Source organism: Oryza brachyantha, chromosome 2 (assembly GCF_000231095.2).
Source record: "Oryza brachyantha chromosome 2, ObraRS2, whole genome shotgun sequence".
Classification (NCBI taxonomy): domain Eukaryota; kingdom Viridiplantae; phylum Streptophyta; class Magnoliopsida; order Poales; family Poaceae; genus Oryza; species Oryza brachyantha.
The window spans coordinates 20,358,513-20,428,086 of record NC_023164.2 but is presented as its reverse complement, the minus strand read 5'-3'; the positions used below and the strand labels follow the sequence as shown (position 1 = coordinate 20,428,086).

At 44.1% G+C, this 69,574-nt stretch overlaps 6 protein-coding genes and 1 non-coding gene across 9 annotated transcripts; 3 read left to right on the top strand and 4 right to left on the bottom strand.

Annotated features, from left to right (window-relative positions):
- Positions 1 to 10,292: 10,292 nt before the first annotated feature.
- On the bottom strand, positions 10,293 to 10,364 carry TRNAT-CGU. Its single transcript has one exon. It is a non-coding gene; the product is annotated as a tRNA-Thr (tRNA).
- Positions 10,365 to 20,774: 10,410 nt separating this feature from the next.
- Positions 20,775 to 22,474, bottom strand: LOC102713991 (HMG1/2-like protein). Its single transcript, XM_006648861.3, has 7 exons — positions 22,388 to 22,474; positions 22,166 to 22,255; positions 21,982 to 22,039; positions 21,849 to 21,893; positions 21,510 to 21,587; positions 21,323 to 21,427; positions 20,775 to 21,232 (listed from the first exon to the last, which is right to left on the bottom strand). The coding sequence occupies exons 1-7, from the start codon at positions 22,426 to 22,428 to the stop codon at positions 21,212 to 21,214; spliced, it is 438 nt and encodes a 145-aa protein (XP_006648924.1). The 5' UTR covers positions 22,429 to 22,474; the 3' UTR covers positions 20,775 to 21,211.
- A 1,086-nt stretch (positions 22,475 to 23,560) lies between these two features.
- On the top strand, positions 23,561 to 26,110 carry LOC102713719 (probable serine/threonine-protein kinase PIX13). Its single transcript, XM_040520663.1, has 5 exons — positions 23,561 to 23,636; positions 23,829 to 24,238; positions 24,651 to 24,798; positions 25,264 to 25,415; positions 25,532 to 26,110. The coding sequence occupies exons 1-5, from the start codon at positions 23,561 to 23,563 to the stop codon at positions 26,108 to 26,110; spliced, it is 1,365 nt and encodes a 454-aa protein (XP_040376597.1).
- A 4,052-nt stretch (positions 26,111 to 30,162) lies between these two features.
- Positions 30,163 to 34,681, top strand: LOC102706445 (protein LAZ1-like). Of its 2 annotated transcripts, XM_015834067.2 has the most exons (9): positions 30,163 to 30,378; positions 30,894 to 31,219; positions 31,310 to 31,366; positions 31,465 to 31,573; positions 32,416 to 32,600; positions 32,682 to 32,770; positions 33,018 to 33,279; positions 33,453 to 33,704; positions 33,931 to 34,681. In XM_015834067.2, exons 2-9 carry the CDS (start codon positions 31,067 to 31,069, stop codon positions 34,249 to 34,251), a joined length of 1,428 nt encoding a protein of 475 aa, XP_015689553.1. In that variant the 5' UTR covers positions 30,163 to 30,378; positions 30,894 to 31,066; the 3' UTR covers positions 34,252 to 34,681. The 2 variants fall into 2 exon arrangements, with proteins under 2 accessions (XP_015689553.1, XP_006647665.1); XM_006647602.3 differs by lacking the exon at positions 30,163 to 30,378 and having other exon boundaries at positions 30,402 to 31,219.
- A 183-nt stretch (positions 34,682 to 34,864) lies between these two features.
- Positions 34,865 to 40,100, bottom strand: LOC102706165 (protein ALTERED PHOSPHATE STARVATION RESPONSE 1-like). Its single transcript, XM_006647601.3, has 4 exons — positions 38,936 to 40,100; positions 38,673 to 38,836; positions 36,495 to 36,718; positions 34,865 to 35,984 (listed from the first exon to the last, which is right to left on the bottom strand). The coding sequence occupies exons 1-4, from the start codon at positions 40,098 to 40,100 to the stop codon at positions 35,255 to 35,257; spliced, it is 2,283 nt and encodes a 760-aa protein (XP_006647664.3). The 3' UTR covers positions 34,865 to 35,254.
- A 19,806-nt stretch (positions 40,101 to 59,906) lies between these two features.
- On the top strand, positions 59,907 to 62,414 carry LOC102705880. Of its 2 annotated transcripts, none has more exons than XM_040521091.1 (4): positions 59,907 to 59,977; positions 60,053 to 60,165; positions 60,870 to 61,341; positions 61,934 to 62,414. In XM_040521091.1, exons 3-4 carry the CDS (start codon positions 60,883 to 60,885, stop codon positions 61,994 to 61,996), a joined length of 522 nt encoding a protein of 173 aa, XP_040377025.1. In that variant the 5' UTR covers positions 59,907 to 59,977; positions 60,053 to 60,165; positions 60,870 to 60,882; the 3' UTR covers positions 61,997 to 62,414. The 2 variants fall into 2 exon arrangements, with proteins under 2 accessions (XP_040377025.1, XP_015689082.1); XM_015833596.2 differs by having other exon boundaries at positions 59,911 to 59,977; positions 60,061 to 60,165.
- A 4,981-nt stretch (positions 62,415 to 67,395) lies between these two features.
- On the bottom strand, positions 67,396 to 68,693 carry LOC102713170. Its single transcript, XM_040520970.1, has one exon. It carries the CDS (start codon positions 68,608 to 68,610, stop codon positions 67,537 to 67,539), a length of 1,074 nt encoding a protein of 357 aa, XP_040376904.1. The 5' UTR covers positions 68,611 to 68,693; the 3' UTR covers positions 67,396 to 67,536.
- Positions 68,694 to 69,574: the final 881 nt, after the last annotated feature.

The window sequence follows — 69,574 nt, the reverse complement described above, 5'->3', positions numbered from 1 at the left end:
CGATCGGGTGGCATTCCTGGTAGCTCATCAGGGAAGACATCAGGATATTCACACACCACTGGTATTGATTCAAGCTCAGGCTTGATGAGAGAGTTGATACATGGCTGTTTTGAGGTGGTGGCTTTATTGAAAGTGAAGGTGGCTGTTTTCCCATCGGTGATGACAAAAGAGATGGTTTTGGAAGCACAGTTGATATTCCCCTTGTGTTTGGAAAGCCAATCCATGCCTAGGATGACATCTAATCCTAAGGAACTCACCTGGATTAGGTCGGCTGTGAAGTCTACCTCATCAATGAGAATAGTCACATCCTTGCATATTGTTATGGTTTTGAAGGTTGACCCAGGGGATTGGATTATCATGGGGGTGTCTAAAAGTGTGTTAGGTATGTTGTTTTGCTTTGCTAGTTTGGTGGATATAAAGGAATGAGATGCACCAGAATCAAATAACACCAAAGCAGGAACTGAGTGAACAAGAAAGGTACCTAGCACCACATCGGGTGCGTCAACAGCCTCCTCTGTGGTCGCGTGGTTGAGACAACCGCGCCCAAAGTTCTGAGCCAGCTTGGGAGCAGCTCGGCCCCCACGTGGAGCAGCAGCAGGGGTGCCACGGTGCTGCGGTGCTGTGGGGCGTGGAGGAGGAGCACTGGTGCGACGCGGGTAAGGACAGTTGTTGGAGTAGTGCCCCAACTTCCCGCAGTTGAAGCAGTTAACATTTGCAGCACGGTTGTAGCCTCCCGGTTGCGGTGCACCACGGTTGGCCTGTGGTGGCACAGCAACAGGCGGACATGGAGCGGCGTACTGGGGATGCTGCGGTGGAACAGAAGTAGGACGTGCAGCTGGAGCAGGTTGCCAAGTGCATGGGCGACTCAGACGGCTGACAGTAGCCCTGCGCGCCATGAACTTGCGCTTGCGATCCACAACTACTTTCTTCTCACTTGCCTCCCAAAGGAGGGCCTTGTCAACAAGGGTCTTCATACTATCGATCTCATGGGTAGAGAGACCGTGCTTCAGCTCCGGGCTAAGGCGATCAAGGCAAAGTTGCACCTTCCTCACCTTAGTAGTGCCTAGCTCATCAGTCGCATACCGTGCAAGGTAGTTGAAGCGACTGAGAAACTCCATGAAGGCAAGTCCCCCTGGGTGAGATTGAGGAACTCCTTTCTCTTGGCCTTCATAAGCCCTTCTGGGACGTGAGCAGCACGGAAGCCCTGCTTGAACACGTTCCAGGTGATGGCAGTGTCCTGGGGAAGTGTAGACTTGTAAGTCTCCCACCAGGCAGCTGCAGCGCCCTGAAGGTAGTAGGCGGCGTAGGTCACCTTCTCCTCATCATCACAACAGACGAGGTTAAGCTTGTTCTCGATATCGCGAAGCCAGTCGTCCGCGTCAAGAGGATCAGCAGCAGCAGAGAACACAGGTGGTTGTGTTCGCTGCACTTCCGCCAGCTTAGACTGTGGCTGACGGTTGTTCTGGAGGATAGCATTGCCCAATGCCTCTTGAGTCGTGACCAAGCGGTCGAAGAGTTGGACGGTTGGACGGCTACCACTCGCTTGGACGGCTACCACTGCGCCGCGAGAATCTGAGCCAAAGCAGGATCCATCTCGTCGGTTGGACGGCTACCACTCGCTCCTAAATTCCGAGAGGGAGATGGTGGAGGCTGCGAGTTTTTGTGGTCGTTGTTTTGGTTTTCTGCTGAGTCTGCCGTTATATTGCTCCTAGAGCGGGTAACGGACATTCTGCACACAAAACACGGAAGTGGAAAAAAAGTTGTTGAGATTGATAGACTTGGCATATTTAAGCTGAAAGGAAGGACAGAAATATAAAAGTAGTGCTTAAAGGAATTGCAATAAGTTAACCCAATCCAAAACTACGGAAAGGTATAGGCACTTAAAAGCAAGTATTTAAGCACTAATTTAACTTTGATAACAACAAATCATCAGTTAGAATTTCTAGACAGCAAGCATGGATACTCAAAAATGGTTCATAAATGCGCTTATTATGCGCCATCCATTCCATTAAAGGTTTCATACAAAAGAGCTTACATAAATAGCCACCAAAACACGTTTACAAAACGCGTGCACATCCAAAATGTGGCTAAGGGGACTACATCAGAGGTCATCATACATCTCATGCTAATGAAACTATCTAAGTCACCTAGCTAGGACAAGCCTAGGTGCTGTCAGAAGGTCCGGGAGAACCCGAAAAGCTAGAAGTCATCTCCACACCATCATCAAGAGGCGGAGGTGTCTACATCACCAAACGGTAATAGCTCCCGCGGTGATATCGGATGTGGTTTGGCCCCTCAACAAGGAGGCCGAAAGGGGATGGAAGATTAGCAACAACCCGGTGACTACCACCATGCCCTTTGACCATAGGGGACGGTGTAATCAACTGGTAGTATCCTGATGGAGGGGGCAGCTCCTTCTCAGCTGGTAGCATGGCGTCTTCGCCGTACACGACCTCGGGTGGGATGCCCCAAATCTCAGCTCAGGGTTCCACCTCACGATCGAGAATAGCGATGCGCCGCCTCGCCTGATAGAGCTCATGCATCAAATCCTCGATCATCCTCTCTTGGGACCTAACGAAGTAGCCCGAATGGAGGTGAGGGGAGGGCGGTTCCCCTTGAGGAGATTCTAGATCAGGGTAGGTGACAAAAAGACCAGCACCCGGACTAGAGGGAACAAAGCGGTAATCCACGGCGCACTCCGGGCTCGTGTCACGGAGGAAGCCGGTAGCAGTGTAGGCAGCATCATTCATGGCTCCCATGGCAGTCGACCCAGTGCCATACACCATCGTGTGGTGTCTGTCATTGTCCCTCGATGGAAGGACTAGCTCAACCTGATAGCTCCTTTGAGAGGCGCTATAGTTTCACGTGAAGACAGTGTACTGGGGTTGCCGAGTATAGCCGGCGAGCTGCATCATTTCCCAGAGTGTTTGCTGCATGGTGCCTGCCATGAAGCCTCCAAAATAGTAAGAGGGTTCCAAGTAGGCCATCTACAAGGTTAGGACAAGAATTATCTAGATTAGAAACCTTAAGAAAAAGGGATGATAAAGAACAAACAGGAGGACTTAGTTTTCAGGTTCTGGACAGGAGCAAACCACAGCAATAACAGGGGTAAAAAGCCTATTTAGGTGGCTGCTTAAAAGAAAATTTTTGCACAACTAAGTTTATGTACAAGTTATCTACCCCTCTCAAATTTTTTTTAGAATTTTTAAGCAAGTTTTAAGACCTACAAGAAATTTTAAGCTAAAGGGTGCAGTTCTGTTTTTCGGTTCAGTGGGTGGCTCGAATTTTTAGACCATGCAAAAATGAAGATAAAATCACACAAAAATTCAAGCAACATCCTACAGGGGCCTTCTAACAACTGGCCAAGATTCAAAATTTTCCCACCTACCGTCTATCCTGTATAAAAAGATTAAAACTGCTGACTCCAGATCCTAACAAATAACCGTTAGTTGCTAGATAATTCACTAAGCCATGTTTTAGTTGCCCAAAATTTTGAAAATTTTTCTACATGAAGCTAAGTTGATACTAAGCTAATCTGGTTTAGGGGTGAGTACTGTTGAAAGCTACAGAAAGCAAACAAAATCCTAGATACCCGTCCTGCCCCATTCTACCCATGCTAGGCCAAGACGGTTTTTTTTTCGGTGTTTAAAATTTTTTGTGAGGGTTCATTGCTGAACCTGAGACAGGCAACCCAGCGTCTCATCCTAGAAATTCTAGCAAAATTTTATTTGCTCAAGTCATTCAAAAACCTATGCTTAACTAATTAACCTAAGCATTTTTGGCAAAAACAATCGTCTCTCATGGGAGGGTTTTGCATAAGCTTTTAATTTCAGTTTCTAATTTAGTTGGCACTCGTTTTAAGTTGATTATATTGAATGAGAGCTATATTAGCCGATGACAACATATATGTGAGATTCTCGTAGCCTATAGAATCAAGAGGAGAGAAAACTGTTTTTTAAAATAAAGTATCACTTAGAAGGAGTAGGAATTCTAGAAATAGGGTTTTCACAAATAATTTTTTTAAGATAGTTTTGAGAATACCATTCTACGACTATTCTCTCCAGGGATTTCCTACAGTCGGTCGTGGCTCTGATACCAGAAAGCTGTGAGGACGTCCCAAAGCCTAGGTGGTGCAACGCTCCGAGGCATGTCAGCGCGAAATATCTGGATGGATGGGGTCTCAGATAAAACCCAAATTGTTACAGTAACCATCCAACTTCATCGCAGACTCCGACATGTCTTGAAGAGGGCACCATAAAGGCTCTAAGCCATCGGATATGAAATAGAAGACATAACCATTGGAATAGCCACGCCAGTCATCTACGTCATACGCCTGTCAACCACTCGATGGTGGCAACCAAAAGCGTACCCCAGAGACTCTCTCAACAAAGGCATATTCCCCGGTTATCTCAACCATTTCAAACCCATCCTCATATGGGACTAGTTGCCCAGGAATGCAACATAGTCTCACATAAATCATCTCAAATATGATATCCGAATCATAAGTGGTTCTAAGCATAAAGCATAAATAGTCTTAATAAGTTCTAAGTAGTACTTGGCGACAAGCCATACATATTGGTTCATGCGGTAAGCGTGCTACCCAAAAGCTCATAGGCAAATCGGCTAGGGTAAATCCCTAGTTAGAACCATCCTGGAAATCACAAGCTGCATCAAACTACTTATCCAAACAGTCATTAACTGCAGCAGGGTCTGAGCCAAAAACAAGTAAAAGAAAGCAAGAAATCAGTACATTAATTAAATTAATATACTGGCAAGTCGGTGACAACCTTAGCATGCTATATGTTGGCCATATTCAAGGATAAGCTGTGTATAGGTAAATTTTTGCATAAATGCCAATTTTTGTTCACAACATGTTTCGCAACGGAAATTTTATAACAATAGTATAGAGTAAGTAAAGCTTGTTATGTAAATAAATAAATAAATAACACACATCTACCCCTCAAGGTAGATCATCACCACTTACCATCATATGATCACCATTCACCGAACTTTACCCAAATTCACCAACAAAACATTCCAACCATTTTCCAAGTTCACAAGAGTTTATCAAAATCACAAACTATACTCATGACACTTCACCATGCCGCTCACGACCGTGAGCACGGCTAATTGATTAGTTTTAGACTCTACAGAGTTTGTACAACTTTTAAGACCACATGATCTGAATCACTCTAGTTTATCCGATACCCGTCGGTATCGCCACACTCTACACATTGAGTGTGACCTAGAGGTCATAACGAAACCGTTACATTGTTTATTGTCTAGCCTTGCACCAGCACGATGTGTGTTTTACCCACGCTACTAGCAAAGTAACGCCACTAGGTAACGGGCCCATGCTTTAACCTAGCGCCGTAAGGAACCCTACCCGGAATCCCTCACGAGGCACGACACCGTTGTATTGGATACACTGCCCGCTCAAATCATCACATACCACATGTCATTAATCAATTTCAACAAATCACAAACCACAAGAAGTTCCTATAAGTTACCAAAACCCAGTAACCCATACTCTTTGGCCTACCAAGATGAAAGGCTAAACTCTAAACAACTTAATAGGTTAAGGCCAGCCCATACTTAGCACATGTGGTTTGTACTGTTTTCATTAGTTGGTGACATAGACTGAGGTCCTTAATCAACCCGGGCGAACGCTCTCCTTATCGGTGCACATCTACCACCATATGTACACCACTCGCCGCCCAAGTCTAAAAACAAGTTTTCTATATTTTCTGTTCACAATACTCACACATTTAAAATTCTGTCCAGCAGCACCAAAATAACTTTTTTTTACATATAACATTTATCAAAATGAGTACTTCGTAAGGCGGTAACCGAATATATAAGCATATAGCGGCAATATAAGTATAGCATAATCCCAAATAACACAATAATTGTATCCAAGAGAACCATATGGTTACAACCAGCAAGAATTCAATATTTCAACGTGGGTTATGCAGCAATTAGGTCATATCTACCATTCTCATATTTATATACTTTCTTTTACCAAAATTAATACTAGCTAACGTATGCATGTTTGCAATAGAATCATTTAGCCCAATAAAACATAGGATCAAAATGGTCAAAGGAGGGGCTAACTTGCCTTTGTCCGTAAACACCTGAACCTGGTCTTCAACAAACTCACCCTCTTCTTCTTCGACGTATTCTCCATCTATTCAAAATACGCGTATACGATAAATACAAAAATGCATAAAAACCAAAAATGCATGAGACTTATGCAGTGAGTGTGTGCTGGTCTCAGGTGGCCTCTAGTGAAGGAATTTTTATTTTATCACTTTGTTTTAAAGAGATATGCATTTAATAATTAAAAAGGTTTAAAAAGGTCTAAGTTTTATTAAGCAACATTTTTTACAGAAGTGAAGAAAATTACTTTTACAAAGTTACAGAACATGAATTTAGAAAATTAATAGAAGTGGTTTCACAATTTTTAGAGCTATTTTTGTTATGGATTTAACAAGCTCTAGGAGACATTTAGGGCAAAACAAAAATAAAGGAACATTTTGTACAAAAATACCAAGTTTTATATTTTTCTAAAATATTTCACAGTTTCACGGATCTAAAAAAACTGGTTTTATAATTTTCAAAGTTAAAATAAATTTTCTACAAATTTTTGAATTTCTGCTCATTCTCAGCTAAAAAAATAGAAATCAGTTTTCAAAATTTAATTCCATCCGGGCCCACATGTCAGTGAATGGCGTTTTCTGAAGTGAGGGGCGTTTTTCAGAAAGGCCCTCGGAAGATAGGAAATCAACCCACACTCTCTTGCTACAGTAATATGTGTCTAGGCAGTTTTCAGATAGGACCCTAGCTTTAGTCGAATTCTCCGAAGGAGGTCCCCGGTCGGCTCAAACAAGGGGCAGCCATGGGTGAGTTGGATTTTCAGCTCGCCGGCGATGATCGGTAGCCCGAATCGATTCGAGTGCAAAAGAGAAAATGTAGAGGGGGTCCTTGTGCATCCGTGAGTGGTGGTGGTGAGGGGAATGGTGGTCCGTATCCCATGGAATATGAGCAACAACAGTAGTATGTCTTGTTATGCCCATGCAGTGCTTACAATGGCTTGGTTAGTGCATGCAAGGGCTCAGTTAGTGCAAAAGAGTTAGTGCAAGAGCTGTCTCAAGATACTAGGGTGCTCACCAAGCGAAGAAACGGAGAAAACGATGTCCACGGGAGCGGCGAAGACGGTGGGCGGTGGCGAGGTCGGTGACGCCCACCACGTGTTCGATAGATTGCTTCTTGGGCAAAAGAGGTACGGATGAGCTCGACGTGATACGTAGATCACGTTTCATACGAAGAAAGTGAGAGGGACTTACCGGGAATGGAGAATGACGACGCCTAAGTTGCCGGTGCCGGGAAAGACGGCCGAGCTCCGGGCAATATAGGCATGGGATGCGTTTGCTCGGCTTGGAACGCGATGTGGGAAGGATGCCTTTGCTACTGGCGCGCTGGCTTGAGAAATAAGCAAGAGTGAAGTGGGGGAGTGAGAGAGAGAGAGGTGGTTGGTGCTATGATGGGGTTTCTTGGGTACCGATTGGGCATGGAGGGCGGTGGAGGCTGTGAGGAGAAAGTGGGAGGCTGCCATGTGGGTCCTAGAGGGTGTGGAGCCCACTTGCAAGTGAAACAAATTTGAAATCTGGCTTGGAGGCTAAGTCAAGGAGAGTTGGCTGCAAAGGATCTTTGGAGAGGATTTAATGGAGATTTTGTGCAGCAAGAAACCTGGACAAGTGATCCTCTTGGTCGGGGTTGATGTGGAGAGTAAAAGGGCTGAAGTGGTTTTGGTTAGAAGTCTTTGGTTTAGGCTTAATAAAAGGATGAACATAGGTTGACAGCATGGTTAGCAGCCGTTGACAGTGCAGTTAGTAGCTGATTCGATTTTTGGAGGGCGAGAAGAAAGGGTTAAACAGTGATCCATGGTGTGACGCTCCTCAGGGTGTTAGAGGAATGTTAGTAGAAGACTTTGGCTGAAACAAAACTTAAAAAGAGGTTTTGAAATAAATTTTATAGAGAGAGCAAGTTTGAATCTACTAAGCAGTTTTTCAGGATTTTGGAGAGATAAAAATAGATCAAAGAGATGGCAAACCTTAAAGAAAAATTTTGAAAATTTAAGGGTTGATTCCTGACATATGAAGGTATTTTTCAGAAGTTTTGTAGAATATTTGGATGCATACAAATACCATATTAATTGTTTTTGTGACTCTAGGTCTATTATTGCATGTGATGATGAGACGATTAAGATCCAAATACAATTAAAATCACTTCCAACCACTTGATGCATTTAATTTAAATTTAGTACTCGGGTTTACGGGCTTGGGTATGTTACATTTATTTTTCGATTTCTATATCCAACATTTTACCATTCGTCTTATTTAAAAAAATTATACAAAAACTTTAAAAAAAATAGTCACGCATAAAGTATTATTTATGTTTTATCATCTAGTAATAATAAAAATATTAATCGCAAAAAATTTTAAACAAGATAGAATCAAAAACTAAAAAATAAACTTATTTTAAGACGGAGGTAGTAATAAATGAATATAGAATTAATTAATTATTAGTTATGAAAAACTTAAAAAGTGGATTGATATGGTTTTTGAAATCAACTTCTCTATGTAAATTTTTCAAAAAAAAATACACTGTTTTGTATTTTTGAAAAGTATCCACACAAAAACGAGAAAATTTGGTTTAGTTAACCAGTTAAAGCATGAGTAATGTATAAGTGGGACCTATTATATGTGACATTAGTTGTGATGAGTTCTATAATGTTTATGGATAGAGTAAAAAAAATAGGTCGCAAAATGAGAAAAGAATACGTGAGTATTTATTCTTATGGGTAGCCAATGGCTAAGTATTGCTTTAGCCATTAATGTTATAATGACCATCCTCTCACTATATAAAGGTAGCTCATATAAGATCGTATAATATCTATTTTTGGGTATATCGTGGATGCCTTAGAAGAGCATGTCTGTAGTCGACGTGGAGCATGAGAGAAGCACGGTGAGGCAGGGAGCCTGGGAACCGGAGGCGGTCAGCAACAGGCATGGTTGGTAGAGAGGGAGGAAGCAAGGATGTGTGCGATGTTTTTTTTTTCATTTTTTTTATCTTGTGAATGCTTTGGGTTAAATGCAAAATAAACTTCTAGTTTATGGCTTGGTGGGTTGAGGCCACTGCATTGTTGGTTTGAGTGGCTTTGGCATGTGGTTCCATATTTGCTTGGACAAGTGAGTAATGAAGAACGAGACAATAACTGTCTCGCATGTAATATGTTTCTATACTACTTCCAAGACTTAATTTCATAGATGTGGTATTAAATTTAAATATAAATTAATAGTGTTTGTATTAAAAAATATTCTATAATGCTAGTTTCTAGGATATGGAGGATATGATCACTACTAGTATCCTGTATTATAAATACACATAAAAGTATGATTGGCAAATTTGGGATCAGGTTACCCCACCCTAACTCCCCCTCTAATTAGGGCCATGTACGTGAACGACGAGATATGAGGTGGTGAAAACTGTTGCGTGCGTAGGGAAAGAAGATTAACGCTAGGCGGTGAGATGAGAGGTGGTGACGGGATAACGACCACTTGGCTTGATGTTGCCTTGGTTTCGGTGGAGATTGGAGATTGGACCCAGTTATGCTTGGCAATGAGAGGGGTCAGGGTCGGGTTGGACAAGAACGACCTCGACCCTGACTTCGAATTCCACCCCATCGCTAGCCCTGAATTGTCATGCCGGGGGATGCGATCCACGGTCCCAACGCTGAATGGGGCCTCGAAATTGAGTAAATACTCCCTCCAATCAACACATCATAATAAATAATGATACACTATAATATAACCACAATTCTTAATTATAGATTCCAGCAATACAACATCAATAATTATTAAATCAAAACCAATGACCCATTGTTTTCAAATTTTTATATGAAACCAAGGCCTCATGAGTTTTGCATTAGTGATTTTTCTCCCCCACATCCGAAAATTTTGGGCTGGCAAGCCTAGATCTCACAGATGGAGGATTTATAAGGTGATAAAAGAAAGAAAGAAGGTTTTCTTACATATAGCCTTAACTGACGTGCTATTGGACTTGGCCCGTAGTGGTGCAGGTGCCAACAGCCCAACACAAACTAAAAGCCTCAAAGGCAGGCCGCAAAGGTCCCCTAAGCCTGAAGTCCTGATGGCCAAGTGCCTATCCGCGGCTGGCCACGTTCGTTTTTGCTGTTGGGACTTCGGATCAACACAAAACAAAACCGTATGAGCTCCCGGCGAGGATCGAACTCGCGACCTTTCGCTTACGAAGCGAACGCACTACCACTATGCTACGGAAGCAGGAACGGTAAGGTGTTGATGATTGTTATTTTAATTATAGTCCGTAATCTGAATCTCCTCTTTAGCCGTCGCTCTAAACACAAACTGTGGAGGGACGTTACAAGAACTCGGCAAGCAACTTCAATTGTCCCCAGTCCCCACCCACCTCTGACCGATGTTCGTGCCACTCGCGTCGCGTGCGATCCATATGTTTCCAACGCCTGTAGCTGTATAGGTCCAGGGGAAAGCATAACCACAAGGCTTGGGTGGGTAGCAATTAGCATCGATCAGACCAGATGTTGGAAACCATCCTATGTCGGGCCAATGCTTGCCAAAATTCTAGCCAAGAACACGACGATGCATGCACCAGCAGGCTGCCAAGTTCCAAATGAAGTTTACTGGCAATATTATTTTCTTTGATAAATGTCACTGTTTTAGATCAGTTATTTGTCGCGCCTGAAAAATACAACAACTTTGCTGGAGTCCGGTGTCCACGCTCGACACAGTTTGAGGGTTTCTTTCAAAAAAACCCTCAAATATAAGAACTTTTTGAGGGTTTCTTTCAAACATAAGAATGGAAAAAAAAAAAGACTAGAACACCCTATCAACCCAAATTTCATGAATTAGAGAAACACAATAAAATTGTACGAATAACTATTTGCATCGAGCATAGGAAAAATGTAGGAACTAGAAAAGAGATAGACATATTTTTTTCTCCAAGAGGTTGAACCTCATGTCGAAAATCCTTCAAAATGGAATAAGAAAGTCCTGAAATGTCACTGAAATAATGCAGGAGTATCATAACTCATAAGTATTACTGCTACCACCTTCCACCATCCCATCAAGACAATGCATGAGTGTGATAAGTATTAGTACTACCTCCATCCACAAAGATATTATTTTTTTACTACAAACACCTTACCTTTTAAGTAATTGTTGTAATGAAGTTTGATAAATGTTGTGTTCTTTCCCTAGATTAATCTCAGTTTTTTTTCAAACGGCTAAACAACTTGTTTTCCAAAGAATTTCTATATATTAATTTATCTTATCACATTTCTAAAGTAGATTTAATTTTCTATGAGTTAATCCCATCATTTATACTATTAAATAATATCATAAAATCATATAATCTTCTATCAAATATCAACAAAAGAATTCAGCCAAAGTGGAGAACATTTGCATCGGAATTTGAATTTTTTTTGGAACAAATACATTAGATTTGAAAAGGTAAAGAACATTATAGTCTTTATTGCTTTATATTGGTATATCGTCACGTCCAAAAATTTCCACCAAATTTCTGAACAATAGCATGTATTAAATCTCGGTTCAGGAATCAGTCCGAGTACACACTATGACAAATTAATACACAGTTACACGACTTAAAAACAAATAAAAACAATTATCTATCGAAATGCAGCGAAAAAGGAAAACAAACTAAACCATCTAATCTTCAGCTTCAGCTGGCGATGACAGCTCCACACCACAGGCATTCTCGACGGCAGACTGAACCTCACTTCAACCTTGCGGACGACCTTCTGACTGAAACTCTGGCACTTGCTCTGGTGGGGGAAAAATTAAGCAAGGCTGAGTACAAACCACCGTACTCAACAAGTAACACCCAAGAGAGGGAAAATAATGAATGCAATAGGGTGTCAAGGAACAGGCTAAGGTTAAATTGCACAAAGCCGCGGTAATTTAGCAAAATAGTAGATAAAATAGACTGAAATAAAAGTAAAGTACTCGAAAATAACCATTCACTGTTCAATGTTACACCACGTTGCAACAGGCCCAGACCGCTGTCAAACATTACACCATGTAGCGACAGGGTCAACCCTCTGTCCAACGTTACACCACGTTGCGACAGACCCAAACCACTGCCAACGTTACACCATGTTGCGCAGGGTCAAACCAGTTCCAAGATGAATCCAATTATAAAAGGTTCAACTAATCCTAGTGAATCTCAGTTCGCCCAATAACCGCGGGCACGGCTATTCGAATAGTTTTACTCTGCAGAGGTATACAACTTTACCCACAAGACATGGCTCCCAAGCATGTTACCATGCCCTAATATATCACCACGATACCTCAGTACGGAAACCATGATAAGACCTTTCACCTAACCCTCCCTAGACAATCGCACCACACTTCAGGTTTCGCCCCCTCCTTTACACCAAGGCGGGCAGCCCCCTCTTGGGCCTAGGTGAATCCGAAAGCAGCATAGGACCATCGTTACACCACGATTCCCATCCATACTCCATCACGCCCACCCTTGCCTGGGTACGTCGAATAGGGACAAGCTAGACTACAAGTCTCACCGTTGCCCATTCTGGCTTGTGGTTAGTACGTGTAATACTTCCAAGGTTTCCTGAGAACCGGTCCTCAATTGCTATGGGCACGACTCTCAAAACCATGCACCCACAATCCACCATAAGCAATATTTTAGTTGTATTTAATCCAAATCGAGAAATTAATCATGATCACAACCATTAAAGATCTATCAAAGTCTAATCAACAATTAAATAAGTGATAACAGGTGAGCTAGTTGGGCTAAGCATGGCTAAGCATTACCTAAGCCTATTTCTAGTCAAATTAACCCTAGGATGACAATAATAATAAGTGGGGATCAACGGGTATAAAGGTAAATGCCCAATAGATAAATACAATAAATAGATTTGCATAAAACAATGCATGTTTAAATGTAAAGCAGGGATTTTATAAACATGGGATCAATATGTTCAAAGAAGGGTGCCACTTGCCTTGCTCAGACCTACGAGGAACTTCAGCGATGACTTCGAGAACGAACGACGCTGCGACGGGGTCAAAATCTACGACAAACAAGGCAAAACAAGAAAAACAGGCTATAAAACTACTGAAACAGAGAAAGAAACTATTTTTAATGGATTCTTGGCATTTTCATGATTTAATGAAACTTGAATGGATCTAAACGGAGACTAGATGAATTACTTATGAATTTTAGAAGTTTTATGGGTGGTTAAACTAAACAGAAAACCTTACTGATTTATTGCGCAATTATTGGAGGCAATGATGTCAGTAGGGAGAGAGAGGGTGTGCTGCCAGGTGGGACCCACTAGCAGTGAAAGAGAGAGAGGGGCCAGTGGCTGACACGTGGGGCCCGCGGGGAGAGATAGAAAGGGGGTGAGATGGGAGACTGACCTGCGGGACCCGTGAGAGGGAATGATAGAGAGGCTGGCAGAGCGGGCCCACAGCTTGGGTGAGATAGGGAGAGAGTGACGGGTGGGCCCGGTGTGGCAGTGAGAGAGAACAGAGGAGGGGGAGGAGATGGCTCGGCCGAGCGGCGCGAGCGGGAGGCGGCAACGACAGTGGCCGGCGGTGCAAGGCGACGACGGTAGACGACCGGCGGTGGACGGCGGCGACCGGCGCGAGGGAGGTTGTGGCGGCGCGACACGATGATGACCGGCCAACCGGCGGCGACGGCCGACGGTGCCAAGTGGCGAGCGGCGACGCAACGCCGCGCGGGACGGCGACAATAGAAGAGGGCGGGCATGCGCGCGGGTGGCGGAGACAGCGAGGCCGAGCAGCGGCGGCTTGGCGCGCATGCGTGCGTGGCGGCTAAGCGGTGGCGCGGCGAGGGGAAAGTGAGGAGGAGAGGCGCAGGGGTCTTCACCGGTGACGCGGAGGGTGACAACAAGTCGGCGTCGATGAGGCGGAGGCGGTGACGCAGGTGGGTGGCGGCGCACGGCAACAGGCGGCGAGATCGATCGGCAGCGGGGCGATGGTGGCGCGGCGATGCTTGCAGAAAGATGCGGCGGCGGCGCGCAAGGAGAGGGGGTTTATAGGGGGGTGGCGTTGGCTAGGGCGCGGAGGTGGTTGTGACAGCTGGCGCGGACGTGGAGGAGGCGGGGAGGTTGTTAGCGGCGGCGTGGAATGCGGCCGACAGTTAGCGAGCGCGGGGCCGACGTGGCACGGAGAATCCACGGCGGTGGGTACGGCGGTTGCGACGCAGCCGTTGGGTCGGCGCGGGCGGAGCGGCGGGATCAGCGGCAACCGTTGTGGGCGACGGCGCGACCGGGGAAAGAGGAGCGGCGGTTGTGCCTACGAGAGGGAGCAAGGCGGCGGTGCACGGCGACGCATGTGGCACGAGCACGGCTCGGCGACAGCGTGGGGTGGGGGCGAGCAGCAGCGGCGTAGGGCACGGCCAGCGGCGCGGTCGTGAGCGGGTGCGAGCACGGCGGCGCAGCGAGGAGCGCGGCACAGTGCCAGCTCGGGCGGCGGGATGCGCACACGCGGCGGTAGCAGACGCGGCACGACCGACGGCGTGGCACGGCGACATAGGTGAGGTACGGACGGCGCGGCCAGACGGCGACAGCGAGGGAGGCGCGCCACAGCGGCGACGCGGCGAAGCAACGCGAGGCAGCACAACGCGACGGCGCTAGCGTCGCGGCGAGCACAAGGCAGGGAGCCGGCCAGGACGCGACGGAGAAGGCCGACCGGCGAGCGGCGATGCGAGGCGGTGGCTAAGTGGCACATGCGCGCGCGGCGACGGTTAGGCGGCGCGAACATGGAACAGTGAGGCGAGGTGGCAGCGCAATCCGACCGCGACGGTGAGACGGCTCGACGCGCGCAAGGAGGCGACGCAGCTTGGTGCTAGGGCACGGCGCGACAGAGGCGGCGCGTGACGCGGCTAGCAGCGGCGACAGAGGGTAGTGGCGCGGCGGCTAGGTGTGGCGGCGGCGTGGGCGCGCGCGTGCGTGCGGCGACAACCGACGCGGCAAGCGACAGCGTGGCTAACGGATAAGCGCGGCAACGCGCGGCTAGCGCACACGTGGCGTGGCGAAAGCGGGAGGTGGTTGGCGGCGGCGCGGGACGCGGCCAGGAAAAGCGGCTCGGTGGTTGCGCGCGGCCGTTGCGGGACACGGGCAGGTCGAGGCGGCACAGCGCGGATGCGCGGTGGCTAGCGGCACAGCACAAGGCGAGGGTGCGAAGCAGCTAGGCGCGGCGGCGAACACATGACGCGGCGCGGCGAACCCACAGCGTGACACGGTGACGCGACGACAACGCACGGCGACGGCCCGAGGCGGTGGGGTGGATGCAGCATGCGGAGGTGGAGTAGCAGCAGCTGACGCAACGCACGGTGGCCGGGTGGCTGCGGGCGCGCGAGGAAGATGGGTCCGACAGGTGGGGGCCATGTCACACCCAGAAATTCCTCACACGAATTTCTGAACTTAATTGTGTATTAAATTCCCTGTCCAGGACCAGCCAGGGTACACAAAAAGACAATGTTGATTACATTACCATCGTTCTTAGAAACAACTGAAAATTACACTTATTCTAGCGGAAATACAGCGGAAAGAAAAAGGTAGACTAGCTCCAGCGGGTACGGCTCCAGTCCACAGGCAACGCTTCGACGACGGAACAGCTCACTCCTGAGAGGCACCTCCATCGGACTCGACTTCTAGCTCTGGGGTGGGAAAGTTAAGCAAGGCTGAGTACAAACCACCGTACTCAACAAGTAACACGGACAAGGGGAAGATAAATGATGCATAGGGATTAACAAGGACAGGCTAAGGTTAGTTGCAATAAAGCAGCAGTTAAACAAATAACAGAGATTAAAAGAAATACAGGTAATTAAATACAGTAAAGGATAGGTAAATAGCAGTTGTAAAATACCACAACAATGTCCAACGTTACACCACGTTGCAACAGGCCCAACCACTACTCAACGTTACACCACGTTGCAGTAGTCCCGAGTGAGAAACCAATTACTCAAGTTATTTAAAGGTTCACTAATCACAGTGAGGTTGGGAGCTCGCCCGTAACCGTGGGCACGGCTATTCGAATAGTTTATACTCTGATCAGAGGTGTACTACTGTACCCACATGACACGACTCCACTACACTTGAACGTGTGCCGACATACCACCATGATATACCGGAAAGGAGACCGTGATTGGACCCGTTACACAACCCTCCCTATTTAATCGTACCACACTTCAGGTTTCACCCCCTCCTTTACACCAAGTCGGGCAGTCCCCTCTTGAGCCTTGGCAGATCCGGAAGCAGCAGAGGCTTTTGTTACACCACGATTACCCGTCCATACTACATCACGCCTACCCTTGCCACGGTACGTCAAATAGTTCGAAGTCATGCTTCAAATCCCACCTTACCCATTTCGGCATGTGGTTAGCACTTAATTACTTCCAGGGTTTCCCGTGAACCAGTCCTTAATTGCCATGGGTGCGACTCTCAAAACCATGCACCCACAGCCCGCCATTATCAATATTTTAGTTGACAGTAACCCGAACCGGGTAATGAAACAATATCTCAGCTATTCAGAACTAAGCATGATTAAAGGTGATCCCAATGAGCTATTTGTTCTAGGCGTGGCTAAGCATTACCCTAAGCCTAACTCTAATCAAGTTACCCCTGGTCCATCAACGAATAAAGTTGGATAAACAACGGCATAATAATAAGGTTTACCCGGAAAATAACATACAGTAACTACTTTAATTAAAACAATACATATTTAAATTAACAAAGCGGGAAATTTGCAATAATTGGTTCAATATGATCAAGATGAGTGTCACTTGCCTTGCTCTGGCCCTTGGGGAACTTCGGCGACGAACTCGAAGTAAACCGGCTCTTCGGCGGGGTCCGAATCTAAGCGACAAAGCACAAAAATAAATAAACAGGCACAAACTCTACTGAAACAGCAAAAGAAACTATTTTTAATGGATTCTTGACAATTTTATAAATTTAATGAAATTTGAATGGACGTAAACGGAGACTAGATGAATTACTTATGAATTTTAGAAGTTTTCTGGGTTTTTTAGCTAAACAGAAAAGTCCTAAATCAATTATTGCGCAATTAATGGGGCTGCTGACGTCAGCGAGGAGAGAGGAGGCTGACGGCTGACAGGTGGGGACCACCTGTCGGTGAGAGAGAGGGGGAGGGAGAGACTGACACGCGGGCCCGGGGAGGAGAGAGAGGAAGAGAGGCGCGGGGGCGACTGACGAGTGGGGCCCGCTCGTCAGCGAGGCTGGAACAGAGAGGAGGGGAGAGCGCGGTCGGCGGCGGGAGCTGCGGGCGGTGCGGCGGCGGCGGCGGCGGCGCACGGCGACGACGGCGCGACGACGACGACCGGCGTCCGGCGGTAGCGCGTGGCGCGAGACCGAGCGCGGCGCACGGCGACGACGACACGGGGGAGAGCTCGGCGGCGACAACCGGGCGACGAGCGCGAGTGGCGGCAGCATGACGACGGCGTCACGAAGGCGACGACGACCACAGCGAGTGGCGGCGAGGAGGAGCTCCGCACGCGTCCGGCGACGGCGTGCGGCTCGGCGGCGGTCGGCCGAGAAGGGGGAGAGAGAGGGGAGGAGGAAGGGGACTCCCACCGACGGCGGCGAACACGCGGGCGAGTCGGCGAGATCGAGGCGGAGATGGCGACGCGGGTAGTAACGGAAGATCGGCGGTGGCGATGGAGATCGATCGGCGACGGTGAGGAGACCGGGCGCGACGGCGACCGGGCGGCGAAGGAATGCCCGGCGCTGGGGATGTTCACCAGCGAAGATGAGGGCGGCAACCGGTCGGCGACGGCGGCGCGGAGGCGGTGACGCGGCTAGACGGCGGCGAAGGCGTCCGGTAGCGAGATTGAACGGCGGCGGCGAACAGCGACGGCGCGACGGCAGCTCGGGCGGAGACGGAAAGTGCACGACGGCGCGCGGCGGCTCGGGATTTATAGGGTGGCGGCGCCGGCTAGGGCAGGACGGAGGTTGGAGACCGAGTCGGGCACGACGCGGTCTCGGCGGCGGCCGATGCGGCGACGGCACGGACTCGGACTCGGCGCGGCGCGGCGCGGGCGCGCGGGCTGGCGGGTTTTCGGTCGCTGACAGGTGGGCCCTACCTGTCAGTGGCGCGAGGGAGGAGGGAGCGGCGACGGACTTCGCGGCGCGAGCGAGCGAGCTGGCTGGGCCGAAGCAGCGGCCCAGGCGGGGCGCGCGCGGGGAGGAGGCCGAAGGCCGGTCGGCTGGGCCGGCTCGGCTGGGCCGGCCCGGGAAGGAAGGAAAAGAAAAAGAAAAAGGAAAAAGAAAAGGAAGGAAGGAAAATTGGACTTCGGCCCAATTTGATAAGGAAGGGAAAAAGCAAGGAAAAAGGAGGGAAAAAGAAAAACCCCACTTTTGCCGAATTTTAAATTAATTTGTTTGATCAAATTTTATACTTCTGCAATTTGAATTTAAATCCAGTTAGTCGATTTGCGAGCCTCGATTTAACTGAGTTAATTTCTTTAGAGGGATTTTTTCTGAGTTAATTAAGCCAATTGTTATTTACGAATTCCTTTTACGATTTTAGGCTTAGGACAAAACTCCGGGTGTGACAGCCTACCTGTTGGTGTCCCGATGGGGAGGGAGGTGGCTTGGACTTGGTGCGCGCGAGGCGACAGTGGGCCGTGGCTCGGCCCACGCGTGGGAGAGAGGAGGGGCCGAAGGGAGAGAGGTGGAAGCGAGCAGAGCGGCCCGCGGCTGACGGTCGGCCCAGTGGAAGGGAAGGAGAGAGGAGTGGACAAGGGAGGCGATGGAGACTTCGAGCACGTGTTGGGCCACGACTCGGAAAATCGCAAACAGATAACGTATTCGCATAACAGAACCAAAACGTGCACGAATCAGATCCGAAACAAGAACCTGTGTACTGTTCGCGGGAAGGCGACGGGATTTAACGACCCGTTAAATTGAGATTTAACGACTCGCTAAACTGGAAACTAAACGATTTAACGTAAAACCAATCTACGTACGAAATTGAATTTCATATTGTAGATCAATCTCACACTAGCCAATAGATTAGAAAATCTAAGCAATTATACGGTAGATTAAAGATAGATTGATTCGCACGAGTAAAACATATGCGGACCTGAGATTTGGTGGAGAGATCAGCGACGGATTGCTGTTGTTCCTTGCTGTTCAGCTAGATAACCTAAACAATTAAACAGTAGATAAATTTAGATTGATTCGCAAGAATAAAATATTTGCGAACCTGAAGATCGGCGACATATTAGATCGGCTTTGGCAATTGCGAACAGGAAGCAGCAGGGCTGCTATGGCTTGCTGCGCAGCTGCTGGATAGGAGGCGGCAGGAGGCGGCTCGAGGAGCACGGGAGAGGAAGACAGGGAAAAGAGGCAAGGGTGTAGGAGGTATTTATAGGGGAGCTAAAGATAAATCTAGTTATCCATCCCCTATCAAAAGGGAATAGATAAGGTGTCAAAGGGATAAAACTAGAGTCCTAATTAATTGGAGTTAGTTTTACTGTGAGAGAGGAGGTGGTGGGCTGCTCACGGGCAGGAGAGGAGGAGGAGATCGTGCTCACGGGCAGGAGAGGAGGAGGAGATCGTGCACACGGGGGAGAGGCAGAGGAGCTTGGCAGGGAAAAAAAGGGAAAGGGGAAAAGAAAAGGAAAAAAGAGAGAAGGGGAAAAGAAGAAAAAGGAAGAAGGGGAAAAAAGAAATTGCCTCCAATTTTGCCGATTTTTATTAAGTTTATTTGAGTAAATTTTATTGATTGTAATTCAAGTTTAAATCATGTTAATGATTTAAAATGCTTTTCAGGACATTTTAGAATATCCAAAAAGCTTCCAATTAAATTAAATTAATTGCACTAAGTTTTCTCCTGAACTTTAATTAACAAATTATTTTTAATGTATTATTTCATTATTTTTGGCTTGGATAAAACTCAAGACGTGACATATATGTATAATGTAGCCTAAAAATAAAGACTTCTGTGGTGGAGGGCGTCCGCAGTATCATAGAACAACATTTGCTGCCATTGCTAGAATGAAGCTAGGTGAGGGTAGAAAACTCAAGAGGAATGAACCGTATAGAGTTATTTCTTGAAATCATGAACCGTATAGAGTTGGAAACCTGTACTCCTTGATTTTAATTTTTCAATTCGCCGTATTCAACCTTTTGTGCAAATATAAAAAATGAAGGTCACACTTGAAGTTTACAAAATAAATGATAATTACATAATTTTTCAAATAAGCCTGAGTGGTGGTCAAATTAACTTCAAATGCCGTGGTGGTTGTCAACTTAACTTCAAATGCCGTTTTGTGAACGTAACTTTAAAAGTCAAACAACTTCAAATGCCGCTTTGTGAACGTAAATTTAAAAGTCAAACAACATCAAATATTTAAACGAGGGAGTACCTTGCCGAGTACAGCCATCCAAATTCAAAACCGCGCCCAATACTTATTATCTTCCTCGTGGACTATGATGGTTGTGCAAAGAGTTCTTACCATATTTTTCAGTGTAAAATTTTAGTACTTGAGGTACCAAAATTTTAGAATTTTGCATTAAAATTTTGGGTATCTCAAGATATGGTAAAAGCTCTTATGCAAATCTTAGATGTTATATGGACCAGCAAGCAGTTCATGACAGTACCATTACAGAAGCTTACCGATCCAATGAACAATATATTTCCATCCTTCAACTATTAAACAGCCTCAGCTAGCATCTAACAAGGCTTGGCAATGAGACTGTGAGATTCACCTTATGTGTGAAAGTATGGTAAACATTAAACAGAAAGATGCATCGAACAAGTGTATTACACAGATGTAATGAACAATTAACGAAAAGAAAATTAGCTGAATAGCCACTAGATTAGCGGATGAAACAAAGTTGTAACATAAGGGGTTAGCAAAAGAAAAGCACCAGAACAGCAGGCAGCATTCAGGCTTTTTCTTTGCTAATCCACCATAGAAAAACATTGGAGTACCATAATTCTAAAGGGTCCCCTTCAACACACGCACCCCTACTCCCAACAACTTTGGGTCAAAGATAGCAAACTAGTAAGCTAATCGTGGACCTAGAACACAGTTTGCTACCTCATGCCCCTGGATCTATTTACTCATCTTCCTCATTTTCCTGCAAAGATCAAATGAGAAAAGGATCATTAAAACACCAATTGCTGCAACAAGATAAAAAAAACCGCACCAAATGCTTAACGCCTTATACCTCGTCGCTGGCACCATCCTGCTCGTCATCAACCTCAGACTTTGACTTGTCAGAGCCTTCACCCTCGTCGTTCTGAGTCTTAGCTTTCTTTGAGCTCGTGCTCTCCTGGAGGAATTCAAGAAGTCCAATTAGAGCCTAACACATGACCGATTCTGCAATTAAGAATTCACAATTACTTAACCATCACCTTCTTATCGAAGTTGGCTTTGGTCTTCTCGTAGTCCTGCTTCTTTTGTCCAGCCTTGTCCACATAAGGTGCCTTCTCCTAATAAAATTTAACACAAAAAGCCAAAAACATTTGGCACATCAATCACCACCCACGGTAGGTAGTACAACTCAATTTTTTTGAAGGTTTTAATTTAACTGTATTTAGGAGCAATTCAAACTTTTCAAACAAACAGACCAGAACAATCATTAAACAGTACTTTAATGATACCCACATACCAGGAATGCTAAAAAAACAGATGTCCACAGTTAATACAAACAAATGGGAGTACTAATTTGAGCAGTGCAAAGAAAAACTCACTTCCTCAGACATTGCTCGCCATTTTCCCCCTGCAGCCTTGCTCACCTAAATGAGCCAACAGAGGGAAAAAAAATGAGACATCTACAGCGGCTAAAAGGTGACGAAAAAAAGAGGATAGTGTCAGGTAGCTCACAGCGGCAACACTCTTGTTGTCAGGGTGCGCTGCCTGGTACTCCTGCCTGAACTCAGACCTGCAAAAATAAAACCCAGAAAATATTAAAATTTAACAAAATCACCAGGAATTTAACAAAAGAAACAGAAAACAGATCTGTAGATCTGAACAGAGCAATACGTAGGCGAGGGAGCGGGAAACTCACATGAAGACGAAGAAAGCGGACGGCGGGCGCTTGGGCTTGCCGCTCGCGGCGGCCTTCTTCCGCTTCCCGGCGCCGCCGGCGGCCTTGAGCCTGCAACAACACCACCAACACCAAACGCAAACCCTAGATGTGAACCCCGTTCAACCACCACAGACACCCTCTACTCCACCGGTCCACCCACACACATACATACACAGAGAGCAAGGAGGAGATTGATCTTACCTGCCCTCGCCCTTCTTGGAGGCGTCGGCCTTGCCCTTCATGGCTGTGGAGAGATCGCCGACTCGGCGGTGCGACTGCGCTAGGGTTTTGCGGGGGGGGGGGGGGGACAGGGGTGCAGCGGCGGAGGGGCGGGGTTTGGGAGGCGGCGCAACGCGGGGTGGGGGGGGGGCGCGTTGGTTTTGGTTGGGTGTGGAGCGGCGCTGCGCGGTGCGTGGCCGCGTGGGTGTGCGTGAAAGCGAAATAAAATAGGACAGCGACGGGCTGGGCGCTGTACCTGCGACGCGTGGGTCGGTTGTTGGATCGGTTCTTTTGGAAACGGGACGAAGCGGGCTGGGCCGCGCCGGGTAGGGAGTAGCCCAACTTTGTGGGCAATCGCCGTCAAAACCGATCTATTTGGGCCTTCCGAAGAATAATCACCGGAGAGATGAGGCGAGAAAAGCCCGGTCGCTATAACGGTGAATTTTTAAGATGTCTGGATTTTTCCCACGCAGATAGAGTTTGATTTCATATAATAAAACTTTAAAAGAAATTCTGTTATCTATAGGTACTATTGTATATATATATATATATAGTATTTTTGGATACATAAACAACTTTTAACTTATATTTCTATAAAAGTTCTCTATAACATTTTAGATTCTGTTTAAATATGTTTGGATTGATTTGGTACATAACATTTAGCTTATATTTCTATATTTGTATTATATATCAATATCGATCGATCTATCTCGTTATAATCTGAATCCACCGTTATCTACCGATCAATCTATCTCGCCATTATCTATATGCCAGCGCGGTCTCCAAAGTGCAAATGAAACAACATTGATCAGTTCATCTCCTGGCCTGCCGTTTGGAACACTGAGATCTGAAAAACCAGGTGCTCAGGCTTGTACATTGCCGCGACATGCGCCATGTGCTCCTCGCCAGGCCAGGAGTAGCCTCCCTCGGCAAGGTTCCGCACCGCGCTGAGTAGGGCCTCGTCTCGTTGTTCCTCTCCACGTCTAGGTCCTTTATGCCTCCCCCTTTTAATATGTGAACAGCAGAAGACAAGCGATGCACGTAGCTGGAAGGACATTGATCTATCTGCTCATATAGTATAGGAGAGAGTCAAGAGGAAGTGTTCGCCGTGCTTGCTCGATCTGCTCTCTGGCTTAGTTACTCGGCGCCTCAGAGATGGGGAATTGCTTCGGCTCTGACGACGGCGAGGTGGAGGCCGTCAAGGTGATGGCCCGTCATGCGCTGCCACAAGGTATCGACGTCCGGACCGTGTTTCTTGCTTGCGTTCTCGCCTCGTTCGGTCGTCGTGCATGCACAGTCAGAATCGCCAGGCTTCCTTTGGATTCCTGGTTTATTTTTTGCTCATCTCGATCGATCCTGGACATGTAACGCAAGACTCTAGCCGTGACGCACTTCGTGTCCCCGCTGGTTTTTGTTCTTGCAGCGGCAATGGCGAGGCCAGTCATGGCCGCGATCGCGCAGCCCAATGCGCGCGCCTCGATGAGCCCAGGGCGGCCACCAACTGGCAAGCCGCCCAGCCCGGCCACAGCCACAAGCACCCGCAGCGGCAGCGGCAGTGGGCGGCCGGTGCCTGGTGGTGGAGGCCGGGCGGTTGCCGGCACGGAGGGGAGGATCCTGGAGGCGCCCAACCTCCGGATCTTCACGTTCGCGGAGCTCAGGGCCGCCACGAGGAACTTCAAGGCGGACACCGTCCTCGGCGAGGGCGGGTTCGGGCGGGTGCACAAGGGCTGGGTGGACGAGAGGACCATGAGCCCCGCGCGGAGCGGCTCCGGCATGGCCGTCGCCGTCAAGAAGCTCGATCCCGAGAGCTTGCAGGGCGTGCAAGAATGGCAGGTGCGTGACACTTCTGGTCAATGCAAACCATCTCCTCCTGAATTTTCTCAGTCTCAAAAGAAGAAAACTTGGTAGAATCCACGGTTAACTTAGGTGTTTAGCATCGATCTCATCTCATCTATCACATTCTCGTCTGTGAAGCATAAACTACGTACACGACCGACGTGTTCACGTCATAATCTGCGATGCATAATTAGCAACGCTAATGTCAATCTTTCTCGATTCGTTGGCAAAATGGGATGCCACTGTTTGGTCAAGGAATGGTGCTGATCCTGTTAGTATTGAAATGTGCAAGCAATGATCCGTCAGTGTGCGTGTTTAGTGGTCGGCACGTCGGGATGCTGATGCAACTGCCGCTAGCTCTCTCTTCTCTTTACCTTTTCCACTGTGTCATTTACGAATTTGTATGCAGTCCGAGGTGAACTTTCTGGGGAGGCTCTCACATCCCAACCTGGTGAGGCTACTGGGCTACTGCTGGGAGGACAAGGAGCTACTGCTCGTGTATGAGTACATGGCGCAAGGCAGCCTGGAGAACCACCTCTTCAGAAGTGAGCCACGCAGTAAGTTGTCATTCCGCAACCGTAAGACAAATTGGTTTGTGGTGCTTTCAGATCCATGGCAGTATTGCCATGCATCATTAATTAAGAGTTGACAACTTGACTTGGGCTACCCTACTTACTGTTCAATTAACGGAATCTGATGGCGGTCGCTAGTCACTAGGTAATAAATTGAGATCATTGCGCTGCTGCACATGCATGGAGCGTGGATTAATCGCCGTTTTGAGAACAGATTCAACGTGCAGTACATAATTCTACATGAGATAGTTTGATGCGAGGAATCTGCACAAAAGATTTGGATAGCTGGGCCGGAAAAGGATTGGGCAAACAATCGAATTAATAACTTCTTTGCGCACCATTGGAAATTCATCAAATGTTCTTGAAAGAAAAGGCTAATACAAGACACAACATTAACTGAAGTGAAAGTAACTGGCTAGCTGAAAAATGACCAGTTTTTGTGTCAACCAGAGGGCGGAAGCGCGTCGCCCCAGCAGCCGCTGTCGTGGAGCCTCCGACTGCGCATCGCCATCGGCGCGGCCCGCGGGCTGGCCTTCCTCCACTCGTCGGAGAAGCACGTCATCTACCGAGACTTCAAGGCCTCCAACATCCTCCTCGACACGGTACGCCCCGGCGCGCCGCCGCCGCCGCCACTCCAAAACCGACCGCCCGCGCGCGCACGTACGCCGTCCAAACTAACTCGATCTCCTTTTCTTCCCGGGGATGCCTATGCATGCAGCAATTCCAGCCGAAGCTGTCCGACTTCGGGCTCGCCAAGGACGGTCCGGCCGGCGGCAGCAGCCACGTGACCACCCGGGTGATGGGCACCTACGGCTACGCGGCGCCGGAGTACGTGGCGACGGGCCACCTGTACGTGAAGAGCGACGTGTACGGCTTCGGCGTTGTGCTGCTGGAGATCCTGACGGGGCTGCGCGCGCTCGACACGGGCCGCCCCAGCGGGCAGCACAACCTGGTGGACTGGGCCAAGCCGTTCCTCGCCGACCGCCGGAAGCTGGCGCGCCTCATGGACCCGCGCCTCGAGGGGCAGTACTCGTCCAGGGGCGCGCAGCGCGCGGCGCAGCTCGCGCTCCGGTGCCTCGCCACCGACCACAAGAACCGCCCCTCCATGAGGGAGGTCGTCGCCGTCCTCGAGGAGATCGAGTCCATGCCCAGGGGCGGCGCCGCCGCCGGCTCGGCGTCCCCGCGCCCCGTGTCACGGGGCGGCGCCGGCGCGCACGGTTACGGCTGCCAGTCGCCGCGGCCGGGGTCGGACAGGGCTGGCCCGGCCGCTGGCCACCCGCCTCCAAGAGTGAGATAGCGTAAGAGCGGCCGGCGCTTGAAGCCCTGCAGATCATGGCCATATGCAAATGCTTTTGCTGCATTCATGCTTCGGTCTCTCTGATCCTCGTTAATTCTTCCGTGATGTCCGAACGGAACACATGATCCTTCGATGTGTCTGATTTTTTTCCAAAGAAGGGGAAATCTTTAATGCCGTAATTTTACATTCCATAGATAACAAGAGGGGAGAATAGCATCTTATGGATCAATGGGCACCGTTCTGGTTGGATGCTGTAAATATCGAAATTGTTGTCTTTCATACTGGAAATATAATAAAGCCGGTTGGCTACGTATAGTATTTTTGGATTTTTAACATATGGTTTCCCAAAAAAAATTATACTCCCATGATTCCAAAATGTAAGTATATGTGAGATTTGAATCTTGTAATAAAATAGTCATTTTTATATTATTTACAGTAATAATTCTTTCATCAATCACTTCTTATTTGAGATTCTCAACCTTAGTTTTTACTTTAAAAAACATGAATTACTTACATTTTGGAACAAAAGTAGTAAACTTTGAGGTGTTTGCGAAGTGAGTTAAACTTAATTGGTTATGTTTTTTGGTGGAACTATCTCATCCAAGCTCAAATCATAAAATTGATACGAATGCTTGTATTTACGACTGATTATTTTCTCAATATCAGAAGATGCATACCAACCTCGATAGCAATGTGCCATTGTTGACTTTGTTAATATCAAGATGTGGGTGGTCTATTCTTCAGATGTGTTCATAGTCTCATAGGAGTAGGTAACCTCATCAATCTCAAGATATGACTGGTTTGATAGTAATTACTTTATCAATGTCAATGCTCATATGGGCATTTAAGTTTATCAATCTTAACATATAACTGGTCTAGTTTTTGCGGAGTTGCTCGTAAGAATAGGATATACATGTATGAGATTATATAGATGAGTGTGTGTTTTACGAACGCTGGATACTGAGGCACTATTGATGACTTCATCAATCGATAGATGACTTCGTCAATCTCGAGACATGGACTACTCACTCTTCGTGCTCATATGTTTAGGTGACTCTGTTAATTTTAAGATATAGCCGTTTTAAAATATGATCTGCTCATATTTCAAAGATGCTCGATCCAGTTTTCTGATATGCTCATAAGGATAGGTGACTTCACTAATCTTAAGGTATGGTCGACATGTCAGACAGTAACTTTGTCAATCTCAAAATATAACCGGTCCAGATTTTGGAGATGCTCATAGGGCAGGTAACTTAGTTTGACAAAAAAAAAGACCGGCTCAATCTATGAAGGTGCTAATAGTGATAGCGTGTGGGTGTGTACCTTATATGATTGAATGCGTGTGTTAATAGATACTCCCTCCGTTTCAGCTTATAAGTCGTTTTGACTCTACTTTAAATATGACCAAATTTATAGACAGATACAGTAGCATATACAATACCAAATTAGTTTTATTAGATCTATAATTGAATAGATTTTCATAATATATGTGTCTTGTTACTACTTTTTATATAAAGTTAGTCAAAGTTTGACTTTGAGCAAAGTCAAAACGACTTATAAATTAAAACACAGGGAGTACATTTGTATTGCATTTCGGGAAAAAAATGGGTGTTTGAGTATAACCAGCAGCATTATCGTGATTAACCAGATTATTTTTTCCTCCAAAAACCCGAGCTCGAATATGCCTTGTGCTTCACACATGTTTGTTTGACCTCAGACATAATTGAGATGCTATTGCACACCACATGGCCCAACAACAATCCCCATTATGTCTGTCCTATATCATTTTCTGTTTTCCTCACCACTATGTGCATGCACCGGTTTTCCAGTTATTTGTGGATACTTTGGCCATTCCTCCACGTCCATGGACTCGGTAAAATACTAATTATTGTAGTACGTTTGGGTGTATTAAGTAAATCACTTAGCAGTTAGAGTAGGTTTATAAAGAATTTTATAAATATGTATATGTAGAATTATGATGTTGCTGTAGTAATACCGTAAATGCTAGAATAATCATGGCCTCTATAAACATTATAATGAGCTACGGCATACACAAATTATTATTACATCCTTTTCATATTATAATATATATGTTGTGGTCTTTTTTATATTTATATAGATGCTAATAAAATTAAATACATATATAAAATAAATAAGCTGTAGATGAAAGATGACGGAATACTGTTTGTATACGCCATGCTTCCAAAATTATGATTTTTGGCTTATTAGATACAAATTAAAATAATTTATAGATAAAAGTTTTGTATAGGTACTCTTAACGATCTAAAAGTCAAAGCTAGAAAATAAAGTCTAATTTAAAATTCAAAATCTACTATAAATTTAATATTTATCTTATAAGTATGAGCAGAAATGAAAAGATAGGTGATAAATATTCGTATTATTTTCAGCTAGTCTAAGGCAATAGGAGATAGTTTGAATAAAACAGCAAGTGTGACGGTACTCTTTCGAATAAAATGAAAAACATCACTTGGATATGAGAGAAGGGCATTAATAGCAAAATTTGTTAAGAAGAGTGAGGCTTAACCAATATTAATTCACCCACCACATCGGGGTACTAGCGGAAGAATCCAAGCCTTTTATATCTTTAATATAAGATGTAATAGAAATGAACACGAACGGAGCAGGAAGGATTAATCATATTTTATTTCATTAGTATTGTGAAAAGGAAATGATAGAGAAGTACTATAACGCGGTATTTATTTTATTAAGCATGCGTCTAGATGACATGGCTGTAGCTTATTGGGCCTGAATGCGAACCACAAATCCACAGTGCTCCTGCTACAGTTGCCGCAGCCATCCAAGCACAAAAATATACCGTATCCACAAGTAAAAAAAAACACTATTGCATTTATTGAAAACTCATTAGCTTTAAAATATCTTTATGGCAGTTGATAATAATAGTTATATCTTTCGCAACATCATGGTGGTAAGTATTAATTAACTTCATGCAATTTGATACATATGGCATTCCATTCGGACGGTGCGGCCTGCTGTGGCAAGAGCGTGTGGAGGCAGGCGATGCTCGGACACTGGCGGAGGCGTGGGTGGCGATCTGTTTTAATTATCCCGTACTATAGTAGTGGATTCCGTGGGGTAGTCATTCTTATAAATATATCGTTTTATCTAAATAAAATATTGCGTGCAACCAAAAATATTTGTTGTTTATAACCAAATTTGATCTAACTTTTGAAATTTCAATAACCAAATATTTCTCAAGTACTTAGTTTAAATGCAAAACATACGATATACCTAAATGCTGAAATTTTAGAAGTTGAACTAAATATTATCATAAAAAAAATATTTTTATCAAATGGAGTATCTTGCGACACATCCAGATTACTAATGATGTTGGTATGCATGTCATAGGTAAAAGAAAAACAAGTCTTCCGAGCAAACAGCCTATTTTTTTTAACAAGCGATTTTTTGTGCGATGTGGAGAGTATGATAACTTCACTTTTAAGTGGTTATTTAGATCGAGTGACTTTTTCAGTTCTTTGTCACGTCGGATGTTTGAACGTTAATTAGAATTATTAAATATAGAATGATAATAAAACTAATTGCATAAATAAAAAGCTATTTCATTAGACAATTTCTTTAAGCCTAATTAAGCCATGATTCGCAAATATTTACTGTAGCATCACATTCGCTAAGTATGGACTATTACGCTTAATAGATTCGTCTCGCAAAATAGTCTAGAGTATGAGGTGGGTTTTATTAATAGTATATATTTAATATTTTTAAGTAGTATGTAAATATTCGACGTGGCAGTAAAAAAAATTGGGCAGAAACAAACACCATCTATCTGAGTACCGCTAGCAGAGGAAAAAAGAGAACATGCATACCAATATCCCACTGTCGATTTGTTGAATATCGCTCTTGGTGAAGGCGTGATTCTCGTGAAGCGCTGCGCTCAACAAATGCATCGCCCCTATTTTTAATGGTCTTTTCGGTCTTTAATTAAGAAAAAGAGAAAATTTTCTCAGCGATAAATAAGCCCGCTAAACGTGCCGTGTTACCCCCGAACATTCCAGCTGGAGCCGTGGAAGCTATCGACGCCCACGCCACGTCAGCGCATCTACTCCTCCGCGTATCGGCTGCGCAAACGAGCCCAGCGAGGCGCACGCCGACGGCGACGGGAGACGGCAACCCCTTCCCGCTCCGCTCCCCTCACCTCCCCCGCCGTCCCGCGGGATCACGGAACGCCGCCGGCGAGCCCGCGCCGGTTCGCGCGCGGCTGTCCCCCCCACGTACTCGATTTCGATTCCACCCTGGCTAGCCCTCGGTGTTCTCTGTTGGCTTTAACCCCATAAGCTTGCCGACTGTTTCGGATTCGATTCGCAGTTTAGGGCTGTGTATAGTCGCGTAGTTGGGTCTGGAGGCAGAGCCGCCGTCATGCAATTGGAGGAGAACTCTAGCTGATTGCTCTGTAACGTTGCCTCTGCGGTGGATTTTGCGCATTGGCTGTGGGATTATCTTCAATTAGTCGTGGATTTCTGGCTTCCTGTGCAGATAAAGGAAATACGAGCGCGCTCTACTCTTTGTGCAGTTATTGCTGCCTATACTAGTTGCGTTGTCTTGCATAACTAAATCGATTAACACGGTGGATTCTGTTGGTTATTTTACGTTTCTGCTCGTTCCTCTTCATATAGGCCTGATGGAGTAGACAAAAATTATGTGGTCTAGTTGTTACTACATTTCCCAATTCTCATATGAAATTTCGTGCTGCTGTTAGATTAACGTTCTCTAGGCATTTGCCTTGCAGATAGTAAACTATTTTGGATTGGGAATTTGCTTCATATGCTGGCAGCATCGAGTTATATGTATATGATACTGAGCCTATACAATTGAAATGCTCAACCTTATGGTTAAGGAGTACTCAAATGATGTTGAGGCCTTATAATATTATTCGAGTTAAAGGAAGTGTTATCAGCTATCATGAGGGTCAATCCTGCGCTCCTCCTGCCCTTGATGGCCGAATATGCCGCGCCCACCTGGGCCATACTAATTTCAGGGTTCTTTATGCTGCTTTCTGTTTCCCTCTCTACATACTTGATATTTCAGCACCTCTCAGCATACAACAATCCAGAGGTTTGCTTTGGAACCCCACCATGTTATCAAAACCCAATAAGGTTTGTCTTGTCTGCAAAGATTATCCATTTTATTTCTGTGTCATTCCAGGAACAGAAATTTGTTCTCGGTGTTATCCTGATGGTCCCTTGTTATGCGATTGAATCGGTAATATCTCCAAAGCAACTTATGTATTTTGGTCGAATTAGGGCTTTGTAGTTCTTTTTGTTTCATATTTGATGATCTTTGCTATTCCTCTGCAACAGTATGTTTCGTTGGTAAATCCTGATGCTAGCGTGTACTGTGGCATACTGCGTGATGCCTATGAAGCATTTGCTATGTATTGCTTTGGAAGATATATTACTGCTTGTTTAGGTGAGCTATTATCTAGGATATTCTAACTTTCATTGCCACTCTCATGGTGTTTTGCACGTATACATTTATTAGTTATAAATTGGCCTAAGGTCTACTCCTTTTCTAATAAATTAGTCATTTTATGCTGTTGCCATGAGGTACTAATCTTTTTTTTTCCCCTCTTTTGAGGGCACATGGATGGATATGCTAGAACAATGCAGGGACTTGGTTGTGCTTTGTTTGTGCCTATAATCCCATGAAACTTTATCAATATCTAGCTTGACATTAATATGCTTCAATTTGGGCAAAACTTTGGCAGGATGACCAAATAATTATGGGCATTCATGTTTTTTTCATCGAACTAAGTAAAAGACAAATGTGGTAGCCATTAGAACACTAACCAAAAAGACCTTTGGCCTTGGAATGAGGATACAGATTTTCCAAGTGCACAGCTAGTTTATATTTACCTCAGAACAACCGGAATTATAGTTCGATAGGGTATACAAAGGCATTCACCATTCTGCCTCCCTAGATTCCTGAGACAATAGTATCTTTGTTATCAGCAATTCTATTCAAATCCAATAAAAGGGACCTGTGTATAACTACTAAGAATGTCAATTTGGACGTATAGAGGATAGCATCCCTACTTATATTTTCTCATTAATTGCTTATTTCTACAAGTATCATTACTATGACAAGATACTACATTGAACTGATTCCTTGATAACTTTAAAGCTTTCCATCTGGAGTTTTCTGTCATTTAATTTGAAAAAAGTATATGTTTTATATTTTTGGAATAGCTTGCCTGTTTATTTCTCAATATCCATCTGCTCTGCTTCATTATTTATTGCATTTCCAAATAGGTGGTGAAGATAGGACAATTGCATTTTTGAAGAGGGAGGGTGGTGAAGATGCTGGGGAACCTCTTTTGCACGGTGCTTCTGAAAAAGGGCTCATACACCATCATTTTCCTGTGAATTACATATTGAAACCGTGGAGAATGGGTGTGAAGTTTTACCAGATTATCAAATTTGGTATATTTCAATATGTATGACCACTTGTCCAGATAGTTGAAATGGAATTGATGATATTTGTGGGCATTTTGGTTAAATACTTTATACCTGTGTAGGTGATTATAAAGACACTCACGGCTAGCCTATCCCTGATTCTTCAACCTTTTGGTGCATATTGTGATGGAGAATTCAATCTGAGATGCGGGTAAGACAATTTGTCAACAGAGCAAAAGATACACTTTATAAGTTGTATTGTGTTGCTTGCAAACTTTTTATAATAAGAATAGTGCAGAGAGACAGATAACTATATAGAATCTTCTTGATGAGTCTATCCATATGATCGCATGAACTGTGATTGCCTTTTCTTTATCCCCAGAATATGTATGCTCATCTGGCAGTTTTCTGCATGCTTATCCCTTATTTCAGTTTCATTACTTCTGTTGAAAATGCAGATACCCTTACTTTGCTGCTGTCCTTAACTTCAGTCAGTATTGGGCCCTATACTGTTTAGTGGAATGGTACACGGCTACTAAGGACGAATTGGCACATATAAAGCCATTGGCAAAATTTCTTTCGTTCAAATCTATAGTGTTTTTGACTTGGTGGCAGGGTATTATGATTGCTATCATGTATTCTTTGGGCTTGGTTAGAAGTCCATTGGCACAGAGTTTGGAGTTAAAATCAAGCATTCAAGATTTCATCATTTGCATAGAGGTACCTCACCTTTCCGAGTTAGACAGGCTTCCAAAGAATATCATTTCTTTTTCATCACCCAGAAAGCTCATTTCTGTAAAGAGATTACTTGGATTGAATTTACCACGGTACATTACCTGCGGGCAACTCCTCATATATGATTTCCTCACAGTGCACTTATTTTTCCAGCACAGATGGGTATTGCTGCAGTTGTTCACCTATACGTGTTCCCTGCGAAGCCCTATGCACTATTAGGTAATCATCATTCACCTGGAAACATTGCAGTACTAGGGGACTATGCTGCCTCTGATCCTGTGGACCCTGATGAGATAAAAGATATTGGTCGTCCTACCAAATTGAGACTTCCACAGTTGGAACCAGATGAGATAATTGTGACAAATGTCAAAGAGAGCGTTCGAGACTTTGTAATTGGCAGTGGAGAATATGTGAGTCCTTGCATACTAGTACTACCATATTTTGAATTTATTCTGTTTTCTTTTTACATTTCACGAGATTTCTTTGGAGATATTATATCTACTGTTTTGACCCCTCCGAGGCATGGGCTTCTCAGTGCGCTTACCACTTTTTCTTAATGTTCTGCTTCACCTTATCACCTAAGCATGTGTTTGCCAATATTCTTATTCTGTTGGCTGTTTTTCTTTTGATCTCTAGGTGATAAAGGATCTTAAATTCACGATGAAGCAAGCAGTGCGGCCAGTGGGGAAGCGCTTTGAGAAACTAATGAAGAAGAGGTCCAAGTTCGGGCAAAGCCGTGATGACAGTTGGGTGAGTGCCTCAACGCCACAGAGAGCAATCCACGGGATCGATGATCCTCTCCTATGCGGGAGCGCTAGTGACAGCGGGATCGGTAGAGGGAAACGGCATCGCAGAGACGTAAGCTCAGGCGGTATTGTGGACGGTTGGGAAGGCAGCGACCAGACGTCGGATGGGTATGTCATACGGGGACGCCGGTGGGAAATCAAGAAATCTTGATTTTTGTCTATAGGGACGGACACAGATTTTGAGTCTGGTTCAGGAGCTACGCCATGCATGGCAAGCTGGGTTGCTGACTCACTGGTAAATTTTGGGTGCTAGCATACAGCTCCCATAGATGGCCGAGCTACCTGTGTGATTGGTACTGTACACGGTGTATCGTTTTCTTGTCTATAGGTGCGGTCAGAGTATTTATTGTACGTGCAAAATTCCACAAGTTAAGCATTGCTGTACCAAATACTAGTCGTTATATGGTTTCGCGAAAGTCGCTGGCACGAACTGGATGTATGCGCAAAGAAGCACACTTTATTATGTGCTCTCGCCAGCATCCAACTTACAAAACACAAACACCCTCAGAAAGTAGAAAAAGATCTGTAACGTCAACAATGGTTTCATCCATGGGTCGATACAATATCAGATGAATTCATTACTCGTACAACCGTGCAGGTGACAAAATTCAGTGAACAATTTCCTTTTAGCTTTGAATTTTGTTAGGTTTGTTGTCTTCTGGGTTTTTATGGTTCTTGGGAAGTATTGAGAGTAGTAATCATGAGGAATAATACTAGGTATATCAAACCAAAAAAAAAATACTCAATACTAATACTACCCATGAACAAATTGTTCCACTCTTGCACATTCATTGAAACATTTAACTGTATGGAGGCCAAGAAGAAGGTAACACAGAAGTTCAGTAGTACACTGCATATACAGTGCACACTAGCACCGAAACGAGCACTTCAACTATATGTACCTGCTACTTCAATACAACTATATCTATTCTGATGGATCAACAAAGGACATTTGCCTGAACTGCATTGACAAACCTCGGTAAGTTAGCAAAACTCCAAAATTAGAATTTCTCCACAAAAAAAATGACCTGCTAGAAGCATTTGCCCAGAACATTCTGCAATGATCTGATAAGTTATAACCACCTGGAGATGAGATCCTCGTATTTTACAAGCTGTGTTTGCTGTAGTGTCAGATGGAATCTCTATGCCTATGCCTATGAAACTTTGCCTCTTTCTCTTGACAATCTTTCCTCCTCGGCATGCCTCATGGTATCCTCCAAAGCTCGCAGGGAATTGGAAGAGTAGCTTTCTAGGGCTTCAAGAACACGCCTCAAACAAACCTGCACACTGTTTGCTTCAAGAAAATGGACCTGGTACGTTTGCGCTGTTGGAAGCAAGCTTTGCCGGCCTGGTACCAGAGCTAGCTTCCTGTTGAGTGTGTCTGCCTCCTTGTTAATCTCCAGGGTCTTCCTTTCCAATATCTTGTTCCATTTTTCTCTTTCCCGCATTGCAATGAATTGTTCATTTTGCTCAACGTTTTGTTGCTCCGACAGGCTCCGTACACTAGACACAAGAGCTTGCATACTGGTAATCACCTCCTTCTCCGAAATCCGATCCATAGCTTGGGACCAGCTATTACAGATGACAAACACAAGGGGTGCACCCACTCTTCCAGGAGAATACGGAGGAACCCCATCGGCCGTCTCCTCCTGCTGATAGTTAAGACAGAGTGCTAGCCATCCATTCAGTGCCTTGATGAAGCTCCTCTGCTCATTTGCCCAGGATGAAAAATTGACGATCCACTTAATCAACTCTAGTTCAAGCTCCATTGCCAGGTCACGATTGGTTCCACCAGAAATAATTGAATCCAAATTTTTTGCCTCTGATATTGCTTGAAACTGGATGTGGTAGCAGTTGAGCTTATCTTGCCACATTTTCACAAACCTGCAAAAACGGCTATCAGTCTTTTTACACAAGCTAGATTTGAAGGGAATATGAAATGCAATGATACATAGAAAATAAATTTGAAGCATTCAGGATTTCTACTTAGAACTTGATTTTTTCACAAAAATGAAATATAGGTATTGTCAAATAGTATTATAGTAATACACATTTGAAGTATAGTAGAACAAAGAAATTTAACAATCGTGGATATAAACAGAACAAACAGAGCACTGGGCAGGCTGCTTTTACTTAATTGCCATAAATGTGCCTATTTCAATTTTTTCCCCAAAATGTGTTTATTTCTACACAGATCAATTTGGTGCATTGGAGTTACCTACAAAACTAAAGCCCTTACATTCTGATAGCATATAACTGGGATCGCACATACTAGAAATGTGAACGGATGATGTAAAATAAACAACAATGTAATACCAGCGCTAAATCGAAATATAAGATACCAGTGTAAAATATCTCTTTGTGTAACCATCAAGGCATAAGAACAGAGCGTACCCTTGAATTAAGTTATTAACTTGTGGCCATAACTCCTCATCCCTTACTCTGTTTATCTTTTTTGACACCTTAGCAATAACTCGCACAGCTATTCGTATTTTTGTCGATAGCTTTCTGACCAAATTTCTAGTCGCATCAATCTTGGAGGCTTCAGCACCTTTTTGATCCAAGAATTTCAGCCGCTTGGAGTTCTTGGCAAGCAGCAGTCGCATTTTCTCTTCAGCCTGGAAGGGGAAAACATCACCAAACCATTCAATATTGAGTAGAGGCTACCGAGGGTGAGCTCAAGCAAACAACATGATTTCCCCAATGCAAAAGCAGTACATGTTCATTGATTGGTTCATCGTCATAGAATTATTAGTTGACGAGTTTTTTTATCATCCTCGAAAAAGTACCTCAAGGCACCATATTTTATAGTATAGAAGTCTATTACCTTGAGGTACATTGTACATTAAGGTACTAAAATTTTACCCTAAAATTTTTGGTACCTCAAGGTACTTTTCAAGGATGATAAAAAAACCCTTAGTTGATACATAGGGTAATAATGGCATGGAAAAAATTAAAATATTGTTCTATTATGCATCAAGGGAACCTAAAAAGGCATAGTTGCAACATCTTAAGAAAAACTAGCATTACAAGAAAAGGAACTAGCCCATAAGTGTTTGTAATAAATACATCTCACTAAGGTCATTCTCAGTGAACCTTTCATTTGGCATTAATTAGGCGTCATATTAGATTTTTTGATGACATGACAAACATTTAATTAGAAAAGATAAGAGAATCATTTCATCCTAGTGAAAGGCTCATGGCGTTGTTTCCAAGCAAATGAAGCTGAATGAAAGTCCATTGAGGCCAAACATTTCTTATGGCACATTTGATAACATTTGATGGCAACGGGGACTCGTGACCTAAGACCCGATGAGTATTTACTCCATTAGGGTATGGGTATGAGCTAAATATATTACCCGTGGGTAAGTAATTGGACAAATATTTTCACCCGATGGGTACGCGGGTATGAAAACGTTCTTATGATCCCCATACTCGTTTACCCATGGGTAATAAATACCCGCAAGTTTAAATGCATGTCATGGCCTAATATCATATTACCCTAGTCTAATTAACCAAAATCATAGGTATTTAAACCATCCATACATTTTTCACCACACTATATAAATGTGTGATACCCTAAGTATCTAGCGTCTATGCATATACTATATGAAAAATATGATATTTAGATTGTTTTGAAATTTTGTGGGTATATGGGTAACCCGATGGGTAAGGTTTACCCAAGCGGGTATGGGTATGGGGAAATTTTCTTACCTGTGACGGGTATAAGTATTTTAATGGTACGGAATTTTACTAGTGGGTATGGGTATGGGATAGCAATACCCAATGGGTATTTACCCATTGCCATCCCTAATCAAGTCTATGAAACTGTGAAATGAAAGAGACCACTAAGAGATGCCCTTTTATTTCACACAACAAAACTGATACGTTGACGTGTCACATTTGGAAACTGTGAAATGAAAGAAGCCATTGAGAATGGCCTAATAGGCTTATGAAGCAAATGCAACAACTTAAAATACAGCTAGTAAAAGAACTGTTCCCAATCTGGCTGAGTGGGTCCCCATAAAGGCGCTTTCAACACTGCTATTCAATGAACTCTTTTCTTAATCAAGCAGCACACCTAATTCAAGATAGACCCAATCCAACAGTACTAAAATAAACAACACTGTTAGGGGTGTATGCTTTTGTTTGGGTTGGGTAGGTTGGGACTTGGGACTTGGGAGAAGGGGGCCATACAACATGCACGAACACCTCAATGAAAACTTCAGCCCTAAACACTTAATGTCATGCTATGATCACCATTTTATGTCTACATAGGCGTGACTATTGGTGGCAGATTAAGGATGTTGTCATTGTGCAAACTCGTCACGGTGGAATGAATGGTATTGCTCTCTTTGGCCAGGACCTGTACTCAGTGGTTTCAAATGGGAATATGGGACCACTCAGCGAGCAGCAATTCTGTGTCCTGACCTACAACACTTTGAAGAGCACTCTAAATCTCTAATGGTTCATATCATTTAACCTGCTAGTATATCACTGCATCATACTATCAGAAAAAAATTACTGTAGTACTTAACAAGGTGAGCACATTCAATCTGTAAAAATACATACCTTCACCTCGTCGTACAGTTTCTTCTCCCAGATATAGAGCTTTTGTAGGGTCAAAGACAAGCTCCTCCCTCCCACCACCTTCTCCCCTACTCCGACATCCAAGAGGTCACCACCTCTGTACTCCGAATGGGGCAGGGCAATCACTGACACCATCCGAGATGAAACTGTTCCAAACAGTAGTACAATGGCACCAATCTTTCAGGCTCAAGGTAATCGAAAGATGCATGCGATGCGAAGTTCTCGAAAGGACAGAGATAACCCACCATGGTACACTGAGCTCCGTGGATGGTAGCTCCGCCTCCCGACTTCAAGTATCGGCGCAAGAGACCTGACAGCGTCCGCCGCTCGGACAAACTGCGCCTTGATCTCGCCGGCAACATCTGCACCGTCGGTGGCCCTGCGGGGCGTTGGAACGGACGCGGCGACGTTGCCCTGCGCAGGCGTCTGCTGCCGCGCCATGCCGCCGCTGCCGACCACTCCCTTGTCGACAACTGGAGTCTCCTCTTCGTCGACTTCGGCAATGCTACTGCTCACGCCGCCGATAGAGCTGCGTCGGCTGCGCGCGCCACCGCTACCGTGCGCGGAGTACTCGCTGGAAACCTCCTTGACGACCGCGTCCTCGTCCTCCAACTCAGGGATGCCCTCCTCCTCGCGCACCTCCCGCGAGCTGCGGCTAGGCGTGTATGGCGCTGGCGTCGTGGCGCCGGTGCCGGGAGCATCGTAGCAGTAGTTGTCGTACACCTCATAGTTGTCGAACACATTAAAGAAGTCCCACGAGCTCGCCCTCGGTGGCGACGGCGGTGCCACGGCCGCCCTATCCGCCCTCCTGGCTTCGCCGCCGTAGGGGTGATACTGAGCTTGTTCAAAGGAGCCGAAGTAGACGCGCTCCGAGGTGGGCGGGCGCTGCTCGACGGCGACGGACGCCGGGGGCGGGCGGCTCCGCGCGTAGTAGAGCTGCAGCGACCCCGGCGGGTACCCGAACGGTGGGTTGGGCGCGTACTCGTAGCCGTACCCATAATGCGGGAACGGCAGCGCGCTCGGGTGGTGGTGGAGGTGCTCGTGGCCAGCGACCCGCCGTGTCGGCGAGGAGGAAACGGACCCCGACTCGGATCCGGACGACGGCGCGAAGTTGATGTGCGACGACGAGTGCGGCGGCGAGGCGGCCGCCGCCGCCGCCGCCGCCGCGTCGTCCACGTCCTTGCGCGCGGAGGGCAGCGCGACGGTCGCCTCCGCCGCCGCGGCCGCCTCGGCGGCGGGCGCGAGCACGAGGTGCAGCGACGCGGACATCGTCGCGAGCGAGTCCGCCAGCGCCGCGTGCGCCTCCGCCAGCGCGTACCGGTGCCGCACGGCCGACGCCAGCAGGTCGGCCCGTCCGCGGCAAAGCGCCACCGCCTCCTGCTGCTCCAGCTTGGACCCCTTGCACCCCATCTCTCCAACTCCCCCCGAAGTCCCGAACAACAACAACAACAGCAACCGCTCCCCCCAACCCCACCCCCACTATCAGCTCCTCCTCGTGGCGCGTCGGCGTCGGCCTCGCCACGGTGACATCCCACGCGCGCGCGCGCCGGAGCGGAGCGATGAGCAAATGACCACAATAGTATAACAACCAAAACGCCAAGACGCCGAGAAAAGAAGAGAGAGCGGATAGAGACGAGACGAGACGGCGCGGCGCGTGAGTGCTGCTCCTCCTACTACCGGGAACCCTTCCGACTGATTTGTTTGCACCCGCGCGACGCTTCTTTTCTGGGCTTGATATGGCAGAGGCCGCGCCCGTTGTTGTGTAGCGAGAGGGGGAGCAAAAAAAACACAAGGATGAGCGATGGCGGCTACGACTCAAATGTGGGGAATGTGACGGGGGAACGGTGGAGGGGACACGCGAGGCGAGTAGGCAACAACACGAGGCGAGGCCATCCGTGTTGTGTTTTTTCGCTCTCTTTGGCGCGCGCACACTCGGGTTTTGTCCGTTTCCTTTTGGAAGGGAGCGGATGGGGGTGGCGCCTGGCGAGCCAGAGAGGGGGAGCAGAGCAGGGGGCGATCGGTCAGGTTTGGTGTGGTGTGGTGCGGTTTGGTGGTGGCATTGACGACGAGTCTTGATGGCCGTCTCACCGCGCGGGGCGGTACGGGCTTGACCGGCATCGTCAGCGGATCAAGCCGATCAGACGACACGACAGGGGCTCGGCCTCGCTGCGACTGCGGGACGCACGCGCACAGCCGCGCACTGCATCCGCCGCTGTAGACTGCCGCGGCAGTGCTTGACGCTCGACAGCGAGGGGTGCTGTCTGTTAGAAACCGGTAATCGTCGGGTGTGATCGATGGCCGGGTTCGCGGATCGTTGGGGGTGTGATGAGGAGTGTAGTGGAAAATGGCCGACTCGGCCGTTTAATCGGAACGGCAGTAAAACCGTCCCGTATCGATGATACGGTCGTTATTTTGTGTTTATGAACGTTAAATTTCCGTATTTAGCGATTAATCATTCGATTTTTCATTTAATCGTCCACATAATCCGTATAAATAGAAAAGTCCACCCCACAATAAGTAATATATCTAGACTTAATATATTTTATTTAATTTTGTTTAGCATTTCTATCATTGGCAACTACTTATACTTATATTTATGCTTATGTTTACTACCATTTTATATTTTATAATAATTTATTTATGATTTATAATAAAAAAATAAACTACACCTAGTACTATTTGGCGTGAAATTGTACCCTTCATACGTCATGATTATTTTCATGGTTGCTTAAATTAATAATGGTATAAATACATCTATTTTATATGATATTAGACATTTAAATATCTCCAAAACAAATAGTAACACTAATGTATACATATATTAATACAAACGTTAAATTTTCGTATAATTCCGATTAGTCATCCGTATTCTGATTAATCATTTGACGGCACCCTCTCCGTCCGACACCCGCATTCCGTCTTCCACAACACTGGTGATGAGGCAGATTCGCGGTAGCGGTGTCCTTTTTCGACTTGCAGACTAAGAGCAAGTTCAATAGTATAGTCAACTACCAGCTTCAATTCATCTATAATCAATTTAATAGCCAATTCATACAATAGTTAGCTACAAAACATCAATACATAGTCCCACATGTCATACACATATTTTATCTTGAAGCCTGTGTGAAGCTGGCTACAAATTAGTAGCTCACATCTCTTCTCTCTCCCATTTTATCTTTTTAAAATATGCTTATAGCTGGCTTATAGCCTGCTATTGTACCTGCTCTAACCTGAGGATGAACAGCGTGCAAATCGAACCCTGACATCCTGTTTACTGGGTTTTCTTTCCTTTTTCTTCCGAAGCATACTAATCCGTATGTACGAATATGCTAGAGCATATGCCCTTATAGCAAGTACAATAGCAGACTATAAACCAACTATAAGCATATTTTAAAGAGATAATAGGAGAGAGATAAGAGAGATGAGCTAATAATTTGTACACGGGCTCCAAGACAAAAATGTGTGTATGACATGTGTGACCATATATTGATGTTTTGTAGCTAACTATTGTATGCATTGGCTATTAGATTGACTATAGATGAATTGGAGTAGTAGTTGGCTATACTATTGAACTTGCTACAAATACAATAGCAAGCTATAAGCCATCTATAAACATATTTTAAGGAGATAAGAGATGAGAGAGAAGAGGAGTATGCTACTAATTTACAGCCAGCTGCAGCACGAACTCCAATACACGATGTGTTATTACATGTGGGACATGATGGTATATGTTTTGTAGGTAGCTATTGTATAAGTTGACTATTAGATTGGCTATAGATGAATTGAAGATAGTAGTTGGCTATACTATTGAACTTGGTGTTATAAATACATATAGAGACTTGATTGGTAGCATATCTTAATACTGATGAAGTTCACAAGTGACTCGTCGATGATGGATGCGTCGGTTTAACAACAAAAAATAATTAACCATACATACAAAATCGGTGTCAAGTTTAGAACTTAGATTCGATGGAATGTCATTCATATTGTTTTTCTACTACTTATATTTATAAGCCAAAATTTGATTTCTTTTTTATCTTAAATTTGGAGTTGATTTTTTGGAGAGGTTGCCAAAATTTATTTTCCAGCATTGGATTTTAGATCATTAAGAATATGTATATAAAAATTTTATTTATAAATTATTTTTTGTTTGTAAATATACCCTTTGAGTTAAAAAAAAACAAACGTCCCCTGTATTTCACTACCTGTAGCCTACCTAGCTCACAATCTTCCCTTCCTCCTTTCCTAGAACTAGGGTCAACACTAAGACCATCATCACCGTTACTCATCGGAAGTCATGCCCGCATCCACCACCACTGCATAGATTGACAAGGAGGCCATGGTCATATTAGGGTTGAGGAGAGATCCATGTGGTAGGGAGAGTGGGATAGGGGCACATTGTAGGAGACTACCGCCACTGCTAATGCAAGGTGAAGCAAGCTTGTGGCAGATCCGGGCGCCGGATTGTTGCACTATATGATCTTTTTGGGAACAAATTATGAAAATAGACAGGTTTGAAAACTATTTTTAAAATAGACTGTTTGTTCCATACCACCCACGATGGCGTGGGGATCCTTCATCTCTACGCTAGGGGGATTGGCGCTTAGATAATTGCCTCCTAGATGGATCACACATAGTCTAGCAAGGTCCACGTTGAGCCCTATCGTGAAGATGAACCACCTCCAGGCCTTCAGGGGTGGCGCAGAGCAAAAAGGTTTATTTTTTAAATTAGTTTTATAACCGGTCAATTTTCATAATTACTTCTAAAAATGGTCAAATAGCGTAAATTTAAGTCCGACTGCCCTCAACCTTCATGCAACTGGATCTAGAGAGGTGGAGTTTGAGGGAAGGAGGAATGATGACCAACTGACATGAAGTGGAGGATGACATTGATGACCTTTAGGTGGCCAAATCTGACGGCCGCACAGCTCAAGACCAAGACCATTGGAACAAGTGTCGGTGTCACCACCCTCGCCATCAACGACGAATACGGGGATGTTGAGGTGTAGCTAGCAGCAAGGGAAGGAGAAACATTGGCTCAAGTAGTGGTTGTCGTTGCCTCTATTAATGGTGAGGAGAGTGAGGCAAAGAGAGGCAAGAGGCGAGAGATAGGAGTGGGCGGAGCAGATGAGGAGGGTTGACACTTGAAATAAATTCCTATCGCATGACCTATCAACTTGGCTCATCACCTATACTATATTATAGACGTCAGTTTTTTAAAACCGATACAAGTATTATTGGTGTCGGTTTGCTTATAGACCGACACCTATAGTTGCTAAAAATGATGGTTATATATGAAACAATCAATAAAATTTGGTTTTAAATGAACTAACACATATGAGCCGTTCATTATTAGGGGTTGTAGTAGTGATATCATTCTTTTCTAACTCGAGACAGTTGTTTTTTTTCAAATATATTTGAACGCACTCTAATCGGTTGCTTACAATAATGCCATCATACTTTCTCCAACCTTGCATCCACCTTCTCGACTGTTATTGTCACTCTTCGTAGACGCGGTTATTGTCACTCTTCGTGGCCTAGCGTCTCGCTATTATTAGATATGTTATTTTGACTGACGCTACTTGTCTTTTAGCGTTGTACGTTGCGATGGAAAATCACATGTTTACACTCATAAATTATGAGCTTTTTTTTCTTCATAAAACAAAATATTTCACACATTTGTAATAGTAAAACGGAATAAAACCAAGGAGAAAGCAAAATGAAAAGGTTAGCTACCATGATGAGCCTGAGGAAATGATCATGCACCAATGACAGCTTCTTCCCCCTCCCTTTTTTTTTCTTTATCCTCGTTGTTCGATCTTTCCATGATTTCATTTTGACATTCAGGTTTCACAATTTCAGAGTGGACTACTGGACCGGTGGACCACACCCAATCTCTTTGGGAATAGCATATGGCCAGAGATTCCAGAGAGAATTATAGCAAGATCTCATTGCAACGCCGGAGGGAGATCACAATGCTGAGAGAATTTTACTTGGAGGCCAATCTCTCTCTTTTCCGGCACTTGCTACATCTTCCTTTTTTTTCCTCAATGTCCATGGGACCTGGCCTATGACTTCTGCCTTTGTCTTTAATTCCATCAGCCACTGTCTGTTGGGTCTACAGATGTTTCACTGCAATTCCATGGTTTTTGTTGGTTTTCTTGGTTCAATCATTTATTCTCCTGTTTCTCTGAGCCAGGGTGACCTTTCCTGGGCTCCTGTCACTGTTGAGCTCAACCACGCGTGCCAGCGACTGCTACTTTCTGATGTTCAGTAATGACACAACAATGTTCACTGTAGAGTATCTCGCTTAGAGAAATAGTCAACTATTAACTCCAATTCATCTATAATCAATCTAATAGCCAATTCATTCAATAGTTATCTACAAACTATTAATATATGGTCCCACATATCATATATATACCGTGTCAGCCCGTGCTGCAGCTAGCTAAAAATTAGTAGCTCACTACTTTTCTCTCTTCTTTTATCTCTTTAAAATATATTTACAACCGGCTTATAACATACTATTGTACCTGCTCTTAAATCGAATTTGTTGCCCTAAATGTGATATGATATGAACGAATTCGTCACGTATAAACTGCTCGACGATGGCCTGCCTGGTTCAGAAGTTCATGAGGTTCTTTCTGCTTGGAGTATTATTTGTCACAAAGGAAAATAACATGGATGCTTAGCGAGTCAAGTAAAAATATATCTACCTCTCTTTCTTTTTTTTTCCCCATTAAAGAACATATTTTGCCAAGTCTATGCTGCACTGATGGGTGATGGCATTTGTGATACAAACCGTACCCTAGGAACACATTTATGATGCTAGGTTTTCTCTAGGCATAATCCTGTCAAGTTTCAACATTTACAAGCTGTCACACACTCCATAGGCACTAGATCTTCTGCACGAAATCTTTTTAAAGCCATCCAGATTAGCTATCCTTACTGTTTCCTTCATTGTATCTCTTCAACTTTACTTGACAACCATCTAAGATGGGAGAAAAAAGTTGCAAAAAAGTTGACTGTATATTCTACTTTAGTGTTTTGGGGCCACTACCAAAGACTCCAAGATTTGGTACTAGCACTGCTGTTAGATAGATTAAAATTTGGGCATGGTTATGTGAAAGCAGCTCAGCATGGCTCCCACTACAGTAGAGAGTGACAGGAGGAAGAAGGCCACTCTTCTTCAGAGATTCACTGTACCATGTACACCTAAGGGAACAAAGTGAACACCCTCTCCTCATGCACTCAACTCAGGCTACGGAAAAGGAAGTGAAGCACGTATATGTAGATAAGTCACTTGCATCTCTGAATCTCTGATCTGTCTGGGACCATGGCTTTTACATGTTCACTGGCTATTTCTTTTCTACACTTGCCATATTTCTCTGCACGCATTTCGAAGCGAAAGAATGCAATTGCTATTAACTGAGAGAGTGCATCGGATTATTACGGAGTCTTTTACCCTTGTGCCATTAAAAAAGTTAATGGTTACCTATATGCTAAAAAAGAAAAATATATACACCTCTATGCTATGATATAAATTTTTTTACCTGTGTGCCATTCCGTCCCACTTCTGTTAAGAAATACCTAGGAAAATGACTAACACTGCCCAGCTACTCCTCTCTCCCTCTCCCGAATCCTCCTCCCGTGCGCCGCCTCCCCCAGCAACCGCCGCCGCTGCCGGACCGCCGTCGCCGCCAGACCGCCCAGATCCGGTGGACCCCTACCTCGCCGGACCCCGCACGCTCACCTCCCTCGAATCCTCCTCCTCCCGTGCGCCACCCGACGGGCCGACACGCGCGTGCGGCTAGCCGGCGCGCCCATGCGGCCACCCGGCAGGCCGGCCCCCGCACGGCGACGTCGCGCACGGCAATATCACGGCGACGGTGTGGGTGAGGCAGAGAAGCAGGTATTCGATCCAGCCGAGGTCGCCAGCGTTGCCGATCCGCTTGCCGACGTACCCGAGCGGCGTCCCGGCGGCCTCCGCGGCGCGCGCCAGCTCCGGCGGCACGCCGTGGCCAGTCACCCTGAAGAAACCTGCTCCTCGCACGCCTCCACCAGCTCGCGCACCGCCGCCACGTGGGCGGGGCCCGTGGCGGAAAGGTCGATCACGCGAACGTCGGCGGGCAGCGTCTACGCCGGCGGGAGTGCTATCTGCTCGAGCTCAGCCTTGGCTAGGACCACCATGGCTGCTGCTGTCCCAGCGCACGAAACAAAGCAGAGTAAAAAAAGAGCAGAGTAAAATTTATTTAGTAATAAGGGCAAAACAGTCTTTTTACACATTCATTTGACACGTCTCCGTTCGTTCAAAATAGCGTGGAGGTAAAAGAAAGTTGGATCAATGACATATAGGTGCATATAAATTTTTTGTGACACACAGATAACATCAACTTTTTTAATGACATACGGGTAAAAGACTCATTATTATGTGCTTAAGTGCTTTGGGGACAATGTACTGCTGTGAACATGCATCCGTGAGAGATTAAGAGTGCACCTTGTTCTTCTGAATTCTGATATTGTAATGCAGAGTTGTGTGTAAGTGGGGTTAAGAAGAAAAATTTCCTTTCATGCATGCATACCCCAGTTATCCACAGTTTCACGTGGTAGCTGGAGGCAGTGCAAAACTCCATGCAAACTACTGCCAATTTTGCAGTATTATACTGACAGGGAGCCTTAGGACCAATTTAAAAATTCAAAATTACAACTCGTAATCCTGGTAACGTTTTGGCAACGGATTTTCCTTTTTTGGGGGAAAAACAACTGCTAGATGGCTACATGCATACACATGTCGTAAACCACAAGTTAACAGTGGTGGTCTTTCAGAGGGAAAATGCTAATGACCAATCTGATCCCAAGTCTCATACTATAATGACAGTGGCGATGAATTATTAAATATTTAAATCCATTTGCAAGAGAAAAAAACTAAGTTACCTAATGGAGTGCGTAATTCGGCAACGAGTTTATGATTGATGGCTTGATTCCCATTCTGTGATAGGAGACCGTACCACGGTTTTAGTGTCCGTGATCAGCAATAGCATTTTGATTTTTCTGAGGCAGATCGAATAATTCGAAGTTAAGCACGTGGGTTCTATGTTATTCAGGTTATTCAGCATCTTTTTATACAAACAATTGGGAGTTTGGACTGGAAACCCTATGATTCAGGATTAACCCTTTACCAAATTTCAGGTTTTGCATCGCAACAAATCGATATTTCCTGTTGAATTGGAATTAATGTAACAAGATATTGTGAACAACTATTTGTGAAGTTCCATGTTTACAAATGAAATTCAAGCCCAAATAAGCATTTGTGTAGAAGGGACGGTTAGTTGATAGAGGTACCATAACAAGACCCCATTTCTGAGTCTATACAAATTAATTGAGGAGTTTTTTTACAGTGCAGCAAGGAATTGTGAGCCATCCGTTACACATTGATCAATGGGCTCATATTTCTATTGCCTCTTGAGAGGTAAGATGTTACTACCAATAAATGTTGTTATTATTAACTACTACAATGAAATAAGGAAAGAATCAATGTTTCCTTGCATGTACACAAAATTATATTTCACATGCAATCAATACATTGAATAAATATAATAAAAATATTCAAACTTGAGCCAAAATTTTAACTGTCAGTTTAATCAAATGCTATTTCTCATGTTGCTTTCAGTTTGCAATGAAAGTTTTGTAATAATTTCAAATTCTTTATTTCAATTTATTTCTTCGCGCATTTTCAGTAAAATTATAAATAATTTGAATTTTCTTCTTATGCGAAGCGAATCAAATAGATTTCTTCACTTTTAGTACATTTGCTCCTAGTATATTTTCATAGAGCAATAATCTATTATTTAGAACTATGTTCATTTGAAAAATAAATTCTCTATTGACTATATATATGTTTGGAATATTATAAAAGTTTTAGATTTTAACGTTTGAAAGGTCTCAAACGTTGGTCATTCATGCCATGCAACCATGCAATACATGCATGTTAAGTTAGGAAGGACAATTACTACTTTCCTTGTTTGATAAATATATTTTTGCAAAAAGATACTATTTTCTATTGAGATAATAAATCACAAAGCAATTGACCACTGAGATCTTACCTCTAGAGAGATTTGATAAATATACGGAATGCCTTAGTCTTTCCGTTCCTCGGAGAATGTTCAGTTCTTAACTGAAACGATTCATTTGCAAGGTGAATTTTGCAGAATATGTAAAAAAATTATGTAGATCAATTCAAGTACGGACCACCAGGAGGTGTATGGTACAAAAGAGAAAGTGCGTTAGTTTTCTTCAGCAGACTGACTAAATCTTGTTTCTATTTTACTGGTCCACTGAAGACAGTGTGAGTTGGCACTTGCGATCTGCAACGAATGTGGAAGAAGATAATTCGCAAAGTACATCAGGGCAGGACAAAAGGTAGTTGAATCAATTAGTATATAATTCATATCAGTAAAATTCTCTGAATTTTTTTAATTCCAAACAGACCTTAGAGCTTGTTTTGCGAAATGAATGTCCACTGGAATAAAAGAAGATGGGCAGTTACGCTCTGTAAATAAGAAGATTGCACATAAAGGACTACATCACTGGTCATGATTTTTTGTCACTTTTCCTTTCTAGCACAGAAGCTGGATGCTTAACCTAGCTAGTCCAAGAAAGACAAGCGATCAGTGTCAAGACCTACTCCATCCGTTTCATAACGTAAAATATTTAACCATTTGTCTTATTTAAAAAAAATAAAAATATCATTTATTTTGCTTGTGACTTATTTTATTATCAAAAAAATTTTAAACACAACTTATTATTTTTTATATTTGTACTAAATTTTTAAATAAAACGAATGGTCGAATGTTGGAACCAAAAAAGTCAAACATCTTACGTTATGAAACGGAGGTAACTAGGTATAGGGTAATAGGGAGATGTAGATGAAGGCTTTTGTTTTTCAGCAAAAGGAAAAGGGAAGAGATGGCATATATCATTAGCTCAGCGGACAGCAACCTAAGGAATGGTGTATAAGGGTGAATGAGTACACACTTCATGTCTACACAGACCATATGATTGTGAATCAGACAAGGAATACCCAGTACAGAATGTCCATCAAGTGATAGAATCAGCTAGTGTCTACATGTCTCTTTCCCCTTTTATGTAGTAGGCTGTGAATCTAATAAGTAGGATCAGTCCAACTCCTGTTTCTTTAGAACATCACACACTTTTTTGCGTAGCAAAATTATGAGGTCTAATATTATTCAGACCAAAACATACTATGCTCCAATATAACTGTATGTTGTATAGCAATTATGGCAAAATGCCTGGTGATTAGTTGTACAAAAGAATTGTATAAAATGTCTGATTTTTATACTCGATCTCCTAGAGTAAGGAAGATGCCAACAAGACGAAGAGCTGGAATTCTTTTATCCAACATCTCGAGTTCATAAAAATAAGATCTCTCTTTAATTAGTTGCTATATCCTCTCTCAAATACAGTAATCTCTCGTTCTCGGAGTTATTGTGAATAAAGCATACAAATTCATGAATTGAACTGGTTCTGATAATTTTATATGCTAATAGACACTCCAGTGTACATTCTGTGGCGCTGTGCTTAAGAACATAGGGAACGCAGTAATTAAACCAGTGGTCAGTTCAGGGTTCGAAGCTTCTAATATACCGAAATCCCAAGCTAAATTTTACTTCACAGATATGATTGCAGTATATTTTTAGAGGAAAGGCTCACGGCCCTGCTTTTTAAAAGCAAATATAAAGTTTTGCTGGGGACGCCAGCTTACAAAAGTCAGGCTCAGACAACAACTATCGTAAAAACTCACAGGAAGAGTTCAGGCCAAAACAGGAGCTAGTAACAAGGACCACTAAACATCCAAAACAGACTGAAACTAGAAGCAGAAAACAAACTAATACTAGGCCACACCCCTCCTCGGACTTAACTTGTGAACCCCCTCCAGAAACTTCATCCTCACTTCAGCCACTTGCGACACTTCATCCCTCCTTGCTAAGCTGCTCTACTGCGCCAAAAAGGAAATTCTTCTGTAAATCAACATACAAGGAGAGGTAACTAGCTTATTATTAAAAACCATATCATTTCTGGTTAACCAAATAACCCAGCAAAAAGCACCAAAAAGCATCATCACAATTCTACAGCACTTAGCTGAAAAACCATCAATCCCCACTTGACAGAACATATCAAAATTGATTGGCACCATTGGCCAACCCAAAATATCTCTGCAAACACACCAAACAAACTTGGAGACAGGACAGCAGAAAATTAGATGCTGAGGTGATTCAATCTCTCCACAAAGCTTACAAAGCTCAGAGCCATCCCACTGTTTATCTTTCAAAGATTTCGCCGCCTGAATCCTATCTCTCGACAACAGCCAAATAAAATGTTTTACTTTCAAAGGGATAGTAGCATCCCACATAATCTCCATGTTAAATATGTGATCCGAATTTTAACTGAAATTATATTGGGATTAGTTTCCTAGTAGGTTTCTCCCAGTTGTTTCCTACTAGGAGTCAGTTTAGTTTCCTAATAGGATTCTTTCGTCTTATCCTATTAGAACTCTTAGTTTTTCCCCTTATATATACTCTTGTAGTCTGCACGGGAAGAGGCGAGTTCTCATTGTTTCCCCTGCATTGTAATCATATCCTCATAGTGCAATTTGCCGGTTGGCGCCCGTGATTTTTCCTGCAAGGGTTTTTCACGTTAAATTCGTGTCTCGTTTGTGCTTTTGTTTCTAACAAGTGGTATCAGAGCCGTGAAGATTAATCTACGCTACGCTGCTGCCGCTGACCGGACTTTTCCGGCGATCTGTGGAATCGCCGTTCCATCGAGATCAGGTCGGAGTCGGCGGCGACTTCGACTCGACGTCGCGTTCGCACAGAAGAAAAAGAAAGGAGCGGACACGCGCACGCGGGAGGAAAATTGATCGTTCCAAGGACAAGCCATCAAATCGTGCCGTCCAATCCGCGCTACTGTAGCAGCTACAGTACAACTACAGCATCGTTTTTCTTTCCAGATTTAATTGCTACATTTACCCGATCTTGTGTACCCAAAAGTTGTCAGATCATCTATTGTGCATCGTTCCGAGCACTGGAGTTTCGCGTATCTGCTTGGGTTCAACATATTAATACCAACAGATTCAGGATTTATTCCCAATAGCGAGTTTAAAGTATGATCTACCTGTTTTGGACCGAGACACAAGATTCTCATTGTGGCAAGTGAAGATGCGTGCAATTCTTGCACAGCAAGATCTGGATGATGTGCTTGATGGATTCAACAACAAAAGGACAAATGATTGGTCCGACGATGAGAAGAAGAAAGACCGTAAGGCTATGGCATATATCCATCTTCATCTATCCAATAATATTTTGCAGGAAGTGCTTAAGGAGAAGACAACTGCCGCGCTGTGGTTAAAGCTGGAACAGATATGCATGACAAAGGATCTGACCGGTAAGATGCACTTGAAGCAAAAGTTATTTCTGCACAAGTTGCAAGATGATGAGTATGTGATGGATCATCTCTCCACTTTCAAGGAAATTGTTGCTGATCTTGAGTCCATGGAGATAAAGTATGATGAAGAAGATTTAAGCCTTATTCTGTTGTGCTCACTGCCTAGCTCATATGCAAATTTCAGAGATACTATCTTGTATAGTCGTGATACTCTAACTTTGCAAGAAGTTTATGATGCTTTGCATGCCAAAGAAAAGATGAAGAAGATGATACCTTCTGAAGGTTCTAACTCACAACCAGAAAGCTTGGTTGTTCGGGGCAGGCAACAGGAGAAGAACACAGACAACAAATCAAGAGACAAAAGTTCTAATGGCTACCGCGGAAGATCAAAGTCCAGAGGCAGGTATAAGTCATGCAAATACTGCAAGAGAGGTGGACATGATATTTCTGATTGTTGGAAGCTACGGAACAAAGAAAAGCACAAGGAAAATTATAAACCGAAAGGTAAGCAAGAAGAGCAAGGTAAAGCCGCAGTTGCTACTGATGATAAATCAGAAACAGAATTACTGGTTGCTTATGCTGGTTGTGTACAAACCAGTGACGAGTGGCTTCTTGATACTGGATGCACCTATCATATGTGCCCTAATAGGGATTGGTTTACCACCTATGAACCTGTACAAGGTGGTAATGTTTTGATGGGTGATAATACGCCCTGCAAAGTTGCGGGTGTTGGTACTATACAGATCAAGATGTTTGATGGCTGCATTAGAACATTATCAGATGTGCGGCATATTCCCAGTTTGAAGAGAAATCTCATCTCTTTATCTACTTTTGATCGCAAAGGGTACAGATATTCCGGTGGAGACGGAATTTTGAAGGTAACAAAAGGCTCTCTTGTTGTGATGAAAGCTGACATTAAAACTGCCGATTTGTACCATCTACGAGGTACTACGATAGTAGGTAATGTTGCTGCAGTTATCGATTCATTATCGAATTCCGATCTTTGGCATATGCATCTCGGGCATATGAGTGAAATTGGTTTGGCAGAATTGAGCAAGAGAGGATTACTAGATGGGCAAAACATCGGAAAGTTGAAATTTTGTGAGCATTGCATTTTTGGCAAACACAAGAGAGTGAAGTTTACCACATTTACACATACTACAGAAGGTATTCTTGATTATGTGCATTCTGACTTATGGGGTCCTGCTCGTAAGAGGTCATTTGGAGGTGCTTGTTATATGATGACTCGTTGATGATTATTCAAGAAAAGTTTGGCCCTATTTTCTAAAGCACAAATTTGAAGCCTTTTCAGTATTTAAGGAGTGGATGATTATGGTCGAAAGACAGACTGAAAGGAAGGTGAAAGTCCTTCGTACTGATAATGGGATGGAGTTCTGTTCTAGGCAATTTAAATCATATTGCAGGTCAGAAGGTATTGTGCGCCACTACACCGTTTCTCATACACCTCAACAGAACGACGTAGTTGAGCGTATGAACAGGACAATTATTTCAAAGGCACGTTGTATGCTGTCAAATGCAGGTTTACCTAGACGGTTTTGGGCGGAAGCTGCTTCCACTGCTTGTTATCTTATTAATCGCTCACCCAGTTATGCCATCAATAAGAAGACTCTAATTGAGATGTGGTCTGGTTCCCCAGCTAATTATTCAGACCTGAAAGTATTTGGTTGTACTGCTTATGCTCACGTTGATAATGGTAAATTGGAGCCTAGAGCTATTAAGTGTATTTTTCTTGGTTATCCTTCTGGTGTGAAAGCCTACAAGTTATGGTGTCCTGAAACCTAAAAGGTTGTGATTTGTAGAAATGTCATCTTCAATGAATCAGTTATGTTGAATGATAAGTCTTCTACTAATGTTCCTGTTGAGAGTCAGCAGAAAGCAAGCGTGCAGGTGGAGCGCTTGATCTGTTCAGGACATACCAGAAAAAGAGAATATTGCTAGTAACCAAGATGCACCGGTTATTGAAGAGTCAGACTCTTCTGCTGTTGAGCAGTCACCAAAATACTCTATTGCACAAGGCAGAGCTAGGAGAAATATTAAAGCCCCTCAAAGATTGATCGAAGAAGCGAACATAGTTGCTTATGCTATGAGTGTGACGCAAGAAATCGAAGGTAATGCAGATAGCAATAGATGGATAGCTGCCATGCATGATGAGATGGAGTCACTTGAAAAGAATCATACTTGGAAATTAGTGGAATTGTCAAAGGAGAAGAAACCTATCCGTTGCAAATGGATTTTCAAAAGAAAGAAAGGTATATCCCCAACTGATGAGGCAAGATATAAAGCAAGGTTAGTTGCTAAAGGATATAGCTAGATCCCAGGTATTGATTTCAATGATGTGTTTTCCCCAGTGGTGAAGCATAGTTCAATTCGCACTTTACTTGGTATTGTTGCAATGCATGATTATGAACTAGAGCAATTAGATGTGAAAATGGCATTTTTACATGGGAAGTTAGAAGAAGACATCTATATGGAGCAACCGGAAGGTTTTGTTGTTCCTGGTAAAGAAAACCTTGTCTGTAGATTGGATAAGTCCCTTTACGGGTTGAAACAATCACCTCGGCAATGGTACAAGAGATTTGACTCTTTCATGCTTTCTCAGAATTTTAAAAGATCACAATTTGATAGCTGTGTTTATCTTAAAGAGGTTAATGGTTCAGCTATATATCTGCTTCTTTATGTTGATGATATGTTGATCGCTGCAAAAGACAAATCCGAGATAGCAAAGTTGAAGGCACAACTGAGTAGTGAGTTTGAGATGAAGGATTTAGGTGCAGCAAAGAAAATTCTCGGTATGGAAATTACCAGAGAAAGACGGTCTGGCAAGTTGTATCTTAGCCAGGAAAGTTATATTGAGAAGGTCCTTCGTCGCTTCAATATGCATGATGCAAAACCAGTGAGCACTCCTTTAGCTGCACATTTCAGATTATCTTCAGATTTCTGTCCACAATCAGAAGTTGATATTAAGTACATGTCTGGAGTTCCATATTCAAGTGCAGTTGGTTCACTTATGTATGCCATGGTATGTTCGCATCCTGACTTATCACATGCATTGAGTGTTGTCAATAGATACATGGCTAATCCTGGCAAAGAGCATTGGAAAGCAGTTCAATGGATTTTCAGATATCTGCGAGGTACTTCTAATGCTTGTTTGCAGTTTGGGATGTCTAGAGATGGACTTGTTGGTTATGTGGATTCGGATTTTACTGGAGATTTGGATAGGAGAAGATCGCTTACAGGTTATGTTTTCACTATTGGAGGTTGTGCTGTTAGTTAGAAGGCAAGTTTACAAGCAACTGTTGCCTTATCTACTACCGAAGCAGAGTACATGGCTATTTCTGAAGCTTGCAAAGAAGCTATTTGGCTCAGAGGCTTGTATACTGAGCTTTGTGGAGTTATGTCTTGCATAAATATATTTTGTGACAGTCAAAGTGCAATTTGCCTTACAAAGAATCAGATGTTTCATGAGAGAACTAAGCACATTGATATCAGATATCACTTTATTCGAGGTGTTATTGCTGATGGTGATGTTAAGGTATGCAAGATAAGTACTCATGATAACCCAGCTGATATGATGACAAAGTCAGTTCCTGCCACTAAGTTTGAGCTTTGCTCAAGCTTGGTTGGTGTTACAGTATAGTCCAAGAGACTATTTGGCACGCAATAAATTTGACCTACGAGGTGTTTGTTGGTGATTGATGATTTTTATGCTACAAGAGGAAATTCGTCTCAAGGTGGAGATTGTTAAATATGTGATCCGAATTTTAACTGGAATTATATTCGGATTAGTTTCCTAGTAGGTTTCTCCCAGTTGTTTCCTACTAGGAGTCAGCTTAGTTTTCTAATAGGATTCTTTCACCTTATCCTATTAGCACTCTTAGTTTTTCCCCTTATATATACTCTTGTAGTCTACACGGGAAGAGGCGAGTTCTCATTGTTTTCCCTGCATTGTAATCATATCCTCATAGTGCAATTTGCCGGTTGGCGCCCGTGGTTTTTCCCGCAAGGGTTTTTCACGTTAAATTCGTGTCTTGTTTATGCTTTTGTTTCTGATCAGATTCTCTTATCTACCACACCTCTGAAAGATAGAAACCGATAAAGAGATTTAGAAGAGAACACCTTTGTCTTCTCCAAATCCCACGTTATAACATCTCTACTATTGTCAGCTCTAGTATCCGGAAGCAACTCTTTCAGCTCTATCCAGTTAGCCTGCTCAATATCACCAAAAACTCTTCTAAAAGTGAGACCCTCCACCCCCTGCCTAAAAAAATCATGCACCGACCAAAATTGTTGATTACAAATCTCATATAACATGTAAAAACTACTTTTGATTGCAGTATATTATACAAGAGTTTGTCAGATATCAATGCAGGTATAAAAAAAAAGAAAGGCAAACTCCTGATTATGTAGAGTTAGATTTGTATCACCAAGACAAACTTCTGTGGATAACGGCCCTGTTTTCGCTGCGACTCTGTAACTCAGTATCTTTTATTCTGTCAGGTAATTTCCATTGATCAGTCATTCTGCACATCCAAGAACCTAAACAAAAGATCATTTGATAGAGAGCCAGTGCTCTATTGTCACTTACATGTGAAATTAATTAGTGACTAGCACTTCTAGTCGAACTTTAACTACGTCTATATATCCACTTAATTATACCTCTGATCAGTAGCAGGCACGATTATTGCCTCTGCTCTTATTATATGGACTATGGAGTTGTATAATACTACTATGAACCATCCATTACACGTACGTATACCTGGAAATCGTCAGTTAATTGAGGCACAAAACTCTAAGCTAGGACAGCTAATTTGTTTACTACTAGCTCACTAATCTAGGCTTGGCACAATCTAGACATGGCTTAATACTCTATTAGTGACCTTTTTTTTTACCACCTCGTCAGATGAACTTAACCATGGCCAGGATCGCTTGCTTATCTGTTGATTCGACGAGGCAGTCAAACTTCAACTGCAAGAGGGGGAGACATTTTGCATTCTTCCTGGAGTAGCCATCATCTGATCCAGTGGCCATGCCTCGTTCAGTTCTTTATTACAGTTTACATCTCAGTAAAGCCCAGCTGCATGCAGTGCAGCAGCAACAGCAGTAGTACGTTTGGTCAAGTCTCGCTCGCCTCGAGTGAAAACCAGCTGCTCCTCTCCTCCTCCTCGATAGTGCAGGCCACGTACTGATTCGCATATACTTTCGCCCTCTTTGCCCCTGCGCTTTTGATGCCTTGAATCTTATGCCAGCCTTCACCACGGATTACTCTGAACTTTACTGCTTTTCTTTGCCTGGCTGATCTTGTTTTTACTCCTTTATCTCTTTTTTTTTCTTTCTTGGCGTTTCTATCTTTGTGTTTTTTCGACTGTAAAGTTGTGGCAAAAGTTGACGGATCCGGTTGCACTGGCTACCGTAGCTCGTTCAGCTCTGAACCGTTAGTCTGTAACTGCGAGCATATATTTCAGCAGCTAGCAAGCTAGGACAGCATCGATTTTCAGTTAGGAGCCAGCTTAGGATACCAGAAGAAAAGTTTAGTCCCCATGCCTTGCAACAATGGTCGGCCACACAAAACGAGCAAGCAAGCACGCACGCACGCACGCACTCGCACGGACACCATAGTTGCACCGCATTTCTGCAATAACTTGTAAAGGTGCTAGGACGCTAGTGCTACCGGGATTGGAATGCTTGGAGCCATTGAAACCTAGGGCCTAGCTAGCTCGTAATTGGATCTCGCAAAACAGCTTTGTGGAAGTTAGTGGTCAAGATTTGCACGCCAGCCAATGCACAAAGAACACAAACGAAATCACTCACCCCAACACCAAAAAACAGTTGCTCAACACAGGCACAAACAAAGCGGCGATGCCCTTGTAAAAAAAAAAAGAAAAGGAATTCTGGTACTACGCTCCATAATACAAGAGCCGGAGCCGTTACATCAGCATGCTGAGCGATCGAGTGAACGTCGATATGGAGATGCAGTTGCCATGCAGATTGTGCTCATGTGGGCAGCTCAAACACATTTTATACTACTGCCACGCACACGAATATGCGGCTCTGTGCCGTATCCAGAAGCCAAGATTAGCACATGAAACTCCCTAAAAAAAACAAACAAGACGCATCCATGCTTGCCTCTGATCCCCGGATCATGATGGAGGAGCCGGTTGGTGGTTGACCATCAGCCTTCCAGAGATTCTGTTCTTTCAAACAAAAGCACAGAGCTGCAGCATGCTAAATGAACATCTGGCCCAGTATAGTAGTAAAATGATGTAAACAATTGGCTTTTCTGATCACCAGGTGGTGGATGCGACTGTACAGTTGCATGAGGCTCCGGGCGGTAGAGTAGGATGCATGCTCACAGCTCCTCATGCAGCTGGCTGCAACAGTGCGGCTGTGCAGTCACAGTGGCCAAAGAACGGCGCAGGCGTGTGCGCGAGAATGGATCGCAACAAGCCAACAGTGCTCTAATCCGTTAGGGTTTAGATCATGGTGCCAGCGTGGAAAACGCAAACGTATGCGCGCATGTGCTGTAACCCTAGAAAGTCTGAAACCGTACTGCCTCTGAATCAAATGTAATCTGCATTTGGTATTGCAAAGATTTTCAGCAAATCGTGAGGTGTTTGCTCCACGCCAAGGAGGAGAGAATCTGCACCTTCGTTTCCGTTCGAAGTTGACCTGTCACCGTGGTCTAATCAACGCTCAACGCACGTAAAACGAAAAAATCTATTAACACATGATTAATTGAGTATTAGTTTTTGTAAACTTAAAAAATAAATTAACCTGATTTTTTAAACAACTTTCATATAATTTTTTTTCCAAAAATATATCGTTTAATGGCTTGAAAAGCGTGCGCACGAAAAAGAGGGAAAAATATTTTTGTTTGGTCGGTTTAGAAGGCAGCCTCAGTTTTTCTCTCTAAAAAAGAAAGGTTTCTTCAGTCACGAACCAATGCGAAATGCCCTTGCCTGAAATTGGTAGAGTAGTTAGTGCAATGGGCTCAAATAGTATAGCCCAATAAAGCCCAATATGTCTTACGTGATGGAAATTTTCTGGCCCAAGATGAGAGTATGAGACGTTACTGTGCGGTGCCGTGGTGGTGAGACAAGTCTAATTCACGCACGCTGCACCTGGCAGTTTTTTTAAAAATTTTATGTGTACAAAACGTGTATATATAAATTTATATGTATAAAAATTTCTATATATTAAGTTTATATGATTTATATATATACAATATTTGGCTCCTATCGTTTCGTGATTGCAACTGCTTATAAGCCAAAATTTAAATTTTAGAACTTAATTTTGGACTTGATTTGTGATTTTGTTCATCATGGTTTGCTTTAGCCATTTCGTTTTTGAGTTGCTATGAACACGTATATAAAAGTTTTACCTGCAAACTATTTTTCATTTGCAAAAACGTGTTTCTGCATTTTCTTCTAATAAGCGAAACGATGGGAGCCTTTGTATCTATGTATATTTTTATATAAAGAGTTTGTATGTATGTATATATGTGTTTATATATATACGTATATATGTGTATATGTTTGTATGCCTAAAATTCATACGTATAAATTTTGTATGGCTAAAATTTTTAAAGCATAGGTAAACCGATCGTGCGCTGTACTGTACAGCGAGCCCATTAGACCTGCCCGTGGTGGTGCGCTATTGTGGGCTTTCTTCTTGGGCCTGCCCCGTGCATGCGCGCTGTCTTCCACTCCTTTCACGCGAAGCGAAACGACGCCGCCTCGCCTTCTCCTCCCTTGTCCCTTTCCGGGTAGCCGGTGAGTCCGGCGCCAGCGGCCGGCGGCCGGCGACTGGTGCATCCCTCTATCCATTCTCCTCCAAGCCTACAAGTACTCTGAATCTGATAGCACTAATGCCCATGTTTGTAGCCTTGTAGGGTTCTTGAGGGGAGGGGGCGGTGCAGGCACCGGCGGACGGCGGTGGCAAGGGCCGTATCGGCGAGGAGTATCCGTCTCCATCCTTCCGTCCTCTCCCACGGAAGGTATGGAACGATTCGCGCATCGCAGATTTTGGTTGGTCGTGAAGTCATAGTTGTGGTGTTTGAGCTAGGAGCACTGAAAACACGGAGTATGGAGTATTGCTATGGTAGATTTTTCCTGTGTTAATCCGATTATATCCTGTGATACGCATGGCAGAATGGTGGATTAATCATTCGTGTTAAAAGCTCATGACCTTGCCTTCAGGATCCGGACAGTAGAACTTGGGTTGGGTGGTGGGTCGGTTGGGGTTTACCCCCAGACCTCCCGCCAAGTAAGCTAGGGTGAGTTCCTTCCGAGAAAAGGAATTTGAGGTGCTTTCAGTTTTCGGCTCATGCTACCTCAGGGAGCTCTGTTGTATCATTTGTAGATTTGCTTCTATTGACAAGAAGCACTACTCGCTTAAGTGGGTTGCTAGTTCACCAGCTTCTTCAATAATAATTTACTAGATCTAAGCTAATCTCTATTCAACTGAAGACAATGCAGCATACTTGATGATAAGTTTTTATTACTTATTTTGTCCGTTCGCGTATAAGACTCTGCTCGTTCTTGTTTTGGCTACTCTATTCTATTGCTCAGATTGGCAATAGATCTATCTATTTCTTCTTGAGTTCTTTTATCTATGTGAATAATAGTTGAAAAAACTGCTTATTGTTTGCAAATAAACATTGGCACTCATGTAACAGTTTCCACTTACTATTTACCACAGAGCTGGCGCTCCCATGGTGACGTTCGATGAAGACGCTAAGAAGGCGTATGCTGATTTTGAGGAGATGGTTAAGAGAACAATATATATTGATCACCTTTCACCTCAAGTCACAAGCTCAGTAATTGAAGCAGCTCTTTCCCAATGTGCAAACGTTGTCAATGTGGAGTTCATCATTAATTTCACAATCCCATATGATATTCCTTCTGCTGCATTAGTGGAATTGGATGATGAAATACAAGCTAAGGCTGTTGTTGACTTGATGAATGATTTCCCTTTCATAATTGGTGGAAAGCCAAGGCCTGTAAGAGCAATCTATGCTAAACATGAGATGTTTCAGGATCGTCCTCCTCACCCTGGCCTCAAGAAAGAGTTTCGGTGGGTGAAACAAGAAGATGGCATAGAGTATGAAGGAATGAAGAAACTGAGGCTCCTTGCAAGAAGGCAAGAAACAGAAAATATGGCACTCATAAAGGTAAGTCAATTGACTTTTGAGTTTTTTTGGGGGATGAGTGGCTTGTCTGTTATCCAATACCCTCAAACAGAAGTTTCCTGCTTAACTCCCCTATGAAACTGTTGGTTGAACAATCACTTAGTGATTCATGGAAAAGAATTCTTCAGGGCGAGGGGGTTGTAGGCAGGCTCCTTAACAGTGCATACGCAATTGGAACCTGGAGATATCAACCTGAATATAGTTTTGCACATATGGATATAATTATCTAACGCTGTAGGATTTTGTTATCTGGTGAATCAATGCCGAAAGATAATTTTGTCTTAATTCTTTGATGGATCACTAAGTGCACAAATCTGCCTTTATCATGAATATAGGATTAATTAGAACTTATGATGTGTATGGGTAACTCCTTACTAGAATTGTACTTGTGCTTGAGGAACTTCATGGGCCAGATTGTTGTTATGCAAGCATTGTGTTTGCACCAGTTTGATCGTAGATTAAGGGTAGTATTTTGAGACCTTGATGTTATTACATGCATGTAATACGTTGATGCTTTGATCTTCCGATCGATGTACATGAGAAAATATTTTCATTTAGCTGTTCTCTTCTTCAGAATCTAATGGAAGAGGAGAAGGAACTAGGAAAGCAGCAACAGGAATTACTTGATGGAATTTAAAGAAGTACTCCATACTAGAGAGGGGCGTGCAAAATGATATTGAGAACCTCGCCCGCCGTTATGGAATCAGCCAGTGGTGACTGATCAGTTTTGGCCATCCATGAGACTGTTTCAGCAAGGTCCAGATCAGTTTCCAGGGCGAGCAACACGCATTGGTGCGATCTATTAGTTGCATCATAGTTGCATCTTCTATGTAAAATACGTAGCAGATATTTATCGCATTTTGAAGTAACAATGACATCCAGATTCCGTAGTGTGACTGCTGTTCCCGCATTCTGACCCCACCCAACAGCGGTTTGCTTGGTTTGTGATGTGGGTATAGTATAACTTCATGAGCTGCGCCGGAGATGATTCGCTGCTGTCTGATACTTCCCACTGTTATATCTGTTATAGATATGATCCAAATTATTATCTACTATATCCGTTCATATTAAGTTCTCAGTTTTTAGATATAATGTTTTGACTCTTCGTCTTATTTAAAAAAAAATTTCGATTAATATTTTTATTGTTGCTAGGTGGTAAAACATGAATAATACTTTATGCGTGACTATTTTTTAAGTTTTTTTTTACAAATTTTTCAAATAAGACGAATGGTTAAATAGTTGGACACAAAAATCAAAAAATAAAGTTATTATGGACCGGATGTAGTATAATATATTTGGATTATACCATTAGTTTCGTAATATGACTTGTTCTCTTTTTTATTTGTGATTCTTATGGTTTCCTAGAAAGACTTGTAGTTTTTTTTCTATTAGAACTGTTTGATTTTCCTAAATATATACGTATCTTTGGTAAGCTGCATGGGAATGGTGTGATGGCTTGTTGTATTTCCTTGTATAGTAATCATCATCTCACAGTGAATATTACTGGTTAGCGTTATTGGTTTTTTTTAATAGTTTTCACATTAAATTCTATATGTCTTTGTTGTGTCTTCGATTTGGTAACATCTACAATATTAAAGCGACTTATAATACAAAATATTGATGTATTAAAGCGACTTCTAATATAAAATATACTAACATCTACAATGTCAAAGCGGCTTATAGTGTAAAACAAAGATAATATTGCATCCATTTTATATTACAAGACTTTCTTATCTTACCTAGATTCATATACGTGATAATGAATCTAGACACATATATACAAAACATATACATCGATACATTGATGAATCTATATAAACCTAAAAAGTCTTATAGTGTGGAATGGAGGGAGTACTCTTTATTATGTTTGTCTAAAATTATCTTGCTTAATGCCGGTTGTTCATCTAGATCGCATTCATTGTGCCATATCTTACCTTGGTTATACGAACAGGTTTTCTTTAGTACTCTCTCGGTTGTAAAATGTAATAATTTCTATATAAAGATTAATAATTAGGTGAGAATGATTACATAAAGATTATGATTGGATGAGTAGTACAAATAGTTTTATATTGGGACAGAGGGAATGCTGTTTCAGTTCAGAGACGTATTTGTCGTCCTGATGGAGTTGCGGATATTACTGTTTCACCAGGAGGAGGTATCAATGTGTCATGCTAGTTCGAGAGCTTCTCTTATATCCCGTTCGTTTCAAAATATATGTATCTATAAGTTGTTTAGTATAAGAATATAAGATTAAGAATGTGCTAAGTTCGGTCACTCGCTAGTCGCTACCCGCGCTTCGGGCACGAGATATGCTGAACGTGCCGGGCAACCCGTCGTCAGCTGGATCAGTAAATAAACAGACTGTGACACACTGTCGAAGCAGCCTGTGGACACCGAAGGCACAGCCTCGCCTGCACGGTTCCTGCTCCGAGGAAACAAGGCGGCAACGGCTTTGCGCTGGAGCGAGCGAGTCACCGTAGTCCGTGGCCAGGGGAACACGGGGACATCCTGTCGGGCACCCACCCAACCAGCGCTCCTCCTGCCCTTGTGCCGCCAGCCCGCCTCGCAGCTTCCTTCCGCATAAATTAAAAAAAAAAAACGGCACGCGGGGGACTTCTGGGCTTGGACTTGAAGTTGCAGGGGTGTCGCGACTCGCGAGATCGCGAATCCGGCACGGTCGAGACCTCGCTCGCTCGCTCGCCCCCCGCGAAACCGCGTCGAAGCAGACCGCGATCGATCGCGGAGGCGATCGAAGTCAATACTCACACCCGGAGATTTGGGTAGCATTTGGGTTTTGAGCGCGGAAACCCAAGGCGTCCCATGCACGGCGCTCATTGGTTGGTGGATACGGGATCCGATCCAGCCAGGCGCACGCGCACGCGCACGCTCGTTCGCCGTGCCGAGCCGTCTAGTGGCCGTCCGGGGACCGTGGCAAGCAAAGCCCACGCACGCCGCGCCCGCGGGAGATGCAGGCATTGCAGCTGTCGAGCCGTGGAGCGTACGTGCGCCCAACTTCCAACCTCCGGCCCCTTTGCTTGCTATGTTTCCAGTCATCACCAGTTAAGCGTAGCCCCAGGTGGCCAGGTATGTAATGTAGTTGAGTAGAATTAGCAGGAGCTGGGATACGATCATACGAACACATGCATGTGACCTGGACATGGCAACTACCCACTCTCCCGAATACAAACCTGATCATATATTTATGCTGTCAAATATTTATAGAATCTATTCAAAATATATTTTTTTTGAAAGCTGTTTATGAAACAAGTCTATGTAATAGGGAAATGCAGAACCCATTAGTATCAAAATCGACAGCTCTTCAAGCTGAACTCATAATTTTAACATGCTTAATCTTAATCGAACTGTCAAAATTTTAATTTTTCTCGAAGGGATTACAGTGACACATGCAGCATGCAGCCCCCGTTCTTTTCCTTTAGGCATACTTATCACGGTCCAGCGGTGAATCAACCGAATGATCTCTGATTTTTTTTCGGTTCCTTTCTTGCAAACAATGAAATCAGCAAACCAATAACGGTGGATGTCAGATCAGCAGCTCTACGTCCGATGATGACATTTGGAAGATGAGGAGATATGGAGTAATTCTTCGACTGCCTGATACTGGCTCACAGCTTAGGTGCTTAGGTGGTTTGGTGATCGATTAGAGAAGCAAACGAAGATATGCTGATCCTTTAGGACTTGTTTAGTTCCTAAAATTTCTTTTCAAAAACATCATATCAAATTTTTAGACACCTAAATAACACATTAAATATAGATGAATCAAAAAACTAGTTACGGAAGAAATCTTGAGACGAATCTTTTGAGCCTAATCTATTATATATATAAAGTAATAGAAAAAAAGCCTCCACGTGGTCTCTCATGGGCTAGAAATTGTGAGATTAATTGAAGGAAAATAGGAGAAAAAAATATTTTTAAATCGGACAACTATAATACACGGAAAAAAAAGGAGAAAACGACGCCATCCGCGGAGATAAAAAAACAAGAGGAAACAACGGCCATCCCGGCGGACGATTAGCTCCTGCATACCTGCCTTGGCTTGGCCCCGGCGAATCGAAAAGAAGAAGGGCACAAAGAGTTATCATCACAATTCACACTGTAAATATAATTTAGAAACTTCTAAAATTCAATTAAAAAGAACTAGATTAGAAATATAATTCAGAAATTAAAAATAAAGAAAAATAAAAAGAGTCCATGTGTAAATATAGTTTAGAACAATTCAAATATTGATTAAAATTTTTAAAATAATTGATATTGAGGGAAGAGTCCATCTACAAATACAATTTGGAAAGATCTAAAATTTTTGTTAAGAATTAGAAAAAATTAAGAGAAAAGGTCAATATGTAAATGCAATTATCTAAACTAAAAAAGAGTCCATGCGTAATAAAGTTTAGACACAATCTAATCTTAGATTAAAAATTTTAAAATAACTGATATTCAGAGATGAGTCCATCTATAAATACAATTTAGAAACATCTAAAATTCAGTTAAAAAAATTAGATTAGAAATACAATTTTAGAATTAAAAATAAAGAAAAATAATAAAAAAGAGTCCATGCATAAATAAATCTCGGATTAAAAATTTTAAATAATTGACATTGAAGGAAAAGTCCATCTATAAATACAATTTAGAAACATCTAAAATTCTGGTTAAAAAAACACGATTGTAAATACAATTTAGGAATTAAAAATAAATAAAAATAAAAAAGAGTTCATGTGTAAATACAGTTTAGAAAAATTCAAATCTCGATTAAAAATTTTAAAATAATTGATATTGAGGGAAGGGTCCGTCTATAAATACAATTTAGAAAGACCTAAAATTTTGGTTAAAAATTCGAAATAATTAAGAGAAAAAGTCAATATAAAAATATTATAAATTAAAATATTATATAGAAAAGAGTTTATGTACAAATATAGTTTAAATATAGGTAAATAGGGTTCCATGTAAAAATAAAATTTTAAATTTAAATTAACAATTAAAAATTAATTATTATCAAGATAATATATAGCTTCAATTTATATTATACTAGCCGCGTAATATATGCGGGCCACCATACTAGTTAGTCTATGATTAGCAATAAGTGCTACAGTAACCAATATATGCTAATGATGGATTAATTAGGCTCAAAAGATTCGTCTCGCGGTTTCCAGACTAACCGTGAAATTCGTTTTTTTCATTCGTGTCCAAAAACCACATCCGATATTCGATCAAAAATTTAACTTAACTTAAAAAGATTCCTCAAACCAAAACTTACTCTGGACCCGATGATAATCGCTCTGCTGCCATGCCCCGTCACCAACTTGATAGCGACCGCATGAAGCGCGAACTCTCAACGGCCCCCCCCCCCTCGCACGTGGCGTTTTCTCATAGGACGGCACGGCACCCCCCACTGCATTGTCAAAATTACACGACTCTGCAACCGCTTCAAGTCATCATCGTGGAAAATGGGATGAAGAGTCAGAAACCTCTCTCACCGACGCAACCAACACTCGTTGCAAGCTCTGCTGCGTCGCGCAGGAGGAAAAAACAAAAAAAAAGAAACGGCCACGCAACAAACAACGGCAACACCACGCCCCCCCCCCCCCCCCCCCCATCGGAGATCACCCGATCGGCGTGATCGGCGCCAGCTTCGATCGATCGATCACTGCCGATCGCGCTGGGCAAAAAAGCCTGCAGATCCCCGTCTCCACCCGATCTCATCCACCACGAAATCCACGATCGGAGCTCCCACAGCGAAGCGATTCCACGTGACCTCACCCAACCCAACCAACGATCGGGAGCCAGCCAGCCGTCTCAACCGCGCAACAGCTAGCTAGCGACGACTATAACGGCAGCCATGTATCCTTATCACCGTTCGTTGCAGGTGGAAACGGTATGAAACTTGCCGTTGATTGCGCGACCATATCAAAAGATCTACGCTTTTGTTAACACCTGAATGATCTTTGATTCACTAACGAATGCTTTGGCTCCGATGTGAGTGGGTAGTATACTACTGGTACGATGATTATGATACAAGTAAAATGGAGCTGCCTAGAACATGCCAGTACTATGATTATCAAAAGCCTAAAGAAAGGCCCCATTTTTATGTACAGATGTTTCATCCAAAGACACAAAATTCGATCAAGTTTGCGTTTTTTTTTCTAATGTATGGTTGTGAATTCTTCAGAAGCTTGGGCTCAGAATGTTGAGCAGTGAGACTCTGGTGTTCACCAGAGCCCGGAACACCTTCTCGCCGATGCTCTCCACGTCCGCGATGCACCGTCCCAGGTTGTCCAGGCGCTCGAACGCCGCCTTCCGTTCTCTCTCCTCCGGGTCCACGGTGACGTCGGGCTGGGGCTGCGCGGCGGCGGAGGAGGAGGAGGTGGTGGAGGAGGAGGCGTCCGCGTCGGCGTGCTGCTTACTGGCTGACCGGCGCTTCGCGCGCGACATCCAGCGCATCAGGTCGGCGACCCACCATATGCGCAGCGGCAATGGCTTGGTGGTGATGATGTGGTGTCTTGGCGTGGCCGATGGGGTGGTGAATCTCGCGGGGGAGGGCATCCAGCAGGGCGTGGCGGCGACCTCGACACGGGCCGTGGCGGCGGCGATGGAGAGGGACGACACGCCGGAGAAGACTGCGGCCGAGGCCGAGGCGACGGCTGCGGTCGCGTCGGCGATGGCGGCGGCAAGGGCTGTCCCGTCAGCCGGGAGGCCCGCCGGAGGGGGAGGCGGCGGCTTGGCTGCCACGGCGCGCGCCGAGGAGGCGATCCGCGGGAGGTCTCGCCCGGACCGGCGCAGCGCGCGAGCCGCGGACGCCAGGCGGGCCGGGTCCTCGCGCCGTAGCGCGGCGCGCGCCTCGGCCTGGAGCGCGGAGAGCGCGACGAGCGCCGCCCTGAAGCTACCGTGCGCATCGGCGAGGCGGAGAAAATCATCGAGCAGGCGCTCCGCGAACGGCGACCGCCCGAGCCGCCTCAGCGGCTCCTGCGCCTGCGGGTGGTGGAGCAGCTCGGACAGCGACACGAGCACCCGCCCGAGCTGCTCCGCGGCCTCCGCGACGGAGCCCGCCGACGCGCCCGACGCGAGGCGGCCCACAACCCCTCTCATCGTCGCCACATCCTCATCCAGCTGTACCACCAAGGGATGGAACCGGCACGGCAGGCTCGCCGACCGGACACGGTAGGCCTCGCCCTTCGCCGCCGCCGCCGCCGCCGCCTTGGGCGCGGGGAACGAGATCGTGCGGCGGAACCCGACCACCATACTCCACCACCTCGCAGCAGCCGCCGCGCCGTCACTCTTTGATGGGATGATCGATCGATCGAGCGCAGCCAAGAGATAACCCTGTGTGAGGACGGCGAAGGGGAGGCCGGGAGGGGCGCGTTTTAAATGGGAGAGGAGAAGTGGGATTCGGGGGTGGAACGCTCGAGGAAGGCGTGGGGCGGAAGCGGTCGGGGCGCACGGCGAGTGCGTTACGTGCGTAGCGTAGACCGCGACCGCGAGGTGTGGGGAGAAAACCCCCGAAATGGTGTGGGTTTCTGGACCGGTTCTATTCGATTCCACCGTGACGCAGGTCAGGTCGTGCTTGCGCTTCGCCCGCATAGATTTGGCTGCAATCCTTGTGCCTTTTGGGCGCTTTGGGCCAGTGTACCTGTGTTGGATTTGGTGCCTTGAACTTTTTAGCGTTCCGTGACGGGCGGAGCAGAGATGGGGCCTGGAGGTAGAGACCGTCGCCCTTTTTTTTTGGGGGACGAAAATCTAGATTGAGGCCTAAAGGCATTTGAAATGGTAAATGTCAAATGATAAAAATTTTAGTGGTAAAAGTATTGACATTGTATTTTTGTAAGTTGGTGTTTAGAGACACGTAAAAGTTACCATTTTTTGGCAAAAGTGAGAGGTGATCCGCGTCCCTATGCACGTTTTGATGAAATTTGCTACTCTAGATTGTCAAATACCAAATGCAAAGTTATCATTTTATTACCCTAATGTTTAGATCCATTTTACCAAAAAGTGTTTTAAAATGGCAAAACTTTTGCCATTTTAAAGGATCAAGAATGAATGGTTCGTGTTCGGTAGTATCGTCTTTTCCTACCATTTCTATCTCACAGGAGATCGAGAAATTTTCCGTTGTACTATTACAAGACTGAGAGGTGGTCCACGTCCCTATACACGTTTTGGTAAAATTTGCTACTTTAGACTGCCAAATGCTAAACGCAAAGTTGTCATT

What these genes read in the sequence shown, in the direction of transcription:
- LOC102713170 (XM_040520970.1), bottom strand. Translation starts at nt 68,610, where the DNA reads ATGGTGGTCGGGTTCCGCCGCACGATCTCGTTCCCCGCGCCCAAGGCG.
- LOC102713719 (XM_040520663.1), top strand. Translation starts at nt 23,561, where the DNA reads ATGGGGAATTGCTTCGGCTCTGACGACGGCGAGGTGGAGGCCGTCAAG. An exon ending in CCGTCATGCGCTGCCACAAG is followed by an intron (nt 23,637 to 23,828) that starts GTATCGACGTCC and finishes TTGTTCTTGCAG; the next exon opens with CGGCAATGGCGAGGCCAGTC. An exon ending in CTTCAGAAGTGAGCCACGCA is followed by an intron (nt 24,799 to 25,263) that starts GTAAGTTGTCAT and finishes TGTGTCAACCAG; the next exon opens with AGGGCGGAAGCGCGTCGCCC.
- LOC102713991 (XM_006648861.3), bottom strand. Translation starts at nt 22,428, where the DNA reads ATGAAGGGCAAGGCCGACGCCTCCAAGAAGGGCGAGGGCAG. An exon ending in ACAACAAGAGTGTTGCCGCT is followed by an intron (nt 21,894 to 21,981) that starts GTGAGCTACCTG and finishes TGGCTCATTTAG; the next exon opens with GTGAGCAAGGCTGCAGGGGG. An exon ending in GGCGAGCAATGTCTGAGGAA is followed by an intron (nt 21,588 to 21,848) that starts GTGAGTTTTTCT and finishes AAATTTTATTAG; the next exon opens with GAGAAGGCACCTTATGTGGA.
- LOC102706445 (XM_015834067.2), top strand. Translation starts at nt 31,067, where the DNA reads ATGAGGGTCAATCCTGCGCTCCTCCTGCCCTTGATGGCCGAATATGCC. An exon ending in AATTTGGTATATTTCAATAT is followed by an intron (nt 32,601 to 32,681) that starts GTATGACCACTT and finishes ATACCTGTGTAG; the next exon opens with GTGATTATAAAGACACTCAC. An exon ending in ATTTCATCATTTGCATAGAG is followed by an intron (nt 33,280 to 33,452) that starts GTACCTCACCTT and finishes TTTCCAGCACAG; the next exon opens with ATGGGTATTGCTGCAGTTGT.
- LOC102706165 (XM_006647601.3), bottom strand. Translation starts at nt 40,100, where the DNA reads ATGGGGTGCAAGGGGTCCAAGCTGGAGCAGCAGGAGGCGGTGGCGCTT. An exon ending in ACGGAGCTCAGTGTACCATG is followed by an intron (nt 38,837 to 38,935) that starts GTGGGTTATCTC and finishes TGTTTGGAACAG; the next exon opens with TTTCATCTCGGATGGTGTCA. An exon ending in AACTGTACGACGAGGTGAAG is followed by an intron (nt 36,719 to 38,672) that starts GTATGTATTTTT and finishes TTCCCCTTCCAG; the next exon opens with GCTGAAGAGAAAATGCGACT.
- LOC102705880 (XM_040521091.1), top strand. Translation starts at nt 60,883, where the DNA reads ATGGTGACGTTCGATGAAGACGCTAAGAAGGCGTATGCTGATTTTGAG. An exon ending in AAAATATGGCACTCATAAAG is followed by an intron (nt 61,342 to 61,933) that starts GTAAGTCAATTG and finishes TCTCTTCTTCAG; the next exon opens with AATCTAATGGAAGAGGAGAA.